Source organism: Lactuca virosa, chromosome 2 (assembly GCF_052849685.1).
Source record: "Lactuca virosa cultivar CGN04683 chromosome 2, Lactuca_virosa_CGN04683_v6, whole genome shotgun sequence".
In the NCBI taxonomy this organism is placed as follows: Eukaryota; Viridiplantae; Streptophyta; class Magnoliopsida; order Asterales; family Asteraceae; genus Lactuca; species Lactuca virosa.
The window spans coordinates 5,544,768-5,616,856 of NC_136427.1; the positions used below are offsets into that span (position 1 = coordinate 5,544,768).

Here is a 72,089-nt window from a genome sequence, read left to right on the forward strand (position 1 = left end):
GTCTTAACCAGAAGAGGTTGGAGGTTCTGCGTCGTGACTCGCCGAGTCCAAGAACAGACTCGTCGAGTCCACGACAATCTTCATCAGACTCGCTGAGTTGTTCTTCCAACTCGTCGAGTCCAAGCTCATCATCATATGACTCGCCAAGTCACCCATGCGACTTGCCGAGTCACTACGCGACTCAATGCCTGAAACCCTGGCCCAACTCGCCGAGTCATCTCCCAGACTCGCCGAGTTCATACGTGCATTCTCATATTCGAAAGATACAGAGCTACTCCTTTGCTCCAAACAATAGATCTGGGTCCCTAGAGTGCATTAGCAACATAAAGTTGCTACCTTTACGTGCTTCATGTCCCATAATTCAAAAAACCAAGCTAGAAAGGAACTTATCTAATGGGGAATGGCTTTTGCATAGCAACTAAAAGGGATTTCTGCATATTTGATCCAAATAGAACTCAGATCTGGAGTTTCAGCTCCAGATCTAACTCATGCACCAAGATCTCATCATATTATCTCCAAACAAACCCTAAAACTCCATGAAAGATGGATCTAGAAAGGAGAAGGCCAAGGATAACGATTCATTACCTCCAAAACGACCTCACACAGAAGAATAATCCGAATCTCCACAAATCTCCTTGATCCAAGCTTCTTGATCTTCAAAATCTCTTCACAAATCACTTATGTAAGCTCCAATTTGCTTCCCAAGGACTCTCACACACGAATTTAGGGTTTCTGGATCTCAAAGGGTGCTAAGGGGGCTGAGGGGAGGACATTAAGTCCTTTAAATAGGGTGCAAACCCTAAGATTAGGATTTTCCTCTTCCAGTACTGACTTGTCGAGTCCAGCCGCAGACTCGGCGAGTCAGGCCACTTAATTACGCGCCCGGCACTCGCTTCGACTCGACTAGTCAAGAGACCTACTCGTCGAGTCCCTTCCTTAATTTTCACATAACACCCTTCAACTTCTTGCTTCTGGACTTGGGATGTTACATCGGGCTTCTCGCGGGCAGAGTTTCGGCTCGACAACTCTATTTTTCGGGATCTTCGGGGCTTCGGGACTTGCTTCGGGTGTCGGGGTTGATACCAGGGCTTCGGGGGTATTTCTCGCAAAGTAGAAGAAAGAAAAAGGGGGAGAAGTGGAAAATTAGCAAAAAGATCGGCAACACTTGAGTTCTATTTATAGGGGCTGAACCCCGATTTACGTTGGGCGTACTCCGTTGTCGACATGTACGCTGGGCGTACTGGGTGCATCAGACCGGACGAGTCACGACTTCGGATAAGCTTCCAAATTTATAATTTTATTTATTTAAAAACTTCAGAAATTCATAACTTCTGCATACGAGCTCCGTTTTTGACCTTCTTTATATCCACGCGTAGGTGAGACTATGCTCTACAACTTTCATTTAGACTCCGTCTGCTAATTTTGAATTTATTTTTATTATATTATTTTTAGTAGGCCGGGACAGGAAAACTCCGTTATAAATTCATAACTTCTTCATTCGACGTCCGTTTTCGTCTGTCTTTTCACCGTTGGACTACTATCGACGAGATCTTCGATTCTCGTTTAGATTGTTTCGGCCAAATATCACTCGATCTTAATTTCGAGATTTGGGTTGCATACCGCTAAGTCGAAACTTAGAGAAATCATAACTTCCTCATACGAAGTCAGATTCAGCCGCTCTTATTATGTATGCTCTCGGTTTAACATATTCTACGACTTTCGTTTAAATCACTAAGGCTAACTATCGCTCTATTGTAAATTCACTATTTACGTTTCGCAGTGTCGTGTCGGTTCTGTCGCGAAACTTCGACAGGTCGTAACTTCTTCGTTATAACTCGGATTTCGACATTCTTTATATATCCGGAACCCTTGTCGCGGCCACTACAACTTCCTTCATAGATATTGGGCTTATGTAGTATTTTATTATTACACTTATTTTTATTCTTAATTCATTTAAGCCACACAATTAAGCATAAAACACATAATACTCAAATAATACATTCTTATTATTTCAAAATGAGTTACAAAGGTTAACTAAGACTATTACATCAACATTAATGCCTAGCCCAGAAACACGGGCGTTACATAATAATCCTGGTTCATGTCGAATGGGGGACGCACCACCTGCTGTCGACTCCATCTCCAGATCGCATGTGCCCTTGGGGGCGTAGGGCCGTTGGGACCCATCCTATGCGGGGGCACCCTAGCTACGTATGGTGGATTGATGACTTCGGACTCTGCGTCCGAGTTATCTGCATCATCCCCGTCAGACTCCTTCTCCTCTGGTTCCTCTTCTGGTTCCAGCTCTAGTCATCCTCCGTTCCCCTGGTTGGGGAAGTAAGGATCTCCTGGGTGATGAAATCTAGCCATAGAGTCTGCACAGAACTATATGAATGCAGGAAAATGGATAACATGCAAGAATACTCCTATAGTATTTTAATTGTTTATGTTTGAGTTTCTTAATAACTTTTTGGAAACGAGGTTGGTAAGTTTCTAGATTCATTGCCCACCACGATCACTCCCAAACACATGTTGGTCGTATTTTGAATAAATATAGTTGATTAGGCTATATTTATCCCCAATACGACTACATAACTGTCCGGATTTAACTGCGAAGTTCAATTCCTCCAGAGACTTTTAGGTATTCTTTCTGTAATAATGCACACATAGGTATGTATATTATTATTATTATTATTATTATTATTATTATTATTATTATTATTATTATTATTATTATTCAGAGTATTTTAGTCCCAATGTATTTATAGTTGCATATCTTGTATGATTAGATATGCCAGTTCACTATAAACATTGCTCTGATACCAATCTGTCACACCCCCGAACCAGATGGAGAAAACGTCCGGGGGTTGGGTGACTTCATCTTGTAATATCATCACAGTGTATATAATCGAATCAAAGACAACATCATCATCACACATAAAATATAATAACCACCATAGTTTACATCAGTGCGTTGGTTCACATTCCAAATGTCAATGCATGATGATAACAAAATACACAAAAATCCACATGTTCTTGATGTCCAACCTGCTTAACGATTCCCTGAGAATACAAGTTATTTTGAAAACGGTCAACATATATAATGTTGGTGAGTTCATAAGCATGTTTGTAAGAAAAGTTTTGTATTATTTGTAAACTTCCAGAAAATCCGATATTTTCCACAAAAATTGTTTGAGCGTTTTGTTTCAAATCTTGTATTATAACATGTGTGTTCATATTTTGAAAGTGTATAAAGAGAGTGTTCCAGAAATTTCTATATTTTCTGTTGTAAGTAAAATGTAAGGTATCGTGTTTGCTCCCTAGAAAATCCGATATTTTCTGTCTTTAAAAGAGTTGTAGTCTTTACACCATAAGACCTGAGTATTATAGAAATGAATAGCTCTTACGTGTATCAAAAGTATAGTATAGGTATTTCGTAAATTTATAGTGGTGTTAAACTCTATGTGAGTCGTTATAACCATGCTTGATATGACTGATTTGTCTGTCATGACGTTTTTCAGGCGTCGACTTGTATAAGGTAAGACATTTGTCACCCTAGACTGACCTAGTCTAGCTGTAGCGAACAGCCCAGGTGCGGGGATGTCAACCCCGTATAGATCTATACACAAACTCTTGCTATCCCTCTAGGAGACTTTGGTTATAACTACAGGACTTAAAGTTGTACACTAGGTAGGTACGGATGAAAGAACGTCTCACAAGAACCTTAACTAAATTTACGTGAACAATGTATCACATTGTTTACCGTGTTAAAATAATATTTCGAGTATGCATTTGATTACAAAACATTGGTGATGAAAATATCATTTGTTTTTATCAAAGTGTTAATTATTGTTTGTTGTTGGCCTGATTAACATAAAATGTGTCGGGAGGCCCAATAATAAAATCAATGGGCCTACAAGCCCCAAATAACATGTAATGAGAACACAAGGCCCAATAAGCATGTAATTAGGTATTTAAGGCCCAATAAACATATAATTAGGTATTTAAGGCCCAATAAACATATAATTAGGTATTTAAGGCCGAATAAACATGTAATTAAGTATTTAAGGCCCAATTAAAGTGGAAATGTCGTAATTAGCTCGATTGTTATTATAATACTTGTTTTAGTTCCATTATTTACCAAAATGATATAAAAGACCCACTTTTAGTAAAAATGACATTCTTGGCCCATTAAACCGAGAATTTACATTAGAGGTCCATTTATGAGAAAAAATGACACTTTAGACCCCTTTACGACCGAAAGTTTACAATTAAGGCCCATGTTTGGTAAAAATAACATTTTCAGCCCACTTTTGATAGAAATAACATTTTCGTCCCAATTTTAATGGAAATGACATTTTCGGCCCAAATATATTGGAAATAACAGTTTCTGCCAAATTTAATAGAAATGATATTTTAAGTCCATAAAGGCCAAAATTTACATTTTAGGCCCATGAAAACCGTGATTTTCTAATTAAGGCCCATTTTTATGAAAATTGACCATTTTAGCCCATTAAAACCGTGAAGGCCCAAATAGAAGCCCATTTTGTGAAAATTAACACTTTTGGCCCCTTTAAAACTATGAATATCATAAAGATCCATTTTTATCTAAAAATGACTCTTTTGGTCCTCTCGAAACTGTGAGTTACCATAAAGACTTCACTTTTGGTTTATTTGTCAAATTCGGCCCCTTTTACGGTTTTATGTAGTTTCCTAGTATTCCTTAAGATGTTTAATCCTTTCAACTTCATAGTAAGTTTCATAAAGTGATTTAGTTTCCAAACATCATCAAGTTTTAGTAGATATTTCAAGTTTAGTGAAGGTTTAACATGTTTTCATAGCATAATCACAACATATAATATGAAAATACATACATACATGCATAAATACTTAGATCTAACACAAAAGCAACTTGTATCCGCCCCCCAAAACATAGTAAAACCGAAAACAAGGGGATATGAACTCACTTTGATGATGGATTCGGTTGTGATGAAGAGAATGAGGTTTTTTCGGTCTAGCAAGCTCCCTTGATGAGATTTTCGGACTTATGGAGTTCTTGGAAGCAAAAATCACGAAATGGGGGTGATTATGAGCGATAAGCTTATCATAAAATGAAGTTACACACCTTGAATAGAAAGTAACTTACCAAAAATGTATGAACTTTGATGAAGTGTTTCTTGAACAAACACACAAGCACACATGAATTTTTGAAGAGGAAGGATGAGTGAGTGCTAGAAAGAATTTAGAGATGAGATGAAGTGTGAAATGGAGTATGGAAGGTTGGAGGTCTCGGCCGAGATTTAGAGAGGGAAGAGAGTAAGAGAGTTAGAGGTTATTACATGGAGGATTGGCTTCAAAGTCATAGATGTTTGGTTGTTATTGCATGGATTACCATCATGCAATTATGAGGTGTCATGAATTAATCCCTTCATTTGTTTTTCTTTTATATATATATATATATATATATATATATATATATATATATATATATATATATATATATATATATATATATATATATATATATATATATATATATATATATAACCGAGAATGGGAGGAAAAAAAGAACATGGATCTTGGGCTTGGGCTTGATATAGCATTGGCCAATTAGGGATTTTCGATCCATGTGGGCCCACATATGATTTTACGACCCAATAAGTGCAGGATATGGGTTTTCGGCCCATTGTAATAAAATAAGTGGTTTTCAGCCCAAATAGGCCCATAAAGACAAGGTGAGTGATTTCCGGCCAATAAGGCCCATAAAGAGTCTTATGGCCCAAAATACTATATTTTAATGAGTGTGGGTCCAACTTAGGCCCAAATGTGTATTCTTGACCCAAAAGAACCAAGTTGAGGGTTTATTGGCCCATTAGGCCCAATAAGGGTATCCTGGTCCAATAAGAGATTTGAACTTGAAAGTTAGGGTTACAACCCAAATATTGAGTGAATGTAGTGCATTGATTTAGGTTTAGGGCTTCACATGTGAATTTTGATTCGAATTGTTGTTGTTGAATGAATACTATGTATAACATTATACTTAGGGTTACAAGAATTCTCCAAAAGTAATTACACATGGACAAAATTTCCTAGCCTTAGAATACTAGTTGTGACAATATACTGTATTTTGGGGAACTCACTAAGCCCTGTTTGATAAACGACTTTCCAGGCTCATAAAGATCTTTATGGATGAATGGGCGTGAAAGACCGTTTCATTTGCACAAAAAGTTCAATTTTCTTGGTAAGATGGGTCTTTCCCACAAAGACACAAACCCAAGTCTGGATGGAAAAGAAATAACCTTGGACCATTGTGCCCTAACAAAAAGAAAAAGAAAAAAAGAAAGAAACGCTCCTGAGAAGTCTCTTTCAGCGTCTCCATCAGCGACTCCCTTCGTCGGCCAAGATGTTGCCGCCCTCCACCGTTTCTGACCAGAAGTCGTCGACCCTCCTCCATCTCCGCCAGGTTCGTCTTTTTTTTCCTGATGCATTTCTCATGAATCTGATACGCAAGGGCATCAATTTTTTTTATTTGTTTCCAATCTCATTCAATAGTTTGTTTGTGATTTGTTCTTTCTTTCATCTGCTTCTCTTTCTTCCGATTTTCGAAATATGAGTAGCATTTCAAAATTTGTGGACTTTTTTTGTGGGTAAAATCAAAATCATATTTTCTTTCATGTAATTTTCGAGCATAGGAGGAGGATATATGTTGAATTTTGTTCAAACATGTTAATTTTGTTCAGAATTTGTGAATTTTTTTGTATGTGAAATCAAAATCATATATGTTGTTTTTTGTACAAAGATGTTGAATTTATGACCATACATGAATTTTCAATATATATGTTGTTTTTTGTACAATAAAGTTGAATTTATGAACATTCATGCTGAATTTTCAATATATATGTTGTTTTTTGTACAAAGATGTAGAATTTATGAACATACATGCTGAATTTTCAATATATATGTTGTTTTTTGTACAATGATGTTGAATTTATGAGCTAAATTTATGAACATACATGCTGGATTTACAATATATATGCTGTTTTTTATACAAAGATGCTGAATTTATGAACATACATGCTGAATTTTCAATATATATATGTTGTTTTTTGTACAAAAATGTTGAATTTATGAACGTACATGCTGAATTATCAATATATATATATATATATATATATATATATATATATATATATATATATATATATATATATATATTAATGTAGACATGTCACAAAGGAAATATAGAATCATTTGGAACCAAAGTTGGGACAAAACTTTTCTTGATGCATGTGTAACGACGTAATTTTTCAAACAAAATTTTCATTTTCAAAACACAATAAAACTCATTTTTCAATCTCAAAATCACAAGTGTCGAAAATGTCAACAATCCACAATGTAAATCACAATCCCAGAATCATAAAATTGTCTCTCACCAGTGTGTACAATCATGCCGGTGCCTTCCCGCGATCCTCGGAACTACCTGAAACACATAACACATAACACGGTAAGTACAAAGCTTAGTGAGTTCCCCAAAATACCACACACAGCTCGTTAGCCACTCGAGGCTCAAACTCAATAAGACCCTCCGGTCAATGTGTCTCAATGGGGCCCTCGGGTCCCACAACTTAGTTGGACCCACTGGTCCCTCAACTCAGCAACTCAATACAATACACATTATGCATATCTCAAACAAATAGCAGGATATCTCAATAAACAGATAAGCACATAAAACATCTCAGTCACAAGAAAATACCACTCATGGTAAAGAATAGTGAGAAGACTCACCTCGTAAGCTAGCAAGTGAAAATCTCGTATTCGGAAATCTAGAACTCTAACCACCGATCTAGCCTCCGCCTAACACATATAATAATTATCCCTAATTAATAATGGCCCTCAAGAAGCTAGACTAACCCTTCTATAAACTCATAGAAGGGTAAAAGACTATTTTACCCCTTCATAGGCTTAATAGTCCACAATTTGACCAAACCCTAAAAGTCAACAAAAGTCAACGGCAGGGAGTACGATGCACGTACTCCATCTCTACGCTGGGCGTACTCGGCTGCCAAGCAGGCATCGGGGACGCGCGACCCTACGCTGCGCGTACTGGAAGTTACGCCCGGTGTATTCTCCAGTTTCCTCTTTCTCACTCATTTGGTCTTAAACAGTTAAGACCTTGGCTCATATCGTAGATCCAGACTCTCTAATAGCTCTTAACCCATAAAGTCAGTGACTTTAAGCCTTTGCATGGCTGAAATGGTCACCAACCCTCAAAATATACACTCTTTTGTCTCAAGGAGCTCATAACTCATGCATGGAGTGATTCCAACGTCCAAGATTGGATTTTTATGACATTACACCACTCATATGTCCAAAAGGGGGAGGTCCTAGTCTATGGAGTTCAAGATCTCATCAAGTCTCTGCCTTTTTGGGACAAAACCCTAAAATGCTCTATTAGGATGCTCATAACAAAAGAGAGGTAAAGTTTGAAGCTTTATACCTCTATAAGAAGCTCCCAAATCAGATATGCTCGGATCTAGAAGCTTGGATTCCCACTCCTTCTTCTTCAAGGCTTTCTCTTATCTTCAAGAACACACAAGAACTCTCAAAGACTCATAAATACACTCACAAGCTCCAAAACGAGGGTTAGGGCACACTTAGGGTTTGTTGTCTGAGAATGGTGGCCAGAAATGAGGCCATCATATCCTTTAAATAGGGGACTCACCCTAGATTAGGGTTTTCATTTTGGGCCTAGTACGCCCAGCGTACTAGGTGGTCTCCGCGTCACTGGCACGCTGACGAGTACGCTAAGCGTACACCTCAGGTACGCCCCGCGTACTCGTTTTTCACCCTTTTTATAATAAGGGCCAAAATAGACAATAGCTCAAAAGATCAAGGTTCACAAGGTATACCTAGACTCGGGACGTTACAATTCTCCCCCACTAGAATCAGACTTCGCCCTCGAAGTCATGCTCCGTAAATAACTCTGGATGCTGCTCCCGCATCTCTGACTCCGACTCCGAAGTCATCTCGGACCCTTTCCGATGCTGCCACTGAACCTAAACCAGGGGCACCTCCTTGTTCCTCAAAATCTTTACCTTTCGATCCATAATTGCGATCGGTCTCTCAATGTAATTTAGGCCCGCATCCACCTGAATTTTCTCTAGTGGTACCACTACCGTCTCATCGGCTACACACATCCTCAACTGGGATATGTGGAAGGTGTCATGAATCTGGCTCAACTCCGCAGGTAGCTCCAAACGGTACACTACCTTACCCACTCTGGCTGTCACCCTGAAAGGACCGATGTATCGGGGCCCCAGCTTGCCCCTCTTCCTAAACCATACCACCCCTTTCTATGGGGATACCCTCAGGAGAACGAAATCTCTAACCTGTACTCAAGCTCGGATCGTTTCCTGTCTGCGTAACTCTTCTGGCGAATCTGAGCCATCAGTAACCTCTGCCTGACCTGCTGAATCAGCTCAGTCGTCTTGAGCACTATCTCAGTGCTACCCATCACACGATGCCCTACCTCTCCCCAACAGATAGGAGTCTGACACCTCCTTCCATAGAGAAGCTCAAAAGGAAGCATACCGATACTGGAATGGTGGTTGTTGTTGTAAGAAAACTCAACCAAGGGCAGGTATGTGTCCCAACTTCCACTGAAGTACATAACACATGCTCGAAGCATATCCTCGAGCGTCTGAATCGTCTGCTCACTCTGCCCGTCTGTCTGTGGGTGGTAGGATGTACTGAAATGCAATCGCATACCCAACTCCTCATGAAACTTCTTCCAGAATCTGGAAGTAAAATGCACATCCCGATTTGACACTATCGATGTCGGCACTCCATGTCGAGCTACCACCTCTCTCACATATATCTCAGCCAGCCTCTCCACAGAAGAACTCTCACCGATAGCAAGAAAATGGGCGCTCTTCATCAACCGGTCTACAATCACCCAAATCGCATCGACACCTCGCGCGGTCCTCGACAACTTGGTGATAAAATCCATGGAAATTTGTTCCCACTTCCAATGGGGAACCTCTAGTAGATGTAACTTGCCATGAGGACGCTGGTGCTCGGCCTTAACCCGACGACAGGTAAAACACCTCTCTACTACCCAAGCAACATCCATCTTCATAAAGGGCCACCAGTAGTCTCTTTTCAGGTCCAAATATCTTAGTTGCCCTGGGACGGATCGAGAATCTCGATCTATGCGCCTCCTCCATCAGTATACGTCGTGCTCCGCCCGTATGGGGAACCCAAATCCTCCCTCGAAAAATCATAAGCCATCGGCTGTCCGTAACAAACTCGAACACCTGCCCAATCACCCGCTCCCTCTTGCGGTTCTCCAGTCTCACGGCCTCCACCTAGGCCTCTCGAATAATATCTAAGACTGGAGTCATCACTGTCATCCTCATACACACGTCTCGGATCGGGGTACTCTCTGCTCTGCGGCTCAGGGCGTCGGCTACCACGTTAGCCTTGCCCGGATGATACAGGATCTATCAGTCATAATCCTTCACCATATCCAACCATCTCCTCTATCTCATGTTCAGGTTGGTCTGATCCATAAGATACTTCAAACTCTTGTGGTCCGTGTATATGGTACATCGAACCCCGTACATATAGTGACGCCAGATCTTGAGGGCGAACAATACCGCCCCCATCTCTAAATCGTGGGTGGATATCTCGTCTTATGAGGCTTCAACTGCCTCGATGCGTATGCGATCACGTGCCCTCTCTGCTTCAGTACCGCACCCATGCCCGTAATAGATGCATCGCAATAAACCAAAAAAATCCTCCATTCCCTCTGGAAGGGCTAACACAGGGGCTTCGCACAACCTCCGGCGAAGAGTCTCAAATGAGGTCTGCTGCTCGGGACCCAAATAAAAGTAACGCCCTTCCGGGTCAACTTGGTGAGGGGGACGACAACCTTGGAGAAATCTCCGATAGTAACCGGACAGCCCCAAAAAACTCATGATCTCGGTGGGGCCTCCCACCCCATAACCGCCTCAATTGTAACATCCCAAAATACGAGCCAAAAAAAATTTCATTTTTGAAACATATACTTAGCAAACATTAGAAATAAAACATTCACTGATCATATCATTTCATAAAAATGTCGCGTGTCCGGAAACCATTTTATAAAAACATAATAATGTCAGAGTACAAATCCCAGAATAACTCATGATGCGGAAATCAATGTGTGTGTATGATGTGCCGCTACCGCGCCAGCTCCTTCCCCTTCGACGAAGAGGTACCTGAAAATAAAACTATAAACTGTAAGCACAAAGCTTAGTGAGTTCCCCCATCATACCACCTACCATACAGTTACATAACATACATATATTGTCCGGCATATCTGGGTGCCCGACCTACCCCTTCGGTCCTCCCGACCGGATACAGTCTAGCATATCTGGGAGCTGGCCTCCCCTTCGGTCCTCTCGACCGGGTGCTGACTAGCATATCTGGGTGCTGGTCTCCCCTTCGGTCCTCTCGACCGGGTACTGTCTAACATATCTGGGAGCTGGCCTCCCCTTCGGTCCTCTCGACTGGGTACTGACTAGCATATCTGGGTGCTGGTCTCCCCTTCGGTCCTCTCGACCGGGTACTGGGGACTATTTCACCCCCTTACTACTACCACATAACACATTTATCACATAATCTATCTAGCATGGCTGGGCACGACCGCCCCTTCGACCCTATTGGCCGGTAATCTGGGGACTATCTCCCCCTACAGTCACTAGTACATAGCATCATGTCATTTTAGCACATAAACATATCACAGGTAGTAACATCCCTAGATGAATATCACAGAGACAATCATCTATCATGCAACTCCTACTGGTGGGCCGGAATTGTGGCCGTAGACCCACCGCTACTGGAAGGTAACTCATCTCAAAGTGGCTGCTAATCTGCGTGGGAACTGACTGACTTCTGCTGCTGCTGCTCCGGAAATCCTCCGGCTATAATTCCCACAAAAACACTCAGTCAAATACTGCTAACCGCCCTCAGGGTAAAATGACCATTTACCCCTAACTAAACCAAGAGTCAAAATCAAAGTCAACTTCCAGTTGACCCGACTCGCCGAGTTGGCTTGCCAACTCGCCGAGTCCCTATCCACTCGATTGACCATAATCTCGTATCTACTCGTCGAGTTAGGCATTGACTCGACGAGTTCCCTTCTAAACCGATGACCACTAGTCCTTCATCCTACTCGCCGAGTTGTATGAACAACTCGTCGAGTCTGTTCTTGAGGCTCGCCGAGTCAGGGCATTGACTCGCCGAGTTCCTCCATGAATGAGTCTGGCTTCCGACTCACTCAGTCACCCCCCATGATTCACGACTCCACTCAGCAACACGAAAAGGGGAAAACTCGAGGACTCGCGACTCGACTCGCCGAGTCCGATGAACGACTCGCCGAGTCGGCCACATGCCACTAATATATACTCGATTTTGCTTGGATCCAGCTCATTCCATACGTAGATCTAGGTTCCTAGGGCTTGATTAACACGTAAAGTTTCCAACTTTACGTGTAAATAAACACCAATGAAGGTTTTAGGGCTCAAAATGCACTAAAAGAGTAGATCTAGGGCTTTCATGCAATATGGCTTCATAAAGGCAGTGGATCCGAGCTCCTAGAGGTAAATCATGCCTAGATCTAAAGGTTGATCGGCTTATCACAGACCCTAGTTCATACCCAAGCTTGGAAATGGCTTAAGAAGGACTTTAATGGAGCTCTAAGGGACTATAAGCATGAGAACAGAGGGAAACTGAGTTATACCTCAAGGAAATCTCTGAAATAACACCAAGATGCCTGGCCTCCTTCCTCTCCTCTTGATCTACTCTCCTTTCTCTCTCAAAGTCTTCAAGAAATCACACCAAGCACTTCAATTTCACAAGGAACGATGTTAGAACGATATAGGGGGCTCTGAGGGTGAATGGGGGCGAGCTTGGGGCGCATAAGGTTGGTTTAAATAGGGTGCAAACCCTTGGAATTAGGGTTTCACCAGACAGCGGGGACTCGCCGAGTCCAGAATATGGACTCGCCGAGTCGCCAACTTAAACGTGTTCCATGTCCCGGCTCTACTCGGCGAGTCGGGCCTACAACTCGCCGATTCCAAGGCTAAAAATGCAAAATACTTAGATAAAATTACATACCAGGAACCAGGTGCTACAAATCTCCCCTACTTATTTTAGACTTCGTCCTCGAAGTCTGCTGTTCGGTCCTGAAACAGCTCGGGGTAATGCTCCATCATTTCTTCCACCGGCTCCCAAGTCCACTCTGAACCCTTTCGGTGCTGCCATTGCACCTTCACTAATTCCACCCTCTTGTTCCTCAGATCCTTCAACTTCCGGTCGAGGATTGCGACTGGGCGCTCAATGTAATTCAGGCTGTCGTCAACCTGGATATCCTCTAACGACACCACCGCTGAATCATCCACTAGGCACTTCCGCAGCTGGGAGACATGGAAGGTGTTGTGGATCTGACTGAGCTCGGCTGGCAGATCCAGCCTATATGCCACCTTGCCCACCCGGGCCAGAACCCTGATGGGTCCAATGTACCTGGGGCCCAATTTGCCCCGTTTCCTGAATCGGATGACACCCTTCCATGGTGACACCTTCAGGAGGACCATATCCCCGACCTGGAACTCCAGGTCTGATCGGCGCTTGTCATCATAACTTTTCTGCCGACTCTGTGCAGTCTGAAGCCTGCTCCGAACCTGCTGGATCCTCTCGGTCGTCTTGAGCACCACTTCGGTGCTCCCCATGACCCTCTGGCCTACCTCACCCCAGCATATCGGGGTCCTGCACCTCCTCTCGTACAACATCTCGAAGGGAGGTCGGTCGATACTCGTGTGGTAGCTGTTGTTGTACGAAAACTCAGCTAGAGGAAGATAGGTATCCCAGCTACCACCAAAGTCTAGTACGCACGCCCGCAACATATCCTCCAGAGTCTGGATGGTCCGCTCACTCTGACCATCGGTCTGCGGGTGAAAAGCGGTGCTAAAATGTAGACGAGTACCCAGCTCGTCATGGAACTTCTTCCAAAACCTGGAAGTAAACCGTACATCTCTGTCTGAAATCACGGAGACTGGCACTCCGTGCCGCGCCACCACCTCTCGGATGTAGATTTTGGCCAACTTCTCTGCCGAGATACTCTCCTGGATCGGTATGAAGTGAGCGCTCTTGGTCAACCGATCCACGATGACCCATATAGAATCCACTCCCCGTGCGGTCCTGGGAAGCTTGGTGATAAAATCCATCGTGATGTCTTCCCATTTCCACAGCGGGATATCCAACGGCTGCATCTTGCCATGTGGCCTCTGGTGCTCGGCCTTGACCTTCCTGCAAGTCAAGCACCGCTCAACATACCATGCTACATCCCGCTTCATGCAGGGCCACCAATAGTCTAGACGAAGTTCTCTATACATCTTCGTTGCCCCGGGATGAATGGAGAATCAGGATTTGTGCGCCTCCTCCATCAGAACTTGACGCACACCCCCGTGATACGGTACCCACACTCTACGGTGTAGTGTCAATAACCCTCGACTATCATAGTCGAAGGAGGAAACCTGTCCCACAATCCGCTCGCTCTTCTGATGTTCCTCCTTCATAGCCTCCTGCTGAGCCTCCCGGATCCGCTCCAAAAGCGGAGTCACCACTGTCATCCTCAGACAGATATCCCTGATCGGTGCCGCCTTGCGGCTAAGTGTTGAGTTGGTGAAGCCACTCAAATATTAGTGGCAGAAATCATGGTTGAAAAGCAAGTCAAAAGTGGAAAAGGAGAGATGATCCAGTTTTCCCGTATGCATGTTTCATGGGCTGCTTTTCTTATTCTATTATCATTTCAGACTCTATATATGAGTCTCATTTGTATTGTAAAATTAAGCAACAAAGAGTGAGTGCAGATTAGCACCAAGAAATATAAACTCCTAGTTACCTCGTGTGGATGTAGGTCAGAAATAGACCGAACCACCTTAAATCTTTGTTGTTCGTGTGTTTAGAGTGGTGTGTTAAGTGTCTCGATCCTAACAAGTGGTATCAGAGCAAGGTTTTAGCTCCAGAAGGTGATTTTCAGTTTTTTGGTCGAAATTTTTTTTTCGTCAAAAACGATTTTGGTGTATACCATTGGAAAGGTCTCGTTCCGAAGATTCCGAAAATATTTTTTTCTGAATTTTTTGACCACCGGAAGACGTCCAAATCGCCGGTCAAAGGTTGCCGGAATAGTTACCGGAAAAACCAGTTTCGCCAGAGAAGACGACACTGTAGCACCGGAGTTCTGCCGGAGAAGACGACACTGTAGCAGGTACTGTAGCACGACGTCAGCGGTGACGTAAGCAGGCACTGTAGCAACACTGTAGCAGATTTGAAAAATTGCAGTTTAGCCCCTGAACTTTCAGAAAATTGCAGTTTAGCCCCTGAACTTTCAGAAAATTGCAGTTTAGCCCCTAATCTTTCAGAAAATGGCAGAAAACAGTAAGCTTCAGATTGAGAAGTTTGATGGGAAATATTTTGGTTGGTGGAAGATGCAAATTGAAGATTTGCTCGTGCAGAAAGACTTGGACGCAGTTTTAGGTGAAAAACCGGAGGCGATAACACAGGCAAACTGGGAGATTTTGGATAAGAAGGCCAAGGCATTTATTAGACTGACGTTGTCAAAGGATGTTGCCTTCAACATTTTGAAGGAGACCTCGGCAAAGGGAATCATGGAGGCATTGTCTAATATGTACGAGAAGCCGTCGGCAGCAAATAAAGTCTTCCTGATTCGGGAGCTAGTCAACACGAGGATGAGGGAAGGAAGTTCAGTTACAGTACACATCAACAATTTGAACTCGATTTTATCCAGACTTGGGTCAGTGGGAATAAAATTTGAGGACGAAGTTCAAGCTTTACTACTGTTATCATCATTACCTGACAGTTGGTCCGGAACAGTTACAGCCGTTACTAGTTCCTCAGGATCGAAAGAGCTCACTTTTGAGGGAATTCGGGATTTAATTCTAGGCGAAGACGTCAGACGAAGAAATTCCGGGGAATCATCAAGTGAACAATTGAATGCGGTCAGAGGTAGAAAAAATAACAGAGGTAGTGGGAGCGGGAACAGGAGAAGGAGTCAGTCGAGGACTCGAAATGATGTGACTTGTTGGAACTGTAAAGAGGTTGGACATTTCAGGAATCAATGTCCAAAAGACAAGAAAGAAGTTAACGCTGCAGTAGACCATTCAGATGATGATGTTTTGATCTGTAGTGTGGAGAGCAATGTGGATTCCTGGGTTATGGATTCGGGTGCTTCATTTCACGCTACCCACAGCCGTGAAGCACTGCAGAATCTAAAAGAAGGAGATTTTTGTAAGGTAAGACTGGCGAACGATGAGGTTCTTGATGTGACGAGCATAGGTGACTTAGTTTTGAAGACTCCAGTTGGTCCATGGACTTTGAAGGATGTCCGGGTAATTCCAAGTCTGAAGAAACAGTTGATTTCTGTTGGGCAGCTGGATGAACAGGGACACGAGGTTAAGTTCAGGAATGGGCAGTGGAAGGTTGTCAAAGGAAATCTTGTGATAGCTCGTGGACATAAGAAGGGTTCATTATATATGGTCAGATTACCATCTGAGGGAGTAACCGTCCCAGTTCAGAAGAAAAACAAAATCCGGTTCATAGAGTCTCGTGGACAGAAGAAGGTTTGCTTTGCAGATGGCAAACCCAGAGTCACAGGTCAGATTCAGGTTGAACGTGTTTGGAACGGTTCAGAAAAACCAGTCAAGGGCATTCATAGCAGTGGGAGCAAGGGTTGTGCTTCAGCTAGAATACCCTGAACACAGTGGGTTAAGAGAACCAGTATTCCATCTGTAAAAGTCTCTCCAGATTATCTGCTTCATATGGAGAGTGTCGTTTGTTCTCAAGATGTTCCAGGATCGGGCAGTTCATTTCAGTGGGAGCCGGTGGAGACAGAGAACAGGTCAGTGGCAGACTTAGTCATGACTGATGTGTTGGAGCTAACGGAAGCTTCAACTAGCCTTCAGGTAAATTGAAGAGAAGGCCAGGGTAACTAGGAAGGAATCAAGATCAAAAGTGTTTTACAGAAATACAAATGCACAGTTGAAGCACATGTGAAGATTGTTCCGTGGCTTCAAGTGGGAGATTGTTGAGTTGGTGAAGCCACTCAAATATTAGTGGCAGAAATCATGGTTGAAAAGCAAGTCAAAAGTGGAAAAGGAGAGATGATCCAGTTTTCCCGTATGCATGTTTCATGGGCTGCTTTTCTTATTCTATTATCATTTCAGACTCTATATATGAGTCTCATCTGTATTGTAAAATTAAGCAACAAAGAGTGAGTGCAGATTAGCACCAAGAAATATAAACTCCTAGTTACCTCGTGTGGATGTAGGTCAGAAATAGACCGAACCACCTTAAATCTTTGTTGTTCGTGTGTCTAGAGTGGTGTGTTAAGTGTCTCGATCCTAACACTAAGCGCATCGGCCACCACGTTGGCCTTTCCCGGATGGTAAAGGATCTCGCAGTCGTAATCCTTTACCACGTCCAACCACCGACGCTGCCTCATGTTCAGATTCGGCTGATCCATGAGGTACCTCAAGCTCTTGTGGTCCGTGTAAATCGTACATCGAACCCCATAGAGGTAATGTCGCCATATCTTGAGGGCGAACACACCAGCCCCCAACTCCAAATCATGTGTCGGGTAGTTCGCCTCGTAAGGCTTCAGCTGCCTCGACGCGTAGGCGATGACGTGCCCTTTCTGCATCAATACTACGCCCAAACCTGAGATGGACGCATCGCAGTACACAACAAAATCCTCCATGCCCTCTGTAAGGGCTAATATTGGCGCCTCGCACAATCTCTGCCTCAGTGTCTCGAACGCTGCCTGCTGCTCAGGCCCCCAACGAAAGACCACGGCCTTCCTCGTTAGCCTGGTCAGGGGTAATGCTATCTTGGAGAAATCCTGGATGAATCTCCGATAGTAGCCAGCTAATCCCAGGAAACTCTGAATCTCAGATGGAGACTTCGGAACCTCCCATCTCATCACGGCCTCTACCTTGGCCGGATCTACCGAAATCCTGTTCTGGTTGACAAGGTGCCCAAGAAACTACACCTCGCGCAACCAGAAATCACACTTGGAGAACTTGGCGTACAAGTTCTCCCTCCTCAAGGTCTCTAGAACCTCTCGCAGATGCTCCTCATGCTCATCCTGCGTCTTCGAGTAAACCAAGATATCATCAATAAACACTATCACAGACCGGTCTAACATCGATCTGCACACGCGGTTCATGAGGTCCATGAACGCGGCAGGAGCATTGGTGAGCCCGAAAGGCATCACCACAAACTCATAGTGGCCATAACGCGTCCGAAACGCCGTCTTCTGCACATCCTCCTCCCTAACCCTCATCTGATGATACCCTGAACGCAAATCTATCTTGGAGAACCAAGATGCTCCCTGAAGCTGGTCAAAGAGGTCGTCAATCCTCGGGAGTGGGTAACGGTTCTTCACCGTTACCTTGTTCAGCTCCCTATAGTCTATACACATACGATGCGACCCATCCTTCTTCTTCACAAACAGAATCGGGGCTCCCCAGGGTGAACTGCTCGGTCGAATGAAACCCTTGTCTAACAACTCCTGAAGTTGTGTAGACAACTCCTGCATCTCAGGAGGAGCCAACCGATACGGTGCCTTGGCTATCGGAGCGGCACCAGGGACTAGGTCGATCCTGAACTCCACCTGTCGCTCCGGAGGTATCCCTGGCAACTCCTCGGGGAATACATCCGCGAATTCTCGTACTACGGGCACACCGCCCATCGTCGCCCTACCCGCCTCCCGGGTATCCATAACATACGCGACATAACCTGCGCAACCCTGCTGAAGGTAACGTCTAGCTCTCGCTGCTGAACATAAGGCCGGTCCTTGCTGTGGCCTCTCGCCCTGAATCACCAGCTCTCCCCCACTTGGGGTCCTGATCCGCACCAACTGCTGCGCGCAGTCGATCACTGCCCCATTAGGGCTGAGCCAATCCATGCCTATAATCACCTTGTTCCCACGCAATGGAATGGGAACCAAGTCTACCAAGTAGCACTCCTCAAATAACCTCAGCACACAATCTCGGAAGACCTCAGATGCTCGCACTGATCAGTCGTCCGCAATCTCGACCTCTAGAGGGCAATCCAACATACCTAAAGACTCAGAAAACTTCTTGCTAAGCGCAAGAGAAACGAATGATCGGGTAGCGCCCGAATCAAACAGTACCTGTACTGGGATACCGTTCACATGGAACGATCCTAAATAGAGCACATATCAATAACATAAACGTCATAAAAATAAACCAGAGGGAAAGAATCATAGCTCGATCTCTTAAACATCCTGCTGCAAATCTCACCTTCGACCCCTCGGGGCAGAAGCTAGTCAACTGTGCAGACTCAATGTCTGCAATCCATCGCCTGGCAGCTATGGGGTCCTTCGCCCCGTGAAAATCCGGCGCACCACTGCCCCGGAAGTCCTTGAAGGACAGTGTGCGAGATCCTGACTGGCCAGATGCCATGTCGCTCTTGAATGCCCTGAGGCGATCCTCCATCAACTCCACTATCCCTTCCTTGATCGACCCGAAGATAATGGGAGTCGAATCAAGGATGCCTCTGGTGATCTCTGACGCGATGAACTCGTGTAGCCTCTCGTCTATTGGCTCGGAACCTGATCCCGAACCCGATCCCTCTCCTGAACTGCCAACTGCTGGCCTCGAGCGTAGTACCACCATTCTGCAATACATAATGACAACTGTCAGTGGTACTGATACATCTAAGGGATCACGTCTACTGCAAGGTTCCTGGTCTCGCCTCAGCCTCCCTTAATTCAAGTACGGATCCTCTGCTTTCAGTAGTACGGGCCCATACTACCTTCCACATCTATCCGTACTTTCCTCAAGAACTGCCTCGACTCCACCAAGTCCCTACTACTACTGTTGATCTCATGGTAATCTCATCCTAGGCTCGCCCTAGGAAGTTGCCAACCCACTCTCCGCCCTCAGCTGCATAAGAATTCCCTGCTTTCTTCCCCTAACTAGCTTGCGAATACTATTACATATTACTCAGACTAGATAATTCTTCGAATGAGGGATCCTACCCTACAACGGTTGGACTCAAACAAGAGCTGCGAAATAGGGCTAGACCCAACCCTCTGAAATTATTTAGTCCTTGCAATATGTATATTAACATATTCGTTTACTAGTTAGTGAAAGACAACTAGAACTCCTAAAAGCACATAGCAAGCAGCATTCAGACATTGAGTACACATAATCAAGTATGTACTACTCTGGCTATCATATCGACTGATCTGTACTAGCATACACTGCTAAGCTCATACTATCAGGCATAACCTAAACATGCTATCCTACTACTGTCTACTCGGTACTAGCATGCAATTCTCATAAAGCTGGAACACATAAAGCAGGCACATAAGGCATCATTCCTAGATCCTTAGTCCTATTCTAGCATGCTGTTCTACTGAAACTGAAACTGATAATCATAACATAAACTTGTATGGGTACTTTGGGGAAAACTTACTTGAGCTCGGCCGGTCGCGCACATCACACACCTCGTTCTTTCTCGAAACTCTTTTACCCAGTCTTTAGAAAATCATTTCTTTATAAAAATCTTTTAATCCCTCGATTTGAGTCCAGACATCCCCCGAAGGTGTGTCCGAATCCCTCAAACCAGGGCTCTGATACCAACTTGTAACATCCCAAAATACGAGCCAAAAAAAATTTCATTTTTGAAATATATACTTAGCAAACATTAGAAATAAAACATTCACTGATCATATCATTTCATAAAAATGTCGCGTGTCCGGAAACCATTTTATAAAAACATAATAATGTCAGAGTACAAATCCCAGAATAACTCATGATGTGGAAATCAATGTGTGTGTATGATGTGCCGCTACCGCGCCAGCTCCTTCCCCTTCGACGAAGAGGTACCTGAAAATAAAACTATAAACTGTAAGCACAAAGCTTAGTGAGTTCCCCCATCATACCACCTACCATACAGTTACATAACATACATATATTGTCCGGCATATCTGGGTGCCCGACCTACCCCTTCGGTCCTCCCGACCGGATACTGTCTAGCATATCTGGGAGCTGGCCTCCCCTTCGGTCCTCTCGACCGGGTGCTGACTAGCATATATGGGTGCTGGTCTCCCTTTCGGTCCTCTCGACCGGGTACTGTCTAACATATCTGGGAGCTGGCCTCCCCTTCGGTCCTCTCGACCGGGTACTGACTAGCATATCTGGGTGCTGGTCTCCCCTTCGGTCCTATCGATCGGGTACTGGGGACTATTTCACCCCTTACTACTACCACATAACACATTTATCACATAATCTATCTAGCATGGCTGGGCACGACCGCCCCTTCGACCCTATTGGCCGGTAATCTGGGGACTATCTCCCCCTACAGTCACTAGTACATAGCATCATGTCATTTTAGCACATAAACATATCACAGGTAGTAATAACCATAGATGAATATCACAGAGACAATCATCTATCATGCAACTCCTACTGGTGGGCCGGCATTGTGGCCGTAGACCCACCGCTACTGGAAGGTAACTCACCTTAAAGTGGCTGCTAATCTGCGTGGGAACTGACTGACTTCTGCTGCTGCTGCTCCGGAAATCCTCCGGCTATAATTCCCACAAAAACACTCAGTCAAATACTGCTAACCGCCCTCAGGGTAAAATGACCATTTACCCCTAACTAAACCAAGAGTCAAAATCAAAGTCAACTTCCAGTTGACCCGACTCGGCGAGTTGGCTTGCCAACTCGCCGAGTCCCTATCCACTCGATTGACCATAATCTCGTCTCTACTCGTCGAGTTAGGCATTGACTCGACGAGTTCCCTTCTAAACCGATGACCACTAGTCCTTCATCCTACTCGCCGAGTTGTATGAACAACTCGCCGAGTCTGTTCTTGAGGCTCGCCGAGTCAGGGCATTGACTCGCCGAGTTCCTCCATGAGTGAGTCTGGCTTCCGACTCACTCAGTCACCCCCCCCATGATTCACGACTCCACTCAGCAACACGAAAGGGGAAAACTCGAGGACTCGCGACTCGACTCGCCGAGTCCGATGAACGACTCGCCGAGTCGGCCACATGCCACTAATATATACTCGATTTTGCTTGGATCCAGCTCATTCCATACGTAGATCTATGTGCCTAGGGCTTGATTAACACGTAAATTTTCCAACTTTACGTATAAATAAACACCAATGAAGGTTTTAGGGCTCAAAATGCACTAAAAGAGTAGATCTAGGGCTTTCATGCAATATGGATTCATAAAGGCAGTGGATCCGAGCTCCTAGAGCTCAATCATGCCTAGATCTAAAGGTTGATCGGCTTATCACAGACCCTAGTTCATACCCAAGCTTGGAAATGGCTTAAGAAGGACTTTAATGGAGCTCTAAGGGACTATAAGCATGAGAACAGAGGGAAACTGTCACACCCCGATCCTTGTCGGAATCGATCAAGGCGTGATATATTGTTCAAAGTCCCATGACAACTATGTTATAATATGATTAGATTCAATTAAGTACTAAGTATGCAAACAAGAATCACAACATACAAATACATATCCAAATACGAACAACATTTATTACATCAAATTTAAATTGTCTTGTGGATTTCTAAGGCGCAACCTATTTTTCATCATTCTTCATTCTTCAAATCTGCACCATGGGTAAAAACAGGTCAACTACGAGAGTTGGTGAGTAATCAAATTTTAGTAGAGAAAATTGTGAAGTTGAAACATTTATAATTTGAAATTTGTTTTCTTTTGAAGTCGCCAAACAATTGTATTTGAGATAAATGTTTATAAATCAAAAATTGATTAACAATTGATACCAACAACAATAAGTCCTCACCCTATATATATATATATATATATATATATATATATATATATATATATATATATATATATATATATATATATATATATATATATAAATATATATAGGATGGAGCATCTAATCATCATACACACTCAACCACGTGCGATCAATCACCTTAGCGTCCCAAGGCGGGGTGGTCAACCCAATAGCGCTATTATTGTCCATGACGTACCTCAAGAATACGGGCATGGTCATGGAGATTAGACTAAAAATGGTAATGCACTACAAGTACATGTAGCGTAAACAAACAATAGTTATACAATTAATGACTCACGTATAAATGTCCCAACAATGTCTCAATTGTGATAAAACAATAAAATGAAGTTGGAACATATTAGAACCACATGATACACCCCAAAAGTATTGAAAATTATAAAATATGGGGTAGATTACTCACTTTAGTCCAAAAACGAAATGCGTGTGTCGTACGATAGACGATTCGGGTCAAAATGGCGTAGAACCTAATATAATTAATAGTTTTTGGTTTAGGAACTGCTAAACAAGAATGAAGTATTAATACAAATAATTAGACACGTATTCTTATATTAGATGAATTAACAATAATTCATTTTGATTATAATATTAAGGTATTTATTTGTTAAATGAATTTTAAATTGAATTACTTACTTTGCATAATTAATTTATATTTTCAATTTAGGCTAGATTTTAATAATTTCTTATTAAAATAATAACTTGCCTAATTATAATTATTTATAGATTTTAACAATTATTTATATGAAATAATCATTAAAATGCATTTTTACATGCTTAAATACTTAGGAAAATAGTTTTAAATAGTAAACAGTATTGAAAAATTATGAAATTATTAGGAAATCATTATTTCATACAATATGAATTACTGTAAAATTTGTATATTTTTCTGAACTGTTTTAGTATTTATTTAATATTTTAATGATTAAACAACACAAAATTCGGGAAAAATAGTAAATGATTCTCAAAAAATCTGTAAAATTAACCATAGTTTTATAACATGATGTAGAGCCCAGTGTATAAGTTTCAGATATTTGTTACTATGGGAAGTATTTTTTATATATTTCATTATTAATTTATCAATAAAATCATAAATAATAGTAAACAGTAATATAAATGCATGAAACTTCATATATAATGTTTAATCAGTATACAAGTCATCCCAGAATTTTCTCAGAATTTATTGAATGCAACAAGTATTTTATGTGAATTATTGCCCTACTTTATTGAAATAATTATGATAATTCAATAAAAATAAGTTATTTTCTGAAAATTTCCAGAACTTCTTATTTTATTGATGGTATTCTGAGAAAAATCAGGTTTATGAAAAAAATGAGTTTTAGATATTTTGGTAGATTTAATTTGTTTCTTGTATGAATTTGAAACTTTTAACAACATACCTTGATGAATGCTTCAAGAGGGATGAAGATTTGAGTATAATAGATTGTTCTTGGATGGAATATGAGTATTCTTGGAGGAAATTTCGAGATTGAGAGTGAGAGAAAGAATAGAGAAGATTTAAGTGGTGAAGAGAATAATGTGTTGGGAGAAAAATGAAAGGAAAGTGGATGGGAGGTGTGAGTGGGAGACCATGGGAATAATCTTTTTGCTTTTGGTGGTCTTCATAATTTCCCACTAACACAAGCATCTTTTACATAATTAATATATGAGTTTTATAAAATTTAAAGTAAAGTTTATAAAAAATAGAGTTTTATAAAATTTAATGTAAAGTTTATAAAAATGGAGTTTTATAAAAGATAGGTTATTATTTGATTATAACAATCTACTTTGATTTGAAGTTTAATTAGAGAATTCAAGTTTGATTCTTTTAATTTAATTAGAGCATTATACTTTGATTTTATTTTAATATGGTATCATAATTTACTTTGATTATAGTTATAACGTTGTACAATACTATGTTGCTATTAACGTCAAGTTATATCGTATTGCATGGGTTTTGATCCTATTAGCGTCAAGTAATCTTGAGTAGGGTTTATTAAATTTCCAATTGGGTTGGGTTGACCCGAATCCATTTTAGGCGGATGTCACAGAAACTGAGTTATACCTCAAGGAAATCCCTGAAATAACACCAAGATGCCTGGCCTCCTTCCTCTCCTCTTGATATACTCTCCTTTCTCTCTCAAAGTCTTCAAGAAATCACACCAAGCACTTCAATTTCACAAGGAACGATGTTAGAACGATATAGGGGGCTCTGAGGGTGAATGGGGGCGAGCTTGGGGCGCATAAGGTTGGTTTAAATAGGGTGCAAACCCTTGGAATTAGGGTTTCACCAGACAGCGGGGACTCACCGAGTCCAGAATATGGACTCGCCGAGTCGCCAACTTAAACGTGTTCCATGTCCCGGCTCTACTCGGCGAGTCGGGCCTACAACTCGCCGAGTCCAAGGCTAAAAATGCAAAATACTTAGATAAATTTACATACCAGGAACCAGGTGCTACATCAATATTGGGCGGATCGACCAAAATACCATTCTGATTAACGAGGTGTCCTAGGAACTGTACCTCTCGTAACCAGAAATCACACTTGGAAAGTTTGGCATACAGTCTCTCCGATCTCAGTACACTAAGAGTCTCTCTCAGATGCTCCTCATGCTACTCTCTGGATCTCGAATACACCAAGATATCGTCGATGAACACGATCACTGATCGATCCAACATAGGCCTGCACACCCGGTTCATGAGGTCCATTAACGCTGTCGGTGCGTTGGTGAGCCTGAAAGGCATCACCACGAACTCATAGTGCCCATAACGCGTCCTAAAGGCCGTCTTTTGGACATCCTCCTCGCAGACTTTCATCTGATGATACCCAGACCTCAAATCGATCTTGGAAAACCAAGACGCCCCCTGCAACTGATCGAACAAATCGTCGATCCTCGGAAGTGGGTAACGGTTTTTGACCGTCAACTTGTTCAACTCCTGGTAATCAATGCACATCCGGTGTGAACCATCCTTTTTCTTGACAAAAAGGATTGGAGCTCCCCACGACGAGATACTCGGCCTGATAAACCCTTTCCCCAACACTCCTGGAGCTGTGAGGATAACTCTTGCATCTCTGGTGGCGCAAGGCGATAGGGTGCCTTGGCAATAGGTGCCGCACCCGGCATCAAATCGATCCGAAACTCTACCTGCCTCTCGGGAGGCACACCCAAAAACTCCTCGGGGAAAACATTTGGAAACTCGCACACTATCGGAACCTAGGAGATAGAGCTTGGTCTCCCTGCAGCAGCCCGCATATCCATCACATACGCCAGAAACCCCATACAACCCTGGTGTAAACTCTGTCTCGCTCTGGCATCAGAGCAGAAAGCTGATCTAGATCTAGTACCTTCGTCGTACACCGTAAGTACTCCCCCACTAGGGTCTCGTATAGTCACTAACTGTCGCTTGCAGTCTATCACCGCTCTAAATCGGCTCAACCAGTCCATGCCCACTATGACACAGACATCACCCATAGCGATCAGTATCAGATCTATAGGAATCTTCACACCAAAAATCTCTAGGGTGCACTCACGGATCACTTCTGTAGCAAACACCCCATGCTCATCGGCTATAGAAACCCTCACAGGCCGACTTAACGTTTCACGTCGAATACTGATGTGACGACTAAAGGCTATAGACACAAAAGATCGACTGACACCCGAGTTAAATAACACCAAAGCAGGTATATAACTCACACGAAAAGTACCTATACACAATCATAATATAAGCACAAAATATATCAAAAGAACTACAATAAGAATATATATCGGCCACGACGTCAGGTGTTACGCGGACCTCCTCCGCTGTCAGCTGAAAGGCTCTCCCACAAACCCTCGGTGTCTCAGCCTTTGCTGACCGACTCTCAGTAGTACGCACAGAAGTAGGTGCAGATCCCTGGATTGATCCCTGCACGAGCGGAGGGCACTCGGCCTTCTTGTGGCCAGTCTAGTTGCAGTGGAAGCAAACCGAGAACCCCTTGGGGAAATCCTTCGCCAGGTGCCCCTCTTTGCCACATCTGTAGCAAATCCCCAAGCGGCATGAACCCTCGTGACTCTTGTCGCACTTGCCACAAGTGCGGCCCTTCTGGCCCCCAACTCTGGTATCAGCGGGCTTAGCCCGCTTCGTCGCCGGCTGCGACTGTACTGGTCTCTGGTCCCTACCCCGGGACTCCTCCTCCTCCCTGGTCTACAGCTCAAGCTCAATCTCCCTCCTCCTGGCATTGGCCTGAAGCTCAGCCAATGTTGTAACGACCCAAAAATTCATCCGTTAATGTTATTAGCTTTTCGTCACTCAAAAGTTAATTGTTGTAAAGATATTTCGATTTTAAAGACATAAAATAAAATAAATTAAGTAATATTTAGTGGAAAAAAATATATAATAACAATTTAGGGTGAAATAATTTAATTATATGGTTATAATTCATGGAAGGATGTAAATCAAGTTGAGGGGTTTAAGTGTCATAAAAAGAAACTTGTATTGTCAACTTTCCTAGGGTTAGGGTTGAAAGGTGCTAAAAATCGAAAATTTAAAGGTTGGGAGGTGAGAATTTGATATAACCCCCCATGGGATTGAATCGATTTTGTTCTCATATCCATTTCCTTGTATCGTGCGAAATAAGAAGCGAACTCAAGCTCGTCCCCCTGCCTCGTTACTTGCTGGACATCGACAGAGAGAAAACAAAAAAAATCCCGATACTTTGGCCATCGTTCCAGCAGGCGTCGATGAAGGAGAAGAAGCAAAAAACACACACGATTGGCATTGGGGGAGGAGGTAGCGATCGGCTTAGCAGGGGCTGTGGGCTCCGATTTTTGTTTCAAATTCGTTGGATCGATCACACACCTTGGTAATCTCTTGAATCTTCCTCCTTTTATGTTAATTCCTCAATTGGGTTGCAATTAATTTCGATTTTTGGGGTTGAATTCTTGTACATGATCTCAATCATAGTCTACTGTATGATCAATTTTCAAATGTTCCCTCATATATTGGAATTGGCATTCCTGAACTGATTCCAATCTTGGAGACAAATTGATTTGCTTTGGGGAAAATCTTGTTTTTCTTGTCTTCAAGTTTAGTGAATAATTTCCTGCATTGAATTCATGTTTTGAGGACCCTTTATAACCCTCAAAACAACCCCTAGAAGTTTTGATATGTGGGTAATTATGTTGTTGTTTGAACTAGCAAAGATTGTATCAAAATTCTAGCTTGAAAGTCCTCACAACTCTTGGTAGTATTGTTTGTATTTTTGGTCTTTGAAACCATGACTTAGAGGTTGAAACAACAAACTTGAAAACCACAAAATATGTGTCTAAAGTTCCCTAAAAGTTCATCCCTACATGTATCTTGATTTGAACTAAATGAAGTATTTATTGGTGTATGTAGATTTTTGGTGTTGGTGCATTAGGGCATCTTACTTTCAATAATCTTTTAGTCAATTATTGGTCTTTTCATAAACCACTTAATTTATGTCTTAATTCTTTCATTCAAGCTTTTGGTGTGTTAAATCATGTGGCTTTAATCCCTTGTCCAAGGTCATGAATCATATGGTGATTTTTGGCAATTATTGGAAATCTGCACAACAACTTTGCCCTATCTTGCAAGGGCTGTAGCTGCTAATCTGAGCAGAATTGGCCGATGCCCCTCTCTGGATAAAATATAGGAAATCGAGTCTAGTTTTCATAAAGTCCGGATTCAGCCCAATCGGAGTTACAGATTCTGTTTTATGACCAAAACACTGAACAGTGGTCAAGCTGTGAAACTTAAAAAAATATGTAACCCATTAAGAAATTAAAGGTGTTAATGAAACTTGGACCTCATTTTGATGATTGCTTGGTATGTGTGATTATTAGGTGAAAACTTGACAACTTCAAGAAGGGTCAAGGCTTGAATTAAAAAGGAGAACTCACTTCAAACATAAGGTGAGTCGACAATTTTTGTTGACTTTAGTGCATAACCGAAAACCACATCTCATAGGTGGATTGTTGATGCAAATTAGGATTCATGCTAGATTTTTATAAATGCTTGTGATAATTATTGAAAATATGTTGTTTGCATCTTATGTGTGGTTATTCCTTGGTATCATTTGTTATGGTGATATTCATGTTATGTGAACGTTGTAAATTGCATGTGGATATGATGTTTCATGAATTGGTAGTTATATGCTAACGTATGGTGACATCTTAATGAACTTCATTACATGATAATTACTCGTTTAAGTTGTAAGAGTAACATGATTATTATGGTGTATGCGTGCTTTTGCAGGGTATAACGGTGACATGGGTAGAACCTTGCTAGTCTAATAGGTTGAAAGAGCTTAAGCCATAACGGTGATTAGTTACACGAACTTTTCTAGATGGTCGTGTGACACGTGGTTCGTGTGCACCTCGGTGTACGGGAACTGGAGTGGTGTTGTCTTTATGGTGTGGCCGGATCAAACATCACGTGGGAATCGGGAGGTGTATCGGTGGAATTGGCACGGTTTGTACCGATCCTGAACGACACCGTAAAGTACTTGTACTTTGCAAGTCGGAGTAGCGAAAGTGGAAGTCTTGGGGTTGGTGTATTCGGGTGGAAGTCATGAGCCACTTAGAGCACTAAACTGGCTGAGCACACGAGTAGTGAACGAGGTTAAGTTGTTGGGTAGTCTCTCCTTAAGGGACCCCAAAATAGTTAATCGGTTGAATTAAAAATTACATATAATAAACGGTGAATTAAATTATATGTGATAATCGGTTGAGTTAAGTTGAAAACTATATGATTGAATTAAATTATGATATCATGTTATTTGTTTTTCTTGACTATGCTATTATCATGATTTGCATGAATGACCCTTACAGGAATGGTGTGTTTTCTTTTTGGTTATGTACAACTTGTCGGCTCACAAGGCGGTTACTGACACTTGTTTCTTTGTTGAATGTCATTTGATTGGTACAGGTAGCTTGAGAGCATGGCTTGGTGAGGTTGGGTTCCTTTTGGGTAGTTAGTTTTAATGAAGATGCCACTTGAGCACGTTTGGTTTTTATTTTTCTTTGAACCCCTTTTTGCAATAATTTAACGGTTGAATGTTGGTTTATAAAAATGGTAACGTGTGGTTTTTGGAATGGTTGAAAAATAATAATAATAATAATAAATAAAGTCTTCTGTTGCATTTTTCATTTAAGGATTGTTAAAGTTTTAAATAAAAAAAGAAAAAAATGGAGCAAAAATCACGACGTTACAAGTTGGTATCAGAGACATGCTGGGAGTGAACAGAATGCAGATGCCGGTGTTCAGACTCACAACTTAGTTGGCTCAATTAGGACCTTTAGGTACTAATGGGGGGTGTTGAGCGTTGTAGGATAGTTGCTTATAAACTTTCCATTTCTTATATTTGTTTGTGTATATAAAAAAATGAAACTGATTATAAACTAGGATAATGTCGAACGTTGAGGAGAATGTGAATGTCGGAGAGGCGGGCGGCAGCCAGAACAACCACACTCCCGGGACACCGCCGTTCATGTTTCAGACCCCACCCATTAACCGTCAGCCACGAGCCCAACCGTCGCGGAGCGGACGCAGCACATCAAGCGCCGCCATCATTGCTGATCTTCAGGAGCAGCTCCAGGAGCGGGATAGGACGTTGTAGCAGATGCGGCAGGCGGTGCATGCTGCCAGACTCTTGCCACTTGAGGGCGTGAACGAGGGTGGAGATCAATCGTTTGATGATGAGGCACATATAGTCGTTCTGTGCCAAGCCAGGAGGTTGTTGTAGCTGCCATACGTCGAGGGAGTTCATTCAAAACCTTCATGGATTGTAAGTCGCCTACCTTTGAGGGAGGCGAGAGTGTTGTGGCGTGCCTTCGTTGGATTAGGAAGATGGACCAAACCTTCCGATCTGGTGAATTTACTAAGGACTAGAAGGTGAATGTAACGCCCCGATTCTCAGGTATTGTTTAAATAAGATTTATGGGGTTAAGCTCTACTCGACGAGTTGGTTGCCCTACTCGTCGAGTAGTAGCGGGGTGGGATCGCGTGTTAAGTGACCTACTCGACGAGTCCATATTGGGACTCGGCGAGTAGGAGCTGGCAGAGGAAACCCTAAATCCCGGGGTTTGCACCCCTATTTAAAGGAGCCTCAGCCTCCTTTGGCCTCTTTACAGTCCTTGAGAGTTCCTTAAAACCCTAATTCGTGTGGTATTCCTTTTTGGTGTGTCTTAAGCTTGGAAAGAAGGTTGGCTAGAAGAGAAAAGCTAGAAGTGCAAGGAATTGAAGCAAGGAAGGTGTGGGAAGCAGAATTTACCTCAGCTAGCATCCCTTGGAGGTATCAAGTTGCCATCCTTACTTCCCTTTTTCCTTTTGTTGAGTTTTTGGGGGGTTTTTATGGATTTTGAGGTTGACAAGGTGGGCTATGGGCTAGATCTGAAGTTGTAACTTCAGATCTGGACCCTCCTTAAGTTTTAGAATCATAAAGTTGCTATATTGGTCGTGAATGAGGCCCTCCTTGGGCATGAGACCCCATTAAGAGCTTAGATTTGGCATTTAGAACCTTTGTAGCTATGCATGCACGTAAATTTTGCAACTTTACGTGAAAAGCATGCCCTAGAAGCTTGGATCTGTGATTTGGAGCCGCTGCATGGCTCAAAATAGGTCTGTATGGAAAAAGGACCGAATGGACTCGGCGAGTCGCAAGGTTGACTCGGCGAGTCACATGAAGATGGTCGTGAACTCGACGAGTTGGAGGAACAACTCGGCGAGTCCGATGATGATTGCCATAGACTCGGCGAGTCGGATGAGTTTTCTCCAGGATATGTATGCGTGTGTATCCGTCGAGTTGCAAGGAGGAAACTCGACGGGTGGCCTTAAAGTTGGATCGAGAATCGAAGGAACTCGACGAGTCACCCCGATGACTCGGCGAGCTGGATTGTGCTTTAAGGAACTCCGCGAGTAGCCGAGCGTACTCGACGAGTCGAGGTGAACATGGACTGTTGACCTTGACTGAGGACTTTGACTTTGATCAGGGGTTGACTAGTGGGTTATGAAGTACCTTATAAGGTTAAGGACTTATGAGTATATTGTACCATGATAATAGGTGGTGGAGCCTGTGTCAAGTGATCCGAGAGTTGGAGTTTACCTTCCGAGTCGACATCTACGAGGTGAGTTATCCTCACTATATCGAAAGGGTCTACGGCACCAAGGCCGACCCTCTAGTTGTTATTGTTATGGTATGCTACATGTGGTTATGATCTGTTAGATCGGAATCAGGGTAGACAGTATGCTATGCTCTTATGATCCGTATGGATTGGTATGTTAGTGACATGCTAGGTCGGTACTCTAGTTACGAGAGAATTCTATGATTGATGATCAGTGAGATAGATATGTTTGATGTTGTATATGCCAGTATATGATAGTTATGCGCACATGGTTATTTGCTTGTTGGTTGGGTTGAGGCGTTCCTGCTTTGTGCTGAAGGCCAACATACCCTATGAGCGGTCCGGGGAGACTGTAGGCCCACGTGGCAGACCAGTCATGCTGAAGGCTCGGGATAGATCCAGATAGACTGTAGGCCCTGTAGGGCGGTCCAGGCCGATGGCACAGTATGCATGTTGATTGATTAATTATAACTGATATGATATTGTCAGTGTGGTATTGGTATTTTGGGGGTAGCTCACTAAGCCCTCAGGCTTACAGTTTTCAGTTTATTGTTTCAGGTACTTCAGGAGATCATGGCAAGGCGAAGGCGTGACCGTACCGCTCCTCACCCTTATGTTATGATTTTGGGAGACTTTGATGGATAATGATTTGAAAACATTTTTGTAAACAATGCTATTTGATTTTTATTTATGATTAAAAAAGTTTAAATTTGGCGTAAAATTTATGGATGTTACAAGTTGGTATGAGAGCCTTGGTTTGAGTGAATTGGAGGAACACTCGTGTGAATCAAGTCTCCAATCAAGGAGATTTTCGGAAAGTAAGTTTTTAAAATGGTTTTCAAAATAAAGGATGGAGGATGCAGAGGGTACGATCAGCCGGAGCCTGTAAGTAAACCCCAAAATATCAATCAGTTATTTGATATTCTAATATGTTAGAACGGCATGCTAGTGCTAGGCTAGGGTTCTTCAGGAATCGCATGATAGATTTGCCTGATTATATGATGCCTATTAGCCTAGGGTTTCTTGTATGTGAAATTGACATCATAACTATAGATGTTTAGTGTATGCATCACGGCTGTGCATAATAAAGACCTTATAGCCTGAGAATGTTGATTCGGCCTTCGGGTAGGATTGGATATTCGAAAGTCTATTGGGTCCATCGTTATGTGCAGCTAGCATGCACTAGCGCTGTAGGGGATGATGGAAGTTTCATGGATGTGTGAGTCATGAGAAGTGGTGAGACTAGATGCAAGATAGTTGGTATTCCTCTAGAAGTGAGGGTTGAGCGCATTCTATGTTGATGATATTGTTAGGGCGTTGTGGTGATACTTGAGACAAATATGGGTAGGTGTGGAAGGTAGTATGGGCCCGTACTACTGAAAGCACAAGACCCATACGCGTAGCAAGGAAATCACAACCCCTAGGGTTTGTGGGTTTTGGTCTCCCGACATTATGTTATTTATCTGATGACTTGTATATATATTTCAGTATGGTGGTGACGAGACGTGTTGCTTCTGGGTCCGGATCAGGATCAGGATCGGGGTCGGGAGACGGAGGGTTGGAGGTGCCGGTAGCACCTGAGCCCGTGGTACAGATAGGGACCGAGGAGTTGGATGCCAGGATCCGGGAGATTATGCACGACGAGATTGTTGCAGCGTTCCGAGCGCAGCTGCCAGAGATGTTTGGGTCGATTAATACCGCGATGGTTGAGTACTTTGATGAGCGATATGCAGCTCTAGCAGAGACAGCTGCCGCTGCAACCACTTCTGCTGTAACTGCGGCAGGGGATGGAGGGGGAGCCAGCATGGCTTTCCAGTACCGGGACTTCGATAACATGAAGCCCCCGACGTTTGATGGTACATAGGATGCGATTAGGGCTATGAGGTGGTTGTCTGACGTGGAGGGCTGTTTCTTCACGTGCTCATGTTCTGCTGACCTGAAGGTCAGGTGTGCCCTAAACCTGCTGAGGCTCGGGGCAAAGGACTGGTGGAGATTGACGACAGGGTCATATTCTGATGATTAGCGAGCTGCTGTTACTTGGGAGCAGTTCCGGGATATGTTTCGCACCCGCTACGTTCCGCGCGTGGAACGAGAGCGGCTTGCTCAGGAGTTTTTGACATTGAGGCAGGATGGGGAGTATGTGATGGAGATTACCCGTATGTTCACGGAGAGGGCTATGTTTTGCCCGGAGTTTGCTTCGGAGCAGTCTCAGATGACTCGTTATCTGAGTATGCTCAAGACTGATATTCGACAGTTTGTGTCTACACAGCGATGTGATACCCTCCTGGACCTTCAGGAAGCCGCGAGGCGGCGTGAGTTGGAGATAGAGCTGCAGCTGAAGGAGCAGCGTCAGGCACCGACACATTCTCAGCCGGCACCTAAGCAGTCTAAGACCGCTGATACACGGTATGGGGGTCATCGGAGCCGCACTTGTGGAAAGTGTGGCAGGGTTCATTCGGGGGTTTGTCGAGCAGGAGGTGGGTGCCACAAATGTGGCAAGGAGGGGCACTATGCCAGGGACTGCTGTCAGTCCGCCCCTCCCGCAGATACGAGGATTTGTTACCATTGTCATCAGGTTGGTCATGTGAAGACCAACTGCCCGCAGCTCGCCGCCAAGCCGGCGCAGGGTTCCGCGCCAACTACTGTGAGGATTGGAGATGGGAGACCAGTCAAGGTGGAGCCTTCCGAAGGCTCAGGGTCGCGCCTTCCAGCTCACGGCCGAGGAGGCCAAGGCAGCACCGGATGTGGTTGCTGGTACGTTTCTATTCTCTGTCTTAGTTATTGTATTTGTGTTATGCTTATTGATTGTACCTGTGATTAGGTACGTTTTTAGTGAATTCTTTGCCCGCTTTGGTATTATTTGACTCGGGGGCGAGTCGGCCGTTTGTATCTCAGACATTCTCTAGAGGGTTCAGTGTGCCGATAGATGATCTTGAGTGTCCGTTGCGAGTTTCGATCGCCAACGAGCACGAGGTTTCTGCTTCTTCGGTCTACCGGGGATGCGAGTTGGAGATTTTCGGGGTGTCCTTCCCGATAGATTTGATTCCTATCCCCATGGGGGAAGTGTGCGTGATTGTAGGGATGGATTGGCTTAGCCGTTTTGGCGCCATAATCGACTGTGAGGGACAGCGGGTGGTGGTTCGAACCCCAAGTGGGGGAGAACTTGTAGTATATGGTGAGGGCACCAGGTTGGGATCAGGGTTTTGTTCGGAAGCTAGGGCTCGGCAGTATATTCAGCACGTGTATTCCGGTTATTTAGCGTATGTGGCAGATACACGGGTTAGGGAACAGCCCTCAGTTTCAGAGGTTCCCGTGGTCAGGGAGTTTGCTGATGTGTTTCCGGAGGAGTTACCCGAAGTACCTCCGGAGAGGCAGGTTGAGTTCAGGATTGATCTAGTGTCGGGTGCGGCCCCTATCGCCAAGGCGCCGTACCGTCTGGCACCGCCTGAGATGTAGGAGCTATCATCTCAGTTGCAGGAGCTGTTGGGTAAGTAGTTTATTCGTCCGAGTAGTTCACCCTGGGGAGCACCAATCCTTTTCGTCAGGAAGAAGGACGGTTCGCACATGATGTGCATTGACTATAGGGAGTTGAACAAATTAACGGTGAAGAACCGTTATCCACTCCCGAGGATAGATGATCTTTTCGATCAGCTGCAGGGTGCATCTTGGTTTTCCAAGATTGATTTGAGATCAGGATATCACCAGGTCAGGGTGAGGGAGGAGGACGTGGAGAAGACCGCGTTTCGGACTCGTTATGGTCATTACGAGTTCGTGGTGATGCCGTTTGGGCTCACCAACGCGCCATCGGTGTTCATGGATCTGATGAACCGAGTCTGCAGACCGATGCTCGATCGCTCGATCATTGTGTTCATAGATGATATCTTGGTGTATTCCAAGACCCGAGAGCAGCATGAGGAGCATCTCAGGGAGCTGCTGGAGGTTCTGAGGCGAGAACGGTTGTATGCCAAGATCTCAAAATGCGAGTTTTGGTTACGATAGGTCCAGTTCCTCGGACATCTCGTTAAACAGGAGGGTATTTTGGTCGATCCGGCCAAGGTGGAGGCGGTTATGCAGTGGAAGACTCCGAAATCTCCCTCAGACATCAGGAGTTTCTTGGGTTTAGCAGGGTATTATCGGAGATTCATTCGTGATTTCTCCAAGATTGTCGTACCCCTCACTCGTCTAACGAGGAAGGGGGTGGATTTCCGGTAGGGCCCCGAGCAGCAGAGGGCATTTGAGACCCTTCGGCAATGTTTATGCGAGGCGCCGGTGTTGACACTCCCCAAGGGAGTTGAGGATTTTGTGGTATTTTGTGATGCATCCATCACAGGCTTGGGGGCAGTCCTCATGCAGAGGGGACGGGTGATAGCCTATGCGTCGAGGCAATTGAAGTCGCATGAGACGAGATACCCCACACACGATCTTGAGTTGGGAGCGGTGGTCTTCGCTCTCAAGATTTGGAGGCACTACCTGTACGGGGTCCGTTGCACTATATACACGGATCACAAGAGTTTGAGACACATCATGGATCGGCCGAACCTGAACATGAGGTAGCGCAGGTGGTTGGATGTGATCAAGGACTATGATTGTGCTTTACCATCCTGGTAAAGCGAATGTGGTTGCGGATGCTCTGAGCTGCAAGTCAGCTGGGTCCTCTACCCCAACCATGTGTATGAGGATATCGGTAGATTCCCCGTTGGTGGGTTTGGTCAGGGATGCTCAGATTGAGGGTATGAGACCAGAGAACTGGAAGTTGGAAAGAATTAAGGGCGAAAGCGCCCGGTTTGTTCAGGATAGCCGCAGATTGTTGACCCATTATGGTCGGGTTTGGGTTCCGATGTCCGGAGGGGTCCGGCAGACAGTGATGGAGGAGGCTCATAAGTCTCGTTTTTCTATTCACCAGGGGGCCACCAAGATGTACCGTGATTTGAGTTCGAGTTATTGGTGGCCTGGTATGAAGCGAGATATCGCTTGGTTTGTTGAGAGGTGCTTGACCTGTAGGATGGTCAAGGCCGAGCATCAGAGGCCGCATGGTAAGCTGCAGCCTCTGGAGATTCCCATGTGGAAATGGGAACAGATCGTGATGGATTTCATCACGAAGTTGCCGAAGAATGCAAAGGGGTTCGATGCTATATGGGTCATCGTGGATCGATTGACCAAGAGAGCCCATTTCCTATCCATATGGGAGAGTTCGTCGGCAGAGAAGTTGGCCGACCTGTACGTCCGCGAGATTATCTCTCGCCATGGGGTCCCCGTTTCCATTGTTTCCGATCGGGATGTCAGGTTTACTTCCCGTTTTTGGCAGAAGTTCCACGAGGAACTGGGTACGAGACTGCATTTTAGTACGGCATTCCATCCGCAGACTGATGGGCAGAGTGAGCGGACCATTCAGACCCTCAAGGATATGTTGAGGGCGTGCGTCATTGATTTCGGTGGGAGTTGGGATTCCCACCAACCGCTTGCAGAGTTCGCCTACAACAACAGCTATCATTCTAGTATTGACGCCCCGCCTTTCGAGCTGTTCTTTAGGTGGAAGTGTAGGACCCCTGTCTGCTGGGGCGAGGTTGGGCATAGGGTGATGGGTCGGACAGAGGTAGTTCTACAAACTACCGAGATGATACAGCAGATTAGACAGCGATTGCAGACCGCTCAGAGTCGGCAGAAAAGTTATGCCGACCGACGCCGATCTGAGCTGGAATTTCAGGTGGGTGACATGGTTCTCCTGAAGGTCTCACCCTGGAAGGGTGTGATCCGCTTCAGGAAGAGGGGAAAATTGGGTCCCCGTTATATTGGGCCGTTCAGGATTGTTGCCATGGTTGGCAGGCTGGCTTATAGGCTAGAGCTTCCGGAGGAGCTCAACCGGATCCACAACACATTTCATGTTTCGCAATTGCGAAAATGCATTATGGACCAGGAGGCAGTGGTATCGTTGGATGATATTCAGGTCGATGAGCGCCTGAACTATGTAGAGAAGCCTGTGGCTATTTTGGAAAGGAAGAAGAAGATTCTGCGGAACAAGGAAATACCTTTAGTAAAGGTACAGTGGGAGCATCGGAGGGGATCCGAGTGGATATGGGAGCCGGAGGCGGAGATGCGCGAGCATTACCCGACATTGTTTATTCCAGCGGACTTCGAGGACGAAGTCTAGTTCAAGTGGGGGAGAGTTGTAACGCCCCGATTCTCAGGTATTGTATAAATAAGATTTATGGGGTTAAGCTCTACTTGACGAGTTGGTTGCCCTACTCGTCGAGTAGTAGCGGGGTGGGATCGCGTGTTAAGTGACCTACTCGCCGAGTCCATATTGGAACTCGGCGAGTAGGAGCTGGCAGATGAAACCCTAAATCCCGGGGTTTTCACCCCTATTTAAAGGAGCCTCAGCCTCCTTTGGCCTCTTTACAGTCCTTGAGAGCTCCTTAAAACCCTAATTCGTGTGGTATTCCATTTTGGTGTGTCTTAAGCTTGGAAAGAAGGTTGGCTAGAAGAGAAAAGCTAGAAGTGCAAGGAATTGAAGCAAGGAAGGTGTGGGAAGCAGAATGTACCTCAGCTAGCATCCCTTGGAGGTATCAAGTTGCCATCCTTACTTCCCTTTTTCCTTTTGTTGAGTTTTTGGGGTTTTTTTTATGGATTTTGAGGTTGACAAGGTGGGCTATGTGCTAGATCTGAAGTTGTAACTTCAGATCTGGACCCTCCTTAAGTTTTAGAATCATAAAGTTGTTGTATTGGTCGTGAATGAGGCCCTCCTTGGGCATGAGACCCCATTAAGAGCTTAGATTTGGCATTTAGAACCTTTGTAGCTATGCATGCACGTAAATTTTGCAACTTTACGTGAAAAGCATGCCCTAGAAGCTTGGATCTGTGATTTGGAGCCGCTGCATGGCTCAAAATAGGTCTGTATGGAAAAAGGACTGAATGGACTCGGCGAGTCGCAAGGTTGACTCGGCGAGTCACATGAAGATGGCCGTGAACTCGACGAGTTGGAGGAACAACTCGGCGAGTCCGATGATGATTGCCATAGACTCGACGAGTTGAAGAACAACTCGGCGAGTCGGATGAGTTTTCTCCAGGATATGTATGCGTGTGTATCCGTCGAGCTGCAAGGAGGAAACTCGACGGGTGGCCTTAAAGTTGGATCGAGAATCGAAGGAACTCGACGAGTCACCCCGATGACTCGGCGAGTTGGAATGTGCTTCAATGAACTCGGCGAGTAGCCGAGGGTACTCGACGAGTCGAGGTCAACACGGACTGTTGACCTTGACTGAGGACTTTGACTTTGATCAGGGGTTGACTAGTGGGTTATGAAGTACCTTATAAGGTTAAGGACTTACGAGTATATTGTACCATGATAATAGGTGGTGGAGCCTGTGTCAAGTGATCCGAGAGTTAGAGTTTACCTTCCGAGTCGACATCTACGAGGTGAGTTATCCTCACTATATCGAAAGGGTCTACGGCACCAAGGCCGGCCCTCTAGTTGTTATTGTTATGGTATGCTACATGTGGTTATGATCTGTTAGATCGGAATCAGGGTAGACAGTATGCTATGCTCTTATGATCCGTAGGGATTGGTATGTTAGTGACATGCTAGGTCGGTACTCTAGTTACGAGAGAATTCTATGATTGATGATCAGTGAGATAGATATGTTTGATGTTGTATATGCCAGTATATGATAGTTATGCGCACATGGTTATTTGCTTGTTGGTTGGGTTGAGGCGTTCCTGCTTTGTGCTGAAGGCCAACATACCCTATGAGCGGTCAGGGGAGACTATAGGCCCACATGGCGGACCAGTCATGCCAAAGGCTCGGGATAGATCCAGATAGACTGTAGGCCCTGTAGGGCGGTCCGGTCAGGCCGATGGCCCAGTATGCATGTTGATTGATTGATTATTACTGATATGGTATTGTCAGTGTGGTATTAGTATTTTGGGGGTAGCTCCCTAAGCCCTCGGGCTTACAGTTTTCAGTTTATTGTTTCAGGTACTTCAGGAGATCATGGCAAGGCGAAGGCGTGACCATACCGCTCCTCATCCTTATGTTATGATTTTGGGATACTCTGATGGATAATGATTTGAAAACATTTTTGTAAACAATGTTATTTGATTTTTATTTATGATTGAAAAAGTTTAAATTTGGCGTAAAATTTATGGATGTTACAGTGAATTATGCGGTGCGAACGTTTGACAAGGAAGCACTCGAGTGGTGGGACGCTATTGACGCACGACTCACCGAGGCCACTCGGAGGGCTATGACTTTGGAAATTCTTAGTAGGAAGGTGAAAGATCATTTCTGCAGTGAAGGTAGCATACAACAGGCCCAACGGGAGTTTTTGAATCTTCAGAAAGGAAACATGACGATTGCTAAGTATAACACCACCTTCACTGAGAAGTCACAATTCGCTGCTGATTACTGCCCGACTGAGGAGAAGTTGATTCATCACAATGTGGATGGGTTGCCATTCGAGTACCGTGCAGTTGTGAGATTGAGGACCACTTTAGGCGAGGCCATGGATGAGGCCCGCAAGATAGAGAATGATATAGCCATTTGGGACCGTACCACAACGAGCTACGAGGAAAAACGCAAGTGTAAAGGTCAATCGGGGTCCCCTGAGAAGCAGAAATTTCAGAAGAAGGGTGAAAAATCAACATTTTGTAAGAAGTGTCACTCCTCTCATGAAGGTCCATGTAGTAGCAGTACCATGAGTTGCAGGCGATGTGGGAAAATAGGGCATCATTATGAAGATTGTAAGAGTGTTGAACCTATGTGCTACAACTGTCGTCAAATGGGACATATCAGTACGCAGTGTCCCAACCCCAAGGTCCAGATGGGAGCTAGTGAGAAGAAAGACGAAGCGCCAAAGGTGAAAGCTCGTGCTTTCAATATGACAACTGATGAGGTAATTTTTGGGAACCCTCTTAGTTACTTCTATACCTGTTTATGTGTTATCTGTGCTTTTATGTTATTTGATGCTAGGGATAGGAGGTAGTTGGTATCATTGCGTGTACCTCGGACTCCATTAGTTGCGATCTAGATATTGATGTGGCTGTGTTTAATTAAGTCATAATACGTGAAAAGTTTGTTATGTGTGATATCACTTCTGGTGAACACACTTTTCCTTTGACATTGATTCGTTTAGGAGTATAACTCAATGAGATGAACTAGGAACAAAATGATACAATAACTTAGAGATTCCGAGGACGGAATCTTTTTAAGGAGGAGAGAATTGTAACGACCCAAAAATTCATCCGTTAATGTTATTAGCTTTTCGTCACTCAAAAGTTAATTTTTGTAAAGATATTTCGATTTTAAAGACATAAAATAAAATAAATTAAGTAATATTTAGTGGAAAAAAATATATAATAACAATTTAGGGTGAAATAATTTAATTATGTGGTTATAATTCATGGAAGGATGTAAAAACAAGTTGAGGGGTTTAAGTGTCATAAAAAGAAACTTGTATTGTCAACTTTCCTAGGGTTAGGGTTGAAAGGTGCTAAAAATCGAAAATTTAAAGGTTGGGAGGTGAGAATTTGATATAACCCCCCATGGGATTGAATCGATTTTGTTCTCATATCCATTTCCTTGTATCGTGCGAAATAAGAAGCGAACTCAAGCTCGTCCCCCAGCCTCGTTACTTGCTGGACATCGACAGAGAGAAAACAAAAAAAATCCCGATACTTTGGCCATCGTTCCAGCAGGCGTCGATGAAGGAGAAGAAGCAAAAAACACACACGATTGGCATTGGGGGAGGAGGTAGCGATCGGCTTAGCAGGGGCTGTGGGCTCCGATTTTTGTTTCAAATTCGTTGGATCGATCACAAACCTTGGTAATCTCTTGAATCTCCCTCCTGTTATGTTAATTCCTCAATTGGGTTGCAATTAATTTCGATTTTTGGGGTTGAATTGCTCCTCAATTGACTTCTTGTACATGATCTCAATCATAGTCTACTGTATGATCAATTTTCAAATGTTCCCTCATATATTGGAATTGGCATTCCTGAACTGATTCCAATCTTGGAGACAAATTGATTTGCTTTGGGGAAAATCTTGTTTTTCTTGTCTTCAAGTTTAGTGAATAATTTCCTGCATTGAATTCATGTTTTGAGGACCCTTTATAACCCTCAAAACAACCCCTAGAAGTTTTGATATGTGGGTAATTATGTTGTTGTTTGAACTAGCAAAGATTGTATCAAAATTCTAGCTTGAAAGTCCTCACAACTCTTGGTAGTATTGTTTGTATTTTTGGTCTTTGAAACCATGACTTAGAGGTTGAAACAACAAACTTGAAAACCACAAAATATGTGTCTAAAGTTCCCTAAAAGTTCATCCCTACATGTATCTTGATTTGAACTAAATGAAGTATTTATTGGTGTATGTAGATTTTTGGTGTTGGTGCATTAGGGCATCTTACTTTCAATAATCTTTTAGTCAATTATTGGTCTTTTCATAAACCACTTAATTTATGTCTTAATTCTTTCATTCAAGCTTTTGGTGTGTTAAATCATGTGGCTTTAATCCCTTGTCCAAGGTCATGAATCATATGGTGATTTTTGGCAATTATTGGAAATCTGCACAACAACTTTGCCCTATCTTGCAAGGGCTGTAGCTGCTAATCTGAGCAGAATTGGCCGATGCCCCTCTCTGGATAAAATGTAGGAAATCGAGTCGAGTTTTCAGAAAGTCCGGATTCAGCCCAATCGGAGTTACAGATTCTGTTTTAGGACCAAAACACTGAACAGTGGTCAAGCTGTGAAACTTCAAAAAATATGTAACCCATTAAGAAATTAAATGTGTTAATGAAACTTGGACCTCATTTTGATGATTGCTTGGTATGTGTGATTATTAGGTGAAAACTTGACAACTTCAAGAAGGGTCAAGTCTTGAATTAAAAAGGAGAACTCACTTCAAACATAAGGCGAGTCGACAATTTTTGTTGACTTTAGTGCATAACCGAAAACCACATCTCATAGGTGGATTGTTGATGCAAATTAGGATTCATGCTAGATTTTTATAAATGCTTGTGATAATTATTGAAAATATGTTGTTTGCATCTTATGTGTGGTTATTCCTTGGTATCAGTTGCTATGGTGATATTCATGTTATGTGAACGTTGTAAATTGCATGCGGATATGATGTTTCATGAATTGGTAGTTATATGCTAATGTATGATGACATCTTAATGAACTTCATTACATGATAATTACTCGTTTAAGTTGTAAGAGTAACATGATTATTATGGTGTATGCGTGCTTTTGTGGGGTATAACGGTTACATGGGTAGAACCTTGCAAGTCTAATAGGTTGAAAGAGCTTAAGCCATAACAGTGATTAGTTACACGAACTTTTCTAGATGGTCGTGTGACACGTGGTTCGTGTGCACCTCGGTGTATGGGAACTGGAGTGGTGTTGGCTTTATGGTGTGACCGGATCAAACATCACGTGGGAATCGGGAGGTGTATCGGTGGAATTGGCACGGTTTGTACCGATCCTGAACGACACCGTAAAGTACTTGTACTTTGCAAGTCGGAGTAGCGAAAGTGGAAGTCTTGGGGTTGGTGTATTCGGGTGGAAGTCATGAGCCACTTAGAGCACTAAACTGGCTGAGCACACGAGTAGTGAACGAGGTTAAGTTGTTGGGTAGTCTCTCCTTAAGGGACCCCAAAATAGTTAATCGGTTGAATTAAAAATTACATATAATAAACGGTGAATTAAATTATATGTGATAATCGGTTGAGTTAAGTTGAAAACTATATGATTGAATTAAATTATGATATCATGTTATTTGTTTTTCTTGACTATGCTATTATCATGATTTGCATGAATGACCCTTACAGGAATGGTGTGCTTTCTTTTTGGTTATGTACAACTTGTCGGCTCACAAGGCGGTTACTGACACTTGTTTTTTTGTTGAATGCCATTTGATTGGTACAGGTAGCTTAGGAGCATGGCTTGGTGAGGTTGGGTTCCTTTTGCGTAGTTAGTTTTAATGAAGATGTCACTTGTGCACGTTTGGTTTTTATTTTTCATTGAACCCCTTTTTGCAATAATTTAACGATTGAATGTTGGTTTATAAAAATGGTAACGTGTGGTTTTTGGAATGGTTGAATAATAATAATAATAATAATAAATACAGTCTTCCGTTGCATTTTTCATTTAAGGATTGTTAAAGTTTTAAATAAAAAAAGAAAAAAAATGGAGTAGAAATCACGACGTTACAAATGTCATGTACGACGAGTTCGCCACGAACTCTCGTATATCCCTCCTCAGTATGCTCAAATATCGACTGACACGTGCCTGCTCAATGGACACGTGCTCAGGGAAAAACATCGCCCTCTCATGGAACATCCTCGAAATCTCAGTCACTGACTCTGTCTTCTGCTTAAGAGACAGAAACTCATGTTCCAAACGTTCCCTCTCTACCGAGGGAACATACTCGTCTCGGAACATCTGAACAAACCTCTCCCACGTCACCGCAACATGATCTGTAGAGGTAAAAGCGGCTGTCACAAACTTCCACCAGTCATTCGCTTCCAAGTGAAGTTGGTTCAGCGCAAACCGAACTCCCAAGTGATTTGGGCATAAACATGTGTAAAAACACCCCTCGATATCAGAGATCCATCTCATCGTAGCAATTGGATCCTGTGTCCCATCAAACTCTGGTGGCTTCGTGTTGCTAAACTCCCGGAACAACAGCTAGTCACCTCCCTGAGGCCTAGCAGCAGCGACGGCTGCAATGGCGGCAACAGCAGCAGCCTCAGTGACAGCAACGTATCACTCATCAAAAGTCTCAATCAGGGTGGTCTTAATAGACCAAAACATCTTTGGAATCTCTGCTCGGATAGCTGTGGCCACCTCCTCGTGAATCATCCTCCGTATCTCCTCGTCACTAGTCCCACTGCCTCCAGGGTTGTGGCGTGTACTCACCATGATGTCTCTGAAACACAACACAAAATAATCAGAGACTCGCTCGAGTATACTAACACTCGATCACTCACCCCTACTTGTTCCTTAGTATCCTAAGGATTCTTACTTGGATTGCTCACTGATCCGGTGCTTCCAGTAGTACGGGACCAATACTACCTTCCACACCGCATCTGTATTCACCCCAAGTCCTCCTCCTCGGATCCCAGTTACAAGTACTCTATACCTCACTAAACACAAGCTACTCTCACAGTAGATCTCTCATAAGGTCGTTCCTGCTAAATACTCATTCTCAGCTCATACTCAAGGCAAATTACCGATAACATAAATCCCTAGGCTAAGGCATCACAAATCAAGCCACCATAGTCCCAATATATGAAATACCTAGCCTACTCTCTAGCATGCATAATATCTGTTGGGGTACAAAGTTTTCTATGAATGACTTTGTAATGTTTGACTTTTGTAAAACCCACTTGCATGTGGAGTATTAGCCTTATGACACATGAGAGATAGAGAGTGAGAGAGAGACATGTAAACACCTCTATATAAGGTGGGTTCATACCACTTATGGAGGTGTGCTTGAGGGATGTAAAAGTTGAGTGTGTAAGTGTGTGTTATTTATGTAGTCTAGATCTAGATCCTTTTTGTGTAACACCATATACAATCAATACATCTCTTAAACACCGAAATCACCATGTTCATTGTGCAATCTTTAATTCCGCATGCCAAACCATGTTCTTATGTCACTACAATTGGTATCAGAGCGGGTCTTCAAGATCAAGGTGATTTTTGAAGAACGATTTTCGGTTTGGCAAAATTTTGTCGCAATTTGAGCAATTTTTGGTGAGTCTCTCTCTATGATCTCTCGTAATATTTGAATCGTGCGTTGCGTGTTTGATTGTTTGATCGTTTTGTTTCAATGGATCAAAATTAGTTTTCACCCCATTGTTTGATCCATTTATTGTTGATTAGATCAAAAATTCTTAAATAAAATCAAATTCTAAAAGTTTTCGAAAATCACTGTTCATCGATTAAATTTCAAGCCCAAAATTCTGTTTGTTAAGATCCGAAGTCATCTATTCATATGTTAAGCCCAATTACGTGCTATTTGCTGTTCATATCCGATTGATTTGAGCCCAAAATTAATATTCGATTACTGTTCATGTATCCGTTTGAGCCCAAAAGACATTGAATGTGTTTGATCCAAATTCGCTGTCACTGATGTTTATCGTTCATCATCGTCTCTTACTTTATCCAGTTGTACCATCAGACATTCGTGTCTCGTTCTTGAAATTTTATTTTCAACTTCACGTTCCTGTTAATCGATTTGAAGTACTTGCTAATTCGTTCTTGTGAATCGATTCAATATACTGTGTTAAATCACAGAAATCGATTATGATCAAGTCAAAATTGAAAAAAAAATCAAAAATTGAGTTTTTGATTTGGATGAACTTCACCAAGAACACTTGAAGGTGATGAAGAACAGTGAAACATTCATGTTTTAATCTGAAATTTGGCATTAGAAATATCAATTTCATGTTTGCTTACAGTTGATTTCGAAAAGTCAAACTTAGCAGAAAGTCAAAGTCGAGATTTAAAGTAATGAATTGATGAATTGGATGTCGAAATCGTTTGTTGCAAGATGAATATGGGCTATTGATGTCGACATCATACTTAATTTGGGATTTAATTTCGAAAATTTGATGTGTTCTTGTTCGTGTGTAAAGGGTTGTGACGTTAAAAAGCCTTCGATTGTTGATCTTGGATAGTCAAAAGTCACTGATGTCGAGCTGATCTTGACTGAAAAGTGAAGATTTGGGAACAATGTCAATTTTGAATGGTATCGAGTTCGTGTATTGATGTCGATTTTGAATGATTCGCTTTTGTGTTGATACACCGACGATGAACAGGTTCGATGGGTTATTAAATGGTTTGGGATCTAATGGTTGAACTGAAAAAGTGAAGGCATGATGTTAATCGGGTTGATGTTTTCGTTTTTGAAATCGATAATTCAAAGTCGATTTTGGTCGATGTGGTGTACTGTGATAATAACGTGAACTGGGTTTGGAGTCAATTTTCAAATGTTTGATGACAATTCTTGAATGAAAAGCAAAGTTAATGTTGGAGTCGATCAATCAAAGTCTTGGTTATATGATCGATGGGTTGGAGTTGGTGTTTTGGATTGATGAATAAAAGGGAAGAGTGAATGAACGAAGGGTATGTGGTCAATGAACGAAAAACGATGAACTGTAAGAATGAAAATTTGATTTTGGGTTGAATGTACGAAGTGAGATAATTCGATTCAGAGGTCGGATGATTAAGAGGTTACTGTTCATTAAGAGGCTTCGAATGCCTTCGAATTCGTGAATATGGTTATGGATTTGGTGCTATGATCATACGAAGAGGAGAGAGAAAATTTTGGGGAAGATGATTTTCGTACGAAGGGGAGAGAGAAGGAAAAATTTTCGTATGTTTGGATGCAAAATTTTCGTATGTTTGGAATGGAGAAGTAAAATTTTCGAATGTAGTCCCTCAAATTTCGAATGGTTGACAAATGGAAAAGGGCTTCGTATGAATGATCAAAATTTTGTATGATTTGATCAAAAAGCAAAATTTTCGAATTCAGCCCCTGAACTTTCGAATATTTGGCAACCTCCATAATTAATTGAAGTTTCGAATGTTTGACACTTTTCACCCAAATTCGAAAATTTTCTGAATTTTCGAATGTTTGGGACAACTCTTCGTATGTTTGGAACATAAATGGTAGAATTTTCGAAAATAGTCCCTGAGGCTTCGAATGTTTGGCGGTTCATACCCAAATTCGAAAAAAGGACTGTTTTTGCTGAAAATTGAAGAAAATGCATTTCAAGCCCCTGCAGTTTGTGCAAATTGACGCTTTCTACCCAGCTTTGGAAAAGGGGGAGAGTTTTGCATATTTTGCTGTTTTGGGCGCACCGGGTCACTGCAGAATTTTGAAATTGACAATTTCTACCCAATTTTGAGAAATTTTGTCAAAGGCGATCCGTGAACGAAGCTAAAAATTGATTATTTTTTGGATTTTCCGGATTGAAGCACAAAGTTTATGCCACATGTTAAGGGGGAGTTTTGACACGAAAAATTCTGAATAGAGCACGTTCTATTTCCTTGAAGGTTTTATAATCAAAATTCGATTATAAAAAAGGGGGAGAAATTTATATGGAAATTCGAACTTGAATTTTTCATATTACGCGGATTTGAAGACCGAAGTGACCTTAATTTTTGAAGCTTACGAAATGATGAAATTGGAAGTTCGGAAGTGATGTATTCGAAATGGGTTTGGTTTTATTGAAGATTTTTGGGGTGTGCTTTATGCTCAACTTTTGGTGATCAATTTGGAGTTTAAGAAGCTCGTGATCATTCGTTGATGCTCGGTTTGTACGGTCTCACATCCTAGAGCCCAAATTGAAGAATCATGGAAGAATTGAAGATTGAAGTTCGTTTCGACATGTGTCACCCTTGAGGCTCGGATCGCGTAGTTGCTCGATTTTGGAAGATTTGAAGTGGGTCATTCATTCCTAACTTTGAGGGGGAGAATGTTGGGGTACAAAGTTTTCCATGAATGACTTTGTAATTTTTGACTTTTGTAAAACCCACTTGCATGTGGAGTATTAGCCTTATGACACATGAGAGATAGAGACTGAGAGAGAGAGAGACATGTAAACACCTCTATATAAGGTGGGTTCATACCACTTATGGAGGTGTGCTTGAGGGATGTAAAAGTTGAGTGTGTAAGTGTGTGTTATTTATGTAGTCTAGATGTAGATCCTTTTTGTGTAACACCATATACAATCAATACATCTCTTAAACACCGAAATCACCATGTTCATTGTGCAATCTTTAATTCCGCATGCCAAACCATGTTCTTATGTCACTACAATACCTCATAGTATATCATAAATATCTTATAACACAAAAGTAAGGGTGTTTTGGGAAATCACTACTCGGGCTCTGGCTGATTGTACACACTGCTCCAACTCGTTTGCTCTTAAACTCTTTCTAATTTTTAGAAAAATTTATCTCTTTTGAAAATCTTTCTCAAATCCTCAGTTTGAGTCCAAACACACCCGGAGGTGCATCCGAATCCCTCAAACCAAGGCTCTGATACCAACTTGTAACGACGTAATTTTTCAAACAAAATTTTCATTTTCAAAACACAATAAAACTCATTTTTCAATCTCAAAATCACAAGTGTCTAAAATGTCAACAATCCACAATGTAAATCACAATCCCAGAATCATAAAATTGTCTCTCGCCAGTGTGTACAATAATACCGGTGCCTTCCCGCGATCCTCGAACTACCTGAAACACATAACACATAACACGGTAAACACAAAGCTTAGTGAGTTCCCCAAAATACCACACACAGCTCGTTAGCCACTCGAGGCTCAAACTCAATAAGACCCTCCGGTCAATGTGTCTCAATGGGGCCCTCCGGTCCCACAACTCAGTTGGACCCACTGGTCCCTCAACTCAGCAACTCAATACAATACACATTATGCTTATCTCAAACAAATACCAGGATATCTCAATAAACGGATAAGCACATAAGATATCTCAGTCACACGAAAATACCACTCATGGTAAATTATAGTGAGAAGACTCACCTCGTAAGCTAGCAAGTGAAAATCTCGTATTCGGAAATCTCGAACTCTAACCACCGGTCTAGCCTCCGCCTAACACATATAATAATTATCCCTAATTAATAAAGGCCCTCAAGAAGCTAGACTAACCCTTCTAAAAACTCACAGAAGGGTAAAGGACTATTTTACCCCTCTATAGGCTTAATAGTCCACAATTTGACCAAACCCTAAAGGTCAACAAAAGTCAACGGCAGGGAGTACGATGCGCTTACTCCATCTCTACGCTGGGCGTACTCGGCTGCCAAGCAGGCATCGGGGAAGCACGACCCTACGCTGCGTGTACTGGAAGTTACGCCCGACGTACTATCCAGTTTCCTCTTTCTCACTCATTTGGTCTTAAACAGTTAAGACCTTGGCTCATATCGTAGATCCAGACTCTCTAATAGCTCTTAACCCATAAAGTCAGTGACTTTAAGCCTTTGCATGGCTGAAATGGTCACCAACCCTCAAAATATGCACTCTTTTGTCTCAAGGAGCTCATAACTCATGCATGGAGTGATTCCAATGTCCAAGATTGTATTTTTATGACATTACATCACTCATATGTCCAAAAGGGGGAGGCCCTAATCTCTAGAGTTCAAGATCTCATCAAGTCTCCACCTTTTTGGGACAAAACCCTAAAATGCTCTATTAGTATGCTCATAACAAAAGAGAGGTAAAGTTTGAAGCTTTATACCTCTATAAGAAGCTCCCACATCAGATATGCTCGGATCTAGAAGCTTGGATTCCCACTCCTTCTTCTTCAAGGCTTTCTCTTATCTTCAAGAACACACAAGAACTCTCAAAGGCTCATAAATACACTCACAAGCTCCAAAACGAGGGTTAGGGCACACTTAGGGTTTGTTGTCTGAGAATGGTGGCCAGAAATGAGGCCATCATATCCTTTAAATAGGGGACTCACCCTAGATTAGGGTTTTCATTCTGGGCCTAGTACGCCCAACGTACTAGGTGGTCTCCGCGTCACTTGCACGCTGACGAGTACGATAAGCGTACACCTCAGGTACGCCCAGCGTACTCGTTTTTCACCCTTTTTATAATAAGGGCCAAAATAGACAATAGCTCAAAAGATCAAGGTTCACAAGGTATACCTGGACTTGGGATGTTACAGCATGTATCCATGAAGGTGGTGGAAACAAGAGAAATACAAGGGCACTATATGTTGAGGATGAAATCATCAAGTTTACAAGGACGTTGGTGGAACAAAATCAAAGAAGTGAACAAAATCATAAAAGTGAAATGGATATTGATGTAGAAGCATGTATGGATAAATTGCAAAAGTGGGATTGTTTTTTTTTTTTTTTTTTTTTTGGGGGGGGGGGGGGCGGGGAAGAAGATGAAAGACACAAGATTGCTCTTAGGAAAGTTTTGATGGGTTTTGAGCACAACAATCCCTATGTGTGCATGCAACCCTAATTGTTGGATCTACGTTTTCTCTATTAGACATACAAGCATTGAACACAAAAACTAGAAACCCTAGCATGCTTCTAATGGTTTTGAAATTGACAAAACAAAGATTAGAATACATACCTTTCTTGTTATATTGTAATAACAATGAAATCCTTGAAGATCTTGAACTTTGAGAACAAGTGTCATAAGTGTAACACCTCTAATGGCTCACAAACACACCAAGTAAAAGGATGATTATAAGAGGAGGAGAGAGGAGGTAAATTTCGTTTTTTCTTCTAAGGAATCATGGCCGAAATTATGAGGGTTAGGGACCCTTTATATAGTACACCAAGCAGTCCATGGATAAACCTTATCTGATTAAAATATTAATATTTTAAACTTGGTAATTATCCATCTCTTTGTTTATCCTTATGAGATAATTCTAGAAATCCTAGAATTCTAGAATTCTCCCATTTAAACCATCCACCCTTCCTCTAGGAAGGTTCTGGACCCTTTTGCTCAACTATTGAACAATTACACTTTAGTCACTGCACTTTCAATTAATTCTTTTAATCCGAAAATTAATTCCAAATTAATTTCTGATTAAATATTAATTAATAATATGACTTCTAATTAATATATTATTTCCATAATATATTAATAAATCATTTATTTCAATTTATTAATCAAATTAGTAAATTCTTCCTCTTCCTCAATTAATCATCCTGTCAAGTTGCTAGTATGAAGCCAACCCAAAATGATTGTGCTACTATCAATTCAAGTACATACCAATTATAGTTATGGGCTTAGACAACTAATCCAACAAGTTTGGCTACAAATTAAGCCTACTACTTGTGAGTCGTGGGTGATGAGTAAGGGAAAGAAGTTTGGTTACCTTTGACGCCTTTTTAGATGTTACGTTTGATCAATTTACTAGTTCTTTGTTGCATGACATTTGAAAATTATGTTTGATGACTTTTGTTATGTTATGTTTATTGAATTTTATATGCATGAGTTTTGTTATTGGATAAATTAATCATGCATGACTTTTGTTATTGGATAAATTTTGGTGCATGACTTTTGTTATTGGATAAATTTTGGTTGTTATTTATTTCACATTTGACATGTTATACGTAATTGTTTTTTACAAGTCAAGTATGATTTCGAATGGTGAAGCTTTAGCTTTTCTTTTACTTGTGTGGTATTGGTTGAGGTTAAACCGGGCAAGGCTAAACAAAATTCATAGAATAAGAGATAACGATTCGAGCAGGTACGCATATACACAAGATTTGATACACGGATGCCCTATACAATGTTATAATATGATGCATCTTACATAAGAGGCATTTGTATTATTATGCAATCACTTTACGCAAAGAAGTTGGTTGCAAGCTAGTAGGATGATAAGAATTGAAGATAAGATGACTATGTTTTTACATGTTATAGGATATAATGAACATTTTCTAGCGGTTAATGGAAGATTTCATCACTCCACACAAACCATTCATCAATGTTTTCACGAGGTCCTAACTGCAATGATGTGTTTTGTGAAAGAAATTATAGTACCAACAATTCCTACTCCAAAAAGACATTTCTTAGAACGACATAGACGGTTAAAAGCCATATTTTCCAGAGCAATAGGTGCACTAGATGGAACTCTTGTACATGCAGTTGTGCCCGTTGATCAACAAACGCGATATAGGGGAAGAAAAAAAGGTGAATGTTATCAAAATGTATCAGGAATTTGTGATTTTGATATGATATTCACCTTTGTATGGGTTGGATGGGAAGGCATAGCACATGATTCAAGAGTTTTGAAAGAAGTTGCATTCAATCCGACTTCCAGATTTCCATTCCCTTCGCCAGGTTTATAATCTTTATATAAGTTTTATTATTTATATTCTTTATGTAAGTTTTATTATCTATATTCTTTATATAATAAATGTCACTCACCTACAGATAAATATTAACTTTGTGACGCCGCATATACCAACACTTGTGAGTTCATGGCTCCACACCAATGTACAAGGTATTAGTTAGTTGATTTTCGAAGACGATGGGCTTTAACTAAAGAAGAAAGGTTCAATCATGCTCATGCACGACTTAGAAATTTTATTGAGCGTGCTTATGGTGTATTGAAGGCGAGATTCCCAATCTTAAAACAAATGACTCCTTATCCTTTTCCGATACAAAGAGACATAGTCATTGCTTGTGTCGCAGTCCATAATTTTATAAGGTGATACAATATCCAAGATAAGTTATTTGCAAATTTTGAAGAGAACGTTATGGTTAATCCTGATGTGGAAGATGGAGGAATTGAGGGCGAAAACACATAAGGCATAGAATGCGGTTCAGAAGCCATTGAATACATGGCTTCTTTGCGTGAGCAAATTGCTAATCAATTATTTTCACCTGATTTAGTTTAGAATTATATGCAAATTAGTATGTTATTTTCAAATTTCAGTATGTTTCTAGTTGGATTTTAATTGATTTGTGTTTAATTACTTTGTATGACAATTTATATTTGGATTTTTAAATGATTATTGTGTAATCATTTAAACTTTGTATGACAATTTGTATGTTTTTATAATTATTTAGCAACTTCATCCATCACAGTATAGAAGAGAAGAGTAATATGGTCATTTTTCATCATTCAACACAGTTAATCAGATGTACAATCAAACAACATGATTTCTTTCCCAGACAGAAAACTTTCCCAGACAGCACTTTCCCAGACAACACTTTCCAAGACAACAACTATCAAACAAGACCTAGGCTTTGTGCTTACGCTTTTGTGGTTTAAACACTTTCAGGTAATTCCAGTTCCAAAGGGAAGGACCCGGCTTGACTGCATAACATTTCCCCTGATGATTTTCCGCATGATGATTGTTAATGTACTCTGATTATGATACATTTTTACCATGATGGGTATTTGGAACAAATACTATGTGATTTGATGAATTAAAGATGCAAATTTTTATGCTGTTTTGGGATGTTACAACTGCCACCACCACCATTACCATCACCCACCACCGCCGCCACCACCACCACCGCCACCACCACCGCTAACCAAACAAGATATGGAATTGGATTCAACGTGTTGACTAGTATGGTGTTTGCTTAAAACATATAGGGACTTATTTTGAGCTTTGAACATAATTAAGGGACTATTTGTGCAATTAATTTTTAGACGGTAACAGACGAACGTTTTGGAAAAAGGTTTTGGGGTCAAAGAGAAGCAATTGATAATGGATATATTGATGGAGAGGAGTCAGATTCTTCACAAAACCCCACATATCCAATCGTCAGAGCAAATCGAATACCCCCTTTCAATTAAATGGTGAATAATTTACAAGTCATCTTACTAAAATGAGAATGAGAGGACCTCTAATTTCACTTTTGCGCCTTTTGGCCGTGATTCCAGCGGCATATGGGAGTCTGCCGGTGCTCCCGCCGCCTTCAACGACGTCCGATTCTACTGTTACGTATCAATTTCATCTTCCGCCGCCGCTTCCGGCCAAGATCAACTCAACACCGTAAGTAGTTCAATTGCTTTTGCTTTTACATGAAGGGATTTAGGATTTTGGGATTAGGGCTTTATTATAGTAGATTGTTAGCAAAATCCATGAATTCGAGATGGCTCATTAATTGATCTTTTTAGTATAGTGATTTTGTTTGATTGTGTGGAAATCTCCATTAACAAATTTTTTCCATTTCATTCAAACTATAAGGTTGTAAAGTCGCTGCCTTTTCACACAAGATCTCCCCCACTTGAAAATGATCTATAAGAAGTCTATACCTTTTTCTTTAATTTTATTTTCTGAGATTTAAATAAATTTATAGGTCAATCAAACACTTATGATCTTAAAAGAATTTAGCAAACCTTCTGGGGCTTTGTCTATATAATTATGAAAACTAATAAGATTTCCTTGAAGAACCGAAGCTTGTTTTTGAAATTTAGAAATGCTGGAGAAAGCACATGAAGGATTAACTAATTGATCTTTTTTTCAACAGATTATGCATTGTAGGATTTTTTTTGGCATATGTTAACAAATTGCATACATACCTTTATAATGTCATTGAAATATCTTTTATGCCATGTTTTCCATTCAGTAAACAGGATGCTATATTGGTGGCTGCACCAGATGGCACATTATACCAAGTAGATATCAGTTCAGGTAAAATTCTTTGGTCTTTTCCATCTGGAGCACCAATATATGATTCACATCAAGCTGTTAATTTGGAGGATGATGAGCATAATTCCTCTAGGCAGCAGCAGCACAATAAGTTCTATATAGATTGTGGAGATGACTGGCAACTCTATATCCATGCCAAGAACACTAAAGCAGAGGTCAGCAAATACACTCCTATTAATGTATCTTTGTTTTCAATGTGTGCTATTCATCCTTCTTGCAAATCTTAGGTTTGATTTAGCATTTCTTCAAGAAAGATTGTTAGTTTTCAACATTTGGTGCAACTCTGAGACACAAACATATCCATTTTGCTTATGTTATAGTTCAATAATACGAAATAGGTTGTCTTACAGAAGATAATGATCTTTTTATGCCATTGAATGCACTATGATCTTACATTTTCTTATGGTACCCAGAAACTTCCATTTGGAGTAGAAGAGTTAATCGGACGTACTCCACATGTTTCAGTTGATGGAGTTCTCTTAGGTTCAAAAAAGACAACTGTATTCCTTGTTGACCCACAAACCGGTAAAATAATTTACACCTTCAAGTCAAACGGAGGTCAAACCCCCGAACAAAATTCCATAATACTAAAGAAAGATGCTAACAAATGGAATGACCCAACCACATTGGACTTTGACCCTGTTGACCATGACCAACTTCTCTACATCAAGAGGTTTGACTATGAGCTAAAATATTCATCATCAACAACCGGAAATGTTTTATGGTATCTCATGTTTGCTGATTTTGAAGCTTCTCAATGTCATGGATCAAATACCTTTTTAGGTGGAATGCAAGATTTTTGTCAGACAAATTATCCGGTTTTTCGTGTTCGTGATCCCCGTGAATTGGAGTCAATTTTTATGGTCAGCAAGCTAGAAATGTCAATTAATGGTGGTCAAACATTTGCCCTACCTCCTCCTGATGATGAAATGCCCCAACAAATTGTTCCATATTTGCCCGCTAAGCCTCGACATATTTACGAAATACCCCCTCAAATTCATCATAGTAACAAGACTGAAAATCTGAGTAGTCTTCTTGTCAACTTGCATGGGTTTTTGGTTGCTGGGGTTTCGTTCTTGATAGCATTCATCTTTTATTTATGGAATTTTTTGAGGAAAGAGAAGAAAGTAAAAGAGGTGGTTAGTGTAATTAAGGTGCAAAATGTAACACCATCCAAAAAGAAAAAAACCCGGAAATCTGGAGGAAATAATCACGTAATTTCTGAACGAAAAATTGGGAAGTTATTGGTTTTTAATAAAGAAATTGGGAAGGGAAGTAATGGAACAGTTGTATTGGAGGGAATTTATGATGGTAGAGCTGTTGCTGTGAAAAGGATTGTGAAGGTGCATCATGATGTGGCATTAAAAGAGATACAAAATCTGATTGTATCTGATCAACATCCTAATATTGTTAGGTGGCATGGGGTTGAGTATGATCAAGATTTTGTTTATATTGCACTTGAACGATGTGTATGTAGTTTGCATGATTTGATATTGTTACATGGTGATTTGAATGTTGAATTGCAATCGACAATGGAAGTATTCAAAGATTTGAAATTATGGAAGCCTAACGGGTATCCTTCTCCAGTTTTGCTGAAAGTAATGAGGTTAGACCATGTTTCCTTTTCCCTCCTTAGTAGGATAGATGATTTTTAAGAAATATTTGAGAATATCACTATAAACATGGGAAAATGGAAAATTTTACAATGTATTTTCGTTTAATTGTTAATTATAGCATCTTACTTTCATCTATTTCAATTACAGTTTAGAACATTGTACTTTCATTTTTTTATTAACACATTATACTTTGAAAAATACACCCAATTTTTGCATAGCATTTTCAAATATTTTTCTTACTAAGATATTGTTTTTTGAAAATTCTACCCAATTATAATAGTTAAAGTTGCTTTGTATTTGGATGGTGTTTTCAAAGTACAATGTTTACCAGGAATAAATAAAGGTATAATGCTATAAATATAATAATCAAATCAATGGAAATTATAGCAATGTTTTTTCATTTATATGTTTGTTATAGGATCTTCCATTCATTTCTTTTTATTACAACTTTATATTTCACAAAATCTACCAAATTACAGCATTGTATTACTATTTTTTTTTTCTTCTTTGTACTTGAAAATCTACTCAATCTTAGAAGTGAAAGTTGCTTTGTGTTTGGATAACATTCCTATAAATGGGTAGATTTTTCGAAGTACAATGCTGTAATAGGAAGAAATGAAGTAGAGTTCTATGATAAACACATACATGACAATACGTTGCTATTTCTTCCAAAATTTGTAAACTGCTATGTCTTAATGGGGAAAGCCTCATTTTCCTGAATTTCTCTACCAAGTCGTTTTTTCTATGAGTCTACAAGAACTATTCATATATAGCTTATTAGATTAACCCATGTCTCCATTAAGTCAAAAAGAAACAACTTATTATGTAGCCATTCTTCTTTTTTTTTTTTTTGGCTGATAGATGCAACACTACTAGAATTTATTTTTAACTTATAATATCTTTTAACAAATAAAAATTGCAGGGATACAGTTACTGGACTTGCCCATTTACATGAGCTTGGAATTATTCACCGGGATTTAAAGCCTCAAAATGTCTTAATACGCAAAGATAGTTCCATTAGTGCAAAGGTCTCTGATATGGGCATTAGCAAACGCCTATCTGACAACAAATCTTCTTTAACCAAAACCACAACAGGCAAGTAGTCTTCTTTTTTATATTTTCATTATGATGATAGATTACTTTACTAATATTTGAATTGGTGCAAAATGAAATAATAGCAATGTAGTTTCCAATTGTTTCTTAATATAGAATTGCACTTTCAAATTATTAGAGAATTGGACTTAAAAAACATTTACCCATTGTAGCAATGAGATTCAAATTATGATGACATGGCACAAGTTAACATTTTGTTTGAGCTACGTCATTGTCCATATTAGATATTTCCAAAAAAAAAAAAAAAAACTATAGCCAAGATGAGAGAAAGGGTAGTTTTTATAAAAAAAGTATCTGACATTATGGAGAGTTTTTTCAAAAAAAAAAAGTTATAAATTTCATTTCATATGTTCATATCATTATTAGTGATCTAAATCTCGTATGATATGGACTTCTTGTAAAAAAAATTCAAAAAATCCTAAATTTTTTGACACGTCAGCAGTATTTTACACGTGTAAGCTCTACAATCTACATACACAATGACATTGCATAAAAACATTACCTTGTGCCATACTGCCATGACATCATAACTAATTAACTATAATCTCATTCATATAATGAGTAAAATTTCGAAGTGCAATGCTGTAATAAGGAACCGTTTAAGAGTACAATGCAGTAATAAAGAAAAAAAAGTACAATGCTATAATAAGGAACAACTAAAAACTGAAAACTTACTTATCCCTATTTGAATAACTATAGCGACTTTATTTTATTTTATATATTTTTTAAATAAATGTTTATAATATTTGCATTTAGGTTATGGGAGTTCAGGGTGGCAAGCACCGGAGCAACTTCGGAATGAAAGGCAAACACGTGCTGTGGATTTATTCAGTTTTGGGTGTTTGCTGTTCTTCTGTATCACTGGTGGTAGACACCCATTTGGTGACATGCTTGAGCGCGATATAAACATTGTGAATGATCGAAAAGATCTTTTCTTGGTGGATAATATTCCAGAAGCTTTTCATCTCATCTCCCACCTCCTACATCCGGATCCACAATTCAGGTATATACAATATCTAAAATGTTTTCTAACATGATAAAACTGTTTTCATATTAAACACAATAGAGCACAACTTTACTTTCACGATTAATTATATTGATTTAAGTCACTTAACATTATACTTTCATTTGATCATTTAAAAACCCTTTTTTTTTTTGCAACTTTTACTATTTTATCAATTTAGCCACTCTAGTATTATAATATATAGATCATGAAAATATGATTAGTTTATTTGCTAAATTGATAAAATTGTCAAGTATAGTTTTTTTCCAAAACCATGAAACGGGGAAATTGGTTATTTTAAACAGTACAAAATTTATATACTACTAAAAAATGGGTTTACAAACAGTAAAAAATAATGGTTTAAATTTGAATACTACAAAACAACAATTAAATAGCTAAACGAGTAAATTACACAAATGGTCCCTATGGTTTGGGGTAATTTGCGTGCTTGGTCCCAAATTTATTTTTTTAACTCGGAAGGTCCCTACTATTTGTTTTTGTTACGCGCTTGGTCCTTGTCTTACCTAAAAAGACATTATTTAAATAGGGAAAAATGGTGGATAGGTAAGGTAAGGTGAGGGGGGTGGGGTTGGGGGTGTGTTTATTTAAATAAATAAAAAAATCAAGGGCAAAATAGTCTTTTTAGGTAAGACAAGGACCAAGCGCGTAACAAAAACAAACAGTAGGGACCTTCCGAGTTAAAAAAATGAGTTAGGGACCAAACGCACAAATTACCCTAAACCATATTGACCATTCGTGTAATTTACTTAAGCTAAATTGATACGTCATGCTTTTGGTATTTTGCCTTCCTTCAAAATCATATACCCATGAAAAATAACGTTTTAAACCGTCAGAAAAAGTATAATGGTTTAATTACTATAGAAACTAGTCGACTCACTAAATCAATAAAATAGCAATAGTACGATTTTACCCTTATGTTTTCACCTATCCAGACCAAAAGCCGCAGAAGTCTACAACCACCCGCTCTTCTGGGACGCGGAGACCCGTCTCTCCTTCCTCCGAGACGCAAGCGACCGCGTAGAGTTAGAAGACCGTGAAACAAATTCCAATCTTCTAAAATCACTCGAAGCCACGGGCCCACAAGCCTTAGGTGGCAAATGGGACGAAAAACTAGACAACACTCTCCTAACCGACATCGGGCGTTACAGAAAATACAAATATGATAGCGTACGTGATTTATTACGCGTTATAAGAAACAAATTGAATCATTATAGAGAACTCCCGAAAGAATTGCAAAGTGTGTTGGGTGTGGTCCCCACGGGGTTTGAAGGGTATTTTAGTAGTCGGTTTCCGAGGCTTGTTATGGAAGTGTATAAGGTTTTGAAAGAATATTGTGGATATGAAGAGTTTCTTCATAAGTATTATAGAGAAGGGAAGTTTTAAGTTATATAAAGTGTTTGTTGAATGTTGATGATGGTTTTTTTATTTTTGTTAGGAAATGTGACATGGTGTATATATATATATATATTTTAACTAAAAAGATGGCTTCTGAATTTATTATATCTTATCCCAATACTAATGAATATGGGCAAGTACTCCACTATTACTATCAAAATTGACAATCTCTTTTATTTTTTACTTATAAAAGCAACGTAGATGTATATTTTTTGGTTTTTCAATGCACTTGTATTTCTTTAAGTAATGGCAATATATTTGATTTACTATCGGTGATTGCAATGTACTTATATTTCAAGGATAAATGCAATAATTAATTATATATTATAAGTTTATAACATTCAAAAGTTATTTCTTTCTCATTTTTTTTTCCTTATTAGGAGATTATATTTTTAACAATCTACATAGTTATAACAATAAAGTTTATTTATATATGGATAGCATTGCTATATGTACCCTTTTTAGAATACAATGTTGTTATAGGGATAAATGGAAGTAGTATCTTGTAATAAACACATCTGGGGCCATCTCTTATCATTTAAACTTGTGTTTCCATTGCTATCATGGATAGAGAATTATAAGTAAGTAGCTATTAAATATATATATATATATATATATATATATATATATATATATATATATATATATATATATATATATATATGTTTGTATCTTGTTATTATGGGTTGCATATTGATAACAACAAACTTACATTCTACTGCGAGTATTAATGGGTAAGTGTCAGAAAAATCTCAATATTTTAAGTAATATTTAGCATATACTAAAAGTCATGTGGCTAATTTGAATGAATTGGGTGAAGATTGGAACGGATTATAAGATGGTTACATATCGGATCTGGTGCATTAGAATCAAAGTTTCCATCACCATGATCAATGATGGAATAGAGGTCAGATAGGACGATTAATATTGGGAAACAATTTTGATCGGACATGTTGTCTAGGGTCTGCTTAGAAACTAGGCTTGTATTTAGTCAATTCTACGACGAGAGATAAAGTCTAGAACTCAGATGAACGATGAAGACTCAATCAATGGGAGGGAAATTTGGATGTAATGGTATGGGAGGAGAAACAAAGGATAGATGACTTGGTAGTGGTGTTTTTGATAAAGCTTGTCACCCACATGGAACGTTTTACGAAGAGGAATCAAGAAATACAACTTTCTGTTGAGTGTGATGTTTATAAGAAGGATAAATTCTTTGATTGTTGGTTATAAATCGACTTATACATGTAATAAGAAGGATACATTCCTTTCTTGTTGGTTATAAATTGATGTATAAATCCTAGAGAGATTACGTTTCAGTGCTTGGTTGGGTATGGGAAGAGGATGTGGGCTCATTTCAAATTCATTTATATAAGGTAAAACTTCAAAAAAAAAAGTGTAAGAGAAGTTAGAAAGGGCATAAGAGTCATTTTATATTGGGTTGAATTGAAAATTACAACAAAAGAAAACTATAGACAACGTCGGAGTCAAAAAAGATAAGTATCAAATAAGATAACTATCCAAAACTACAAGCACCATTTATATAATTTACTCTTGTTCAAATGACAAGTGTAAAATTAAACTATTTTTGTATCTTTATTTGGGATTATTACAAATCGGTGTTTTAGTTCTAACTCCAATCCACAAAAGATGTGAAGTTAGACTCACCCACCACCCACAATACTTTAAAGAAATACCTCAACTTAAATAAGAATAATCAGATAATAAATCTTTGTCAAGTTAAATAAGAATAATCTTAGACAATAAATCTTTGTAAAAAGACAAACATAGGACGACTACTTTGTAATCTACCGTTATAATATATAATTAACACTATACTTTATTCTTATAGTTGTTAATATTTTAGATTTTTAGGTATTAAAGACAAATGAAGGACGGCTACTTTCTAATTTATGGTTATAATATGTTTATTATTATAATTATTTATGTTAAGGGGAAGGATATGAGAACACTTAAAAGGTTGAGAACGCGAGAACAATTCTGGACCAATCAATATATAAGAGCATACTAGTAATTGTATATTTTAATTAAATTAAAATAAAATAAAAATCAATCTAAATCCCTTAAATTTAGGACCAGTTACCAAAAAAGAAATAAATATTCGATTTTTTATTTTTCTTATTAATGGGATATAAAAAAAACATTTTTACCAAAATTTATTTTAAAACTGAAAAAAAATATATTTTTTTCTTAAAAAATTCATTTTTTTCTCCTATTTCACGTTTTTTGTGTTAAAAAAAATGAATATAAGTCGAACCCCAGATTAATACATTTGTATTCATAATTGATTTTTTTTTAAAAAGAAACTTGTTACTGCTCCGATCACTAATGAATATACATCAATTTACAAGTAATCAAATTCTTTTTTTTAATCAACTGGAAATAAAAATAGTGTAAAAACTATCATTTCTTCATAAAAAGAATACATCTAATCATAAATAAATACACTCATTAACACATGATTACACTGTTATACACAAATGAATAAACTGCTATTAACAAATGAGTACGCTATTATTCAGAATCGAATACTTCTAATCATAAATAAATACATTCGTTAACACATGAACGCACTGCTAATCACAAATGAATACACTACTATTCATAAATAAATATGCATTCTAACATAAATGAATTCATCAAAATATAATATAACTTACATCTAAAAAAATACAGAACATAATAGCTCAAATTCTTCAACTTTCATCTTCTCAAACAAATCCAAAGGACCTCAACAAAACCCATTTGGAAGAACTCTCAGAACCTTCATAGTCAGTTCAAAACTTTCTCTCGCATCTCTCTGATTAGCAATAAAGCATTTGATATCGATAATGTTTTTGCCTTTGTCGAGAAGCTACCACCAGGACCCTCATTCCTCTCCTCCAACTTCCTACTGTTAACCAATTCCATCCAAAAGCTCGTCCCAATCATCAGAAATCTTAAATTAAAACATGGACCACTGGTCACTCTTTCCATTGGTTCTCGTCAACTCATCTTTGTCGGCAACCAAGATCTCGCCCACCAACTACTCATCCAGAGAGACTCAGGCGTCTCCGGCCGCCCTAGCACCTTGGCGACTCTCAACATCACCTCAGCCTCGTACTACCCTAGTTGGAGGGTCCTTCGTCGCAATCTTACCACTGAGATCCTACAACCCTCCCGCGTGAAGTCCTATTCCTTGGCTCGCAAGTGGGCCCTTCAAACCCTTATTGGTCGCTTCCAGCAGCAGTCGCAGAGATAATTGTTGTGTGATGATGACGGTAGCGGTGGTGTTGCTGGCGGATTCGACAATCACGATGGCAGTGGTGGTGTTTTTTGTCTTATGTGGCGGCTAGGTTGAAGAAAACTCAAAAGATCGGCAATGGAGAGATGAGAGGGAAGAAGTGTCACACCCCAAAACCGAGAATGGCGGAATACGTTCTGGGGTGGAGGACGTCATGTACAGTATCATAACAATGCATAATAGTAAAGACAAGCGACAACATCCATTGCATTAATATAATAATTGTAATACAAGCGTGTTCTGTACAGTTTGTTAGACACCAAAAATATAATCAAAATAAGGAGGAGTCTTGTATGTGCTCCATCTTCTCAAAAGCTGCATCTGTACCTGTCTACTGATGACCTGAGAATACAAGTTATTTTGAAAGCGAGTATCAGCATAAAGCTAGTGAATTCATAAGTATTTAGTATCGTTGCTTGTATAAAAATGTTGACAACAATATAAGGTAAGAACTGATTCTGATGTTTGAAAATTATATATTCCCTAGAAAACCCTATGTTTTCCAGTAAAAGTAGTCTTCTACCAAGACCCGGTTAATTGCATGTTTGATCCATTGAAAATAAAAATGGTTTTCCCAGTGACACTATCAATAAAAAATATAGTTTTAGACTTCATTCTTGTAAAGCACTTGGGAAAATTTTGTTTTACCCCAGCAGTGTTGCTGTCGGCTAATGTAATGAAAATACAGACTCCAGGTGGTATTAAATGTACAATACACATCGGGGAGTCTGTTGTGTCTTTAACTCTTAATGTATTAATTAAAGGTTGGAATGTGAACTCATATGTAACCATGCTGATTGACGATCGAATAACTGATGACCCTCCAGGTCACGCGTAGTATGGTGACATTTTGTCACCCCTGGGCCTAATCGGCTCGGACGGTAGCTAGCAGCCGGGATGTGGGAGTGTTTGTCCCGTATAGATCTATACACATAATGCCCGCTCTCCCTCCAGGAGACTCTGGTTACACGGTGGTAGTACGATGAAGTGTCGTAACAAGGAGTAGTATGTCACATTCTACTTTAGAGTATTCTCTTGTATATAGTATAATGTACTATCGGTTATAATGTATATAGAGTGTTTTCTTGTATAGGATATAGCATTCTCTTGGTATAGTATTTAGTATTCTCTTTGTATAGTATTTATCATGTATTAACCCATAATTGTACTGACTCTGGTAGTTATCATGGCAATAGTAGTAATGAGTAGTAATCCTTAACTATACCTATTATAGTTAAATAGTAATTTTGGTTGCATGCCTTTGGTACACAAAGGCACTGAACTGAAATGAAGACTTTTATATCTAACACAAATATATATGATATATAACTAAGAATTCAATGACAGTCGGACTAATAGCAAAATACCCTAAGCCCACAATCAAACAAGAACAGGAAGTAAGGTGAGCTATTAGTCATAAGTCCTTCAGGTATTACTTATATAAATATATTAGTGTAGATATGGTTTGGAAACAAAAGAAGTTTAAAAGAGTTTTGAAAATAGTTTTATAACAATTTAATCATGAAAATGAGTTTGATAAACGTTTAAAGCAGTTTTGTTGGCAAAGCAGTTGGAAGTATAGAAAATCCTTATGGTTGCAAGTTATAAATCACATGTGATTGATATTATAACTGGTTTGATTCAACTTGTATTCCTCCCCCCATAAAAGCATCTAAAAACATTTAAAAGGTTAATTAAGGGGCATGAACTCACCTGCAGTGAGTGAAGTGAATGGAAGTGCCGGGTAGGATGCTAGGTGTTCAGTGAGGACTTGAACACACACACGGATACTATGTAACATGTAGTGATACATAAATGTATCTAATTAGTTATTTAATCACTAATTAAGTAAGTAAAGACACTCTAATGCATGAAAAACACTTTGTTTCAAGTGCAAGGAGTGCTAAAGGTTGCATCTAAGGAGTGTATGGCCTCACTATGGAGTTTACACTTCAAATGGTCACCCTATGGTATGTTTACGGTTGGAGGACCATTTCCCCCATGAATTTACGGCCGTAAACTCATGGGAATGGTGTGTTTGAGTGGTTTAAGGTCTCATGTCTCACATAGAAGTGCCCTAAGGTTGATTCAAAGGTGTAGGAGGTGGTTAGGACCCGAAATGGTACTCCCTTGGAGTTTGCGGTCCTTGGACCACTCCTTGGGAGTTTACGGTCGTAAACTCTAGAGTTTACGGCCGTAAACCCTTGGGCACATCATTCCTTTCGTGTTTTGTGGTTCATAGATCATTCATGCAAGTTCCTAGTTCATTAGACATGCATTGGAAGGAGTTTGGAGCATCAAAACCCCTCTTTGGGGTGTTTACGGTTTTGGGAGATCCCCAAACCGTAAACCCATGCTCTTGGGGGTTTTTGGTGTTTAATCCATGGATTACTAAGCATACCAAGCATATAACTAGTTAGGAGAAGTATACTTACTTATAGGAAGCTAGTAAGAGTGCTTAGAGCCCCAAAAACACAAATGTGTTCTTGGTGTTCTTGGTGATTTGAAGATCACTTGAAGATCTATGTAAAAATCGGAATCCATGGATAAGAAGATGTAGAAACACTAGAATAAGTGTTGTAGGAAAGAATCTAGGAAAGAAAACTTACATTTTTGGCGGATTTGGAAGGAATGAGTGATGATACTTGAGAGAAAAAAGCTAGTGTTCTTGAGTGGGAAGTGGGAAAATGAGGACAAGGGTGTAAACCCATGCTATATGCATGAGTTCTTGGGGAGAAGGGTGTTTACGGCCCAAACACCCTTGTTTGGCCGTAAACACCTTGCTAAGGTGTTGGTTGTCCGGTTTGTTACATGTCGCTATTTACGTCACTTCCTTTTTATTAAATCGTTTGACGAAAAATAAAATAAAACACCAAACGGGTTTAAATCCGGCCAAAAATGTATTGGAAATGTTTTTGAATATTATTTGAAGTGTTTAACTGTGGAAATTATACAATGAAAATTCCGGGTTGTCACATCATCCCCCCGTTAGAGGGAATTTCGTCCCGAAATTTAGAATTCAAGCAGTTAAGTTATTACAACACAACTAAGCAAAGAGATGAGGATATTTAAGTTTCATTTGATCCTCGCGCTCCCAAGTGAACTCCGGTCCTCGCTTGGCGTTCCAGCGAACCTTCACAATCGGGATGCGGCTTTGTTTCGTTCGTTTGACCTCTCGGTCCATAATCTCCACAGGTTCTTCCACGAAGTTGAGGCTCTCATTGATGTCGATCTCGTCGAGTGGGATTACAAGAGTCTCGTCGGATATGCACTTTTTCAAGTTTGAGACGTGGAAGGTAGGATGTACGTTACTAAGCTCGCGGGGTAGATTGAGTCTGTAAGCCACGGGGCCGATTCTAGCGAGAATCTCAAAAGGCCCGATGTATCTTGGATTCAGCTTTCCACGCTTTCTGAAGCGTATCAAGCCTTTCCAGGGTGAGACTTTCAAAAGGACTCGGTCTCCCACCTGGAATTCCAAAGGTTTCCTTCGTTTATCTGCGTAGCTTTTCTGTCGGTCTCTATAGGCTTTCAATCGTTCACGAATCTGAACGATCTTCTCTGTCATTTCCCGAATGATCTCCGGACCCGTGAGAGTGCTGTCAGGAACTCGTCCCTTAGCCAACTGAGTGTCACCCACCTCGGCCCAGCACAGATGGGATCTACACTTTCGACCGTAGAGGGCTTCGAATGGAGCAGCTTTGATGCTCGTGTGATAACTGTTGTTGTAGGAAAATTCGACGAGGGGTAAGTGGGTATCCCATGCCTTACCAAAGTCGATCACACAGGCTCGCAGCATATCTTCCAGAGTTTGGATGGTTCTCTCACTTTGTCCGTCGGTCTGCGGATGGTAGGCTGTACTCATGTCCAACCTCGTTCCAAGGGAGCTTTGTAGTGACTGCCAGAACCTCGAAGTGAATCTGCTATCTCTATCGGAGATAATAGATATGGGAACACCATGCAGCCGTACGATCTCCCTAATGTATGTTCTCGTAAGCTTCTCCATCTTGTCGGTTTCCTTGATGGGTAGGAAGTGTGCGGACTTGGTCAATCTATCGATGATGACCCATATGGTATCAAGTCCACCCGTTGACTTGGGTAGCTTGGTTATGAAGTCCATAGTGATCCGCTCCCACTTCCACTCAGGTATCTCCGGTTGTTGGAGTAGAGCTGATGGTTTCTGGTATTCGACCTTGACCTTTGCGCAAGTAAGACATTTACTCACGAAGTCAGCAATCTCTGCTTTCATGTTAGGCCACCAGTATGATTTCTTGAGATCCAGATACATCTTATCTGAACCTGGGTGGACGGAATATCGAGTGTTGTGCGCTTCCTTCATGACCAAGTCTCTGAAGCCACCGTGTTTCGGTTTCCAGATCCGGTCCATGAGATATAAGGCTCCATCACCCTTGGCTTCTAGGTTCTTATCCATTCCTCGCAGGGATTCGTCCGCAACATTTTCAGGTTTCAAGGCTTCGAGCTGAGCCTCCTTTATTTGTGCGGAGAGATGCGAATGGATAGTCATTATCAATGACTTGACTCTTCGACCAGAATATTCCTTCCGACTTAGGGCGTCTGCTACTACGTTGGCTTTACCCGGATGATAACGAATTTCGCATTCATAGTCATTGAGTAGCTCGACCCACCATCACTGTCTCATGTTGAGCTCTTTCTGGTTGAAGATGTGTTGGAGGCTTTTGTGGTCGGTATAGATGGTGCTCTTCGTACCATACAGATAGTGTCTCCAGATCTTTAGGGCGAACACGACCGCTCCTAGCTCGAGGTCATGTGTGGTGTAGTTGACCTCGTGTGTCTTCAGCTGTCTTGAGGCGTAGGTGATGACCTTACCTCGTTGCATCATAACACAGTCGAGCCCCTGATTGGATGCATCGCAATATACTACGAAGTCTTCTATCCCTTATGGGAGGGACAGTATCGGTGTGGTGTACAAGGCTCGTTTTAGGGTTTGGAATGCCTTCTCTTGTTTCTCTTCCCAGTCAAAGGCCACGCCTTTCTGGGTCAATGCTGTAAGAGGCTTCGCAATCCGAGAGAAATTCTGAATGAACCTTCGGTAGTAGCCAGTGAGGCCTAGAAATTGACGAATTTCCGTAGGCGTCTTCGGTGCTGACCAGTTCTCAATAGCCTTAATCTTGGATGGGTCCACATGGATTCCTTCTTCGCTGACCACGTGTCCTAAGAATTCGACTCTTCGGATCCAAAATTCGCACTTAGAGAACTTCACGTATAGTTTCTCTGATCGTAGGGTTTCCAGGACCTGTCGCAGATGATCGCTATGCTCCTCCTTATTTCAAGAGTAGATAAGTATGTCATCAATGAAGACGATAACGAACTGATCCAAGTAAGGACGACACACTCTATTCATCAAGTCCATGAAGACTGCGGGTGCATTGGTCAGTCCGAATGGCATCACTACGAACTCGTAATGTCCGTAACGAGTCTGGAAGGCTGTCTTCGGAACATCCTCCTCCAGCACTCGTAACTGGTGATTTCCGGACCTTAGATCAATCTTGGAAAAGTATCTCGTCCCTTGCAGTTGGTCAAATAAATCGTCTATACGAGGGATTCTTGACTGTCAGTTTGTTGAGTGCTCTATAATCGATGCACATACGGAACGACCCGTCTTTCTTCTTCACGAACAAGACCGGTGCTCCCCAGGGTGAGAAGCTTGGTCTTATAAAGCCCTTGCTGAGCAGTTCGTTAAGTTGACCGGACAGTTCTTGCATCTCAGCAGGCGCTAAACGATAGGGCGCTTTGGCTACTGGGGTAGCTCCGGGGATTAAGTCGATTTGGAACTCGACTTGACGTTGCGGGGGTAAGCCCGGTAGTTCTTCGGGAAAGACGTCGGGGAAGTCGTGTACTACGGGAAGATCTTTCGGGTCTTTTGTTTTCTGGCTCGTATCTACAACATGCGCCAGGAATGCACGATATTCCTTACGCAAGTACTTCTGGGCTTGAATACTCGAGATGATACGAAGGCTCGTACTGGGTTTGTCTCCGTAGATCATCAAGGTTTCGTTGTTAGGTAGGTTTAGATGGATGACTTTGTCGAAACACAGGATGTCGGTACGATGGAGACTCAACCAGTCCATGCCTATGATGACATCAAAGCTCTTGATCGCTACTGGTATGAGGTTGATAGGAAACAAATGGTTATCTAGCGTGAGGGTACAACCTATGTAGATTTCGTTAGAACTTTTTGTCTTGCCGTTAGCCATTTCTACAACGAAGGTTTCTTTTAGTGATTGCGGTGATTGTTTGAGTAAGTGTTTTAAGCGTTGGTTTACGAAGCTTCTTTCTGCCCCACTATCGAATAGAATACAAGCATAAGAGTTATCGAGAAGGAATGTACCCGTGACTACGGTGGGATCTGCTACAGCCTCATTGTGGCCAATAGCAAGTAGTCTACCTGCTCCTCCCGCGTTTCCAGCCTTTGGAGAGTTTCTTTTGAAATGTCCTACCTCGCCACAACCGTAGCAGGCCTGGCTTGCTCCTGAACTGGGGACCTGGGAAATGGGTTTGGGAGGTGCTCTGCAAAACCGGACGGTATGGCCCTTCCGATCGCAATTGGTGCAGTGCATCTCACGGCAGGGGCCGTTATGATGGAAAGAGCATTTATTGCACTTGGGTAGATTCCCAGCATATGTTTTGGCTGGTACAGGGGCAGTATGAGTAGTGGCAGCATGGACCGCCACTGTTTGTTGGCTATTAGAAGAGGATTTGGCTGATTTACCCTTCTTTCGATCCCACCACTTTCTTTTGTTGTCGGAGGTGTGGGTTGGTGTAGGGGTAGTGGTTGCAGTAGCTGATGGAGTAGAGGGAACTTCATGGTCAATCAGCCTTTGGGCCAATTCCTTGGCACTTTCGAAGGTCGCAGGGTGTGATGATAGAACGTTCCCTCGATATGGGGGTACCAGACCCCAGATGTATCGCTCGATCTTTTTGCTTTCGGTGGGCACCATGTTAGGGCATAGAGCCACCAAGTCGCAGTATCTGGCCGTATAGGCTATGATGTCGGTCCCCTTCATCTTGAGGTTCCAGAGTTCCTCCTCAAGCTTCTGAACCTCGCCCCTCGGGCAGTACTCCCTCATCATGAGGTCCTTCAGTGTGTCCCAGCCCATGGCGTTGGCTGTGACCAGGGAGAGTGTTTTGACATGGCCATTCCACCATGTCAAGGCCCTTTGGGTGAAGGTGCAAGCAGCAAATTTTATCTTGCTTCCCTCGGGGCAGGAGCACATTTCGAATACTGCTTCGGTTCTTTCAATCCATTGGGTTAGTGCGAGGATCCCTCCGGTTCCATTGAAGTAGGTAGGTTTGCAGCTGATGAAGTCTTTATAGGTGCACTCCCGTGCACGTGGGTGGGTTTCACCATGGCTAGAGGTAGTACCCATTCCACCTCCGCTGGCACCGCCCGAATTGACTTGCGCCATGGCGGCGGTCACAGCCGCTTGGAACATCACTGGATCGAACTGCGGAGGAGGTGGTGGAGGTGGTGGAGCTTGAGTTGCGGGTGTTTTCCTGACTGGACTCTTGCGAGGCGGCATCCTGTACTTAAAGTTTATGGAAAGGATGATAATAGTAAGAATCGATTGTAAGCATGATGAGAGTGTTTCATGGACTAAATTGTCATAGTTCAACTATTAGATAGATATATACCAATAGATTAGGGAAACACAAGAATACAAACTTTCCCATAGATTAGATAACTACCAATATTACAGGTATTACTGATGTAAAATGAGTTCGGGAAAATGACTTAACAGTAGGTCTTACATCATACCATAAAGGAAAATGTTGGCTGTTTACGAGTCTAGTTAGAGTACTTTCAAAGTTAGGAATGTTTATAGACAGGTGCTCTATAGAGCCTAGGAAAGAAAAGGCTATTCCTTAACCAAAAGAGAAAGATAAGTTGACATCTTCTACCGGCGACGGGTATCCCTTGGGTGAACCCTAAGATCAGCCAGTTGGCGTACAACTTCCTGAAGATGTCGTTCTTGAGCCCTCTGACGCACTCGGAGATCCATGACTTCGGCTCAGGATGCAGCTAGCTGTTGCTACAGAGCCTCATTGGTCCTCCTAGTCCTATCCATAGTTTCTTCGAGTTGGCGAATACGGACAGTGTTAATGCTAGAGTTGGCATCAATTTCTACTACTCGGTTGATGGCCGCATGACCTTGCTCGGCATTCCTAGCAATCCTCCGGACCATGATGGGCAGGACCCGGTCAGCTGAACTTCCTTCACTTATGTTGTAAAAGCTTCGGTCTCCGTTGAAGGGTAACGGTTGACCCTGCTCATCACTCCATTGATTCAAGGTTATTGTCCACATGGGGGTGGGACCTTGAAATACCGGACGGGGGTTGGGGTTTGGAGCCACTGGGGGTAGGTTG

General features: G+C 41.2%; 1 protein-coding gene and 2 long non-coding RNA genes across 4 annotated transcripts; all 3 read left to right on the plus strand.

Moving 5' to 3' along the window:
* Positions 1-27,519: 27,519 nt before the first annotated feature.
* LOC145158845 (uncharacterized) lies at positions 27,520-29,732 on the plus strand. The gene is made up of 3 exons (XR_013737307.1): positions 27,520-27,780; positions 28,784-28,852; positions 29,196-29,732. It is a non-coding gene; the product is annotated as an uncharacterized LOC145158845 (long non-coding RNA).
* Positions 29,733-41,606: 11,874 nt separating this feature from the next.
* Positions 41,607-44,150, plus strand: LOC145158844 (uncharacterized). Its single transcript, XR_013737306.1, has 2 exons — positions 41,607-41,880; positions 43,984-44,150. It is a non-coding gene; the product is annotated as an uncharacterized LOC145158844 (long non-coding RNA).
* A 10,128-nt stretch (positions 44,151-54,278) lies between these two features.
* Positions 54,279-60,487, plus strand: LOC145158846 (serine/threonine-protein kinase/endoribonuclease IRE1b-like). 2 transcript variants are annotated; one of them, XM_079077702.1, is made up of 6 exons: positions 54,279-54,574; positions 55,152-55,389; positions 55,648-56,840; positions 57,773-57,945; positions 58,720-58,966; positions 59,920-60,487. In XM_079077702.1, exons 1-6 carry the CDS (start codon positions 54,408-54,410, stop codon positions 60,368-60,370), a joined length of 2,469 nt encoding a protein of 822 aa, XP_078933828.1. In that variant the 5' UTR covers positions 54,279-54,407; the 3' UTR covers positions 60,371-60,487. The 2 variants fall into 2 exon arrangements, with proteins under 2 accessions (XP_078933828.1, XP_078933829.1); XM_079077703.1 differs by lacking the exon at positions 54,279-54,574 and having other exon boundaries at positions 55,158-55,216; positions 55,308-55,389.
* The last annotated feature ends 11,602 nt before the right edge of the window (positions 60,488-72,089 follow it).

Coding starts and splice junctions, on each gene's coding strand:
- LOC145158846 (XM_079077702.1), top strand. CDS start 54,408: ATGAGAATGAGAGGACCTCTAATTTCACTTTTGCGCCTTTTGGCCGTG. Junction 56,841..57,772: donor GTTTTGCTGAAAGTAATGAG/GTTAGACCATGT, acceptor TAAAAATTGCAG/GGATACAGTTACTGGACTTG. Junction 57,946..58,719: donor TTTAACCAAAACCACAACAG/GCAAGTAGTCTT, acceptor ATTTGCATTTAG/GTTATGGGAGTTCAGGGTGG.